Here is a 72,089-nt window from a genome sequence, read left to right as displayed (position 1 = left end):
ATACAATTTAATAAAGCATAGGATAAAACAACATAAATACAATTTAATAAAGCATAGGATAAAACAACATAAATACAATTTAATAAAGCATAGGTTAAAACAACATAAATACAATTTAATAAAGCATAGGTTAAAACAGCATAAATACAATTTAATAAAGCATAGGTTAAAACAACATAAATACAATTTAATAAAGCATAGGATAAAACAACATAAATACAATTTAATAAAGCATAGGATAAAACAACATAAATACAATTTAATAAAGCATAGGATAAAACAACATAAATACAATTTAATAAAGCATAGGATAAAACAAAATAAATACAATTTAATAAAGCATAGGATAAAACAACATAAATACAATTTAATAAAGCATAGGTTAAAACAACATAAATACAATTTAATAAAGCATAGGTTAAAACAACATAAATACAATTTAATAAAGCATAGGATAAAACAACATAAATACAATTTAGTAAAGCATAGGATAAAACAACATAAATACAATTTAATAAAGCGTAGGTTAAAACAAGATAAATACAATTTAATAAAGCATAGGTTAAAACAACACAAACACAATTTAATAAAGCATAGGTTAAAACAACATAAATACAATTTAATAAAGCATAGGATAAAACCACATACATACAATTTAATAAAGCATAGGTTAAAACAACATAAATACAATTTAATAAAGCATAGGTTAAAACAAGATAAATACAATTTAATAAAGCATAGGTTAAAACAACACAAACAAAATTTAATAAAACATAGGTTAAAACAACATAAATACAATTTAATAAAGCATAGGATAAAACAACATAAATACAATTTAATAAAGCATAGGTTAAAACAACACAAATACAATTTAATAAAGCATAGGATAAAACAACATAAATAAAATTTTAAAAAGCACAGGTTAAAACAACATAAATACAATTTAATAAAGCATAGGATAAAACAACATAAATACAATTTAATAAAGCATAGGATAAAACAGCATAAATACAATTTAATAAAGCATGGGTTAAAACAACATAAATACAATTTAATAAAGCATAGGATAAAACAACATAAATACAATTTAATGAATCATAGGATAAAACAACATAAATACAATTTAATAAAGCATAGGATAAAACAACATAAATACAATTTAATAAAGCATAGGATAAAACAACATAAATACAATTTAATAAAGCATAGGACAAAACAACATAAACACAATTTAATAAAGCATAGGATAAAACAACATAAATACAATTTAATGAAGCATAGGATAAAACAACATAAATACAATTTAATAAAGCATAGGATAAAACAACATAACTACAATTTAATAAAGCATAGGATAAAACAACATAAACACAATTTAATGAAGCATAGGATAAAACAACATAAATACAATTTAATGAAGCATGGGTTAAAACAACATAAATACAATTTAATAAAGCATAGGATAAAGCAACATAAATACAATTTAATAAAGCATAGGTTAAAACAACATAAATACAATTTAATAAATCATAGGATAAAACAACATAAATACAATTTAATAAAGCATAGGATAAAACAACATAAATACAATTTAATAAAGCATGTGTTAAAACAACATAAATACAATTTAATAAAGCAGAGGATAAAACAACATAAATACAATTTAATAAAGCATAGGATAAAACAACATAAATACAATTTAATAAAGCATAGGATAAAACAACATAAATACAATTTAATAAAGCATAGGTTAGAACAACATAAAAACAATTTAATAAAGCATAAGATAAAACAACATAAATACAATTTAATAAAGCAGAGGTTATAAACAACATAAATACAATTTAATAAAGCATAGGATAAAACAACATAAATACAATTTAATAAATCATAGGTTCAAACAACATAAATACAATTTAATAACGCATGGGATAAAACAACATAAATACAATTTAATAAAGCATAGGGTAAAACAACATAAATACAATTTAATAAAGCATAGGATAAAACAACATAAATACAATTTAATAAAGCATATGATAAAACAACATAAATACAATTTAATAAAGCATAGGTTAAAACAACATAAATACAATTTAATAAAGCATAGGTTAAAACAGCATAAATACAATTTAATAAAGCATAGGTTAAAACAACATAAATACAATTTAATAAAGCATAGGATAAAACAACATAAATACAATTTAATAAAGCATAGGATAAAACAACATAAATACAATTTAATAAAGCATAGGATAAAACAACATAAATACATTTTAATAAAGCATAGGATAAAACAACATAAATACAATTTAATAAAGCATAGGATAAAACAACATAAATACAATTTAATAAAGCATAGGTTAAAACAACATAAATACAATTTAATAAAGCATAGGTTAAAACAACATAAATACAATTTAATAAAGCATAGGATAAAACAACATAAATACAATTTAATAAAGCATAGGATAAAACAACATAAATACAATTTAATAAAGCATAGGTTAAAACAAGATAAATACAATTTAATAAAGCACAGGTTAAAACAACACAAACAAAATTTAATAAAGCATAGGTTAAAACAACATAAATACAATTTAATAAAGCATAGGATAAAACAACATACATACAATTTAATAAAGCATAGGTTAAAACAACATAAATACAATTTAATAAAGCATAGGATAAAACAACATAAATAAAATTTAGTAAAGCACAGGTTAAATCAACATAAATACAATTTAATAAAGCATAGGAGAAAACAACATAAATACAATTTAATAAAGCATAGGATAAAACAACATAAATACAATTTAATAAAGCATGGGTTAAAACAACATAAATACAATTTAATAAAGCATAGGATAAAACAACATAAATACAATTTAATAAAGCATAGGATAAAACAACATAAATAAAATTTAATAAACCATGGGTTAAAACAACATAAATACAATTTAATAAAGCATAGGATTAAACAACATAAATACAATTTAATAAAGCATAGGATAAAACAACATAAATACAATTTAATAAAGCATAGGATAAAACAACATAAATACAATTTAATAAAGCATAGGTTAGAACAACATAAATACAATTTAATAAAGCATAGGATAAAACAACATAAATGCAATTTAATAAAGCATGGGTTAAAACAACATAAATACAATTTAATAAAGCATAGGATTAAACAACATAAATACAATTTAATAAAGCATAGAATAAAACAACATAAATACAATTTAATAAAGCATAGGTTAAAACAACATAAATACAATTTAATAAAGCATAGGTTAGAACAACATAAATACAATTTAATAAAGCATAGGTTAAAACAACATAAATACAATTTAATAAAGCATAGGATAAAACAACATAAATACAATTTAATAAAGCATAGGATAAAACAACATAAGTACAATTTAATAAAGCATAGGTTAAAACAAGATAAATACAATTTAATAAAGCATAGGTTAAAACAACGCAAACAAAATTTAATAAAGCATAGGTTAAAACAACATAAATACAATTTAATAAAGCATAGGATAAAACAACATAAATACAATTTAATAAAGCATAGGTTAAAACAACACAAATACAATTTAATAAAGCATAGGATAAAACAACATAAATAAAATTTAATAAAGCACAGGTTAAAACAACATAAATACAATTTAATAAAGCATAGGATAAAACAACATAAATACAATTTAATAAAGCATAGGATAAAACAACATAAATACAATTTAATAAAGCATGGGTTAAAACAACATAAATACAATTTAATAAAGCATAGGATAAAACAACATAAATACAATTTAATGAATCATAGGATAAAACAGCATAAATACAATTTAATAAAGCATAGGATAAAACAACATAAATACAATTTAATAAAGCATAGGATAAACAACATAACTACAATTTAATAAAGCATAGGATAAAACAACATAAACACAATTTAATGAAGCATAGGATAAAACAACATAAATACAATTTAATAAAGCATAGGTTAAAACAACATAAACACAATTTAATGAAGCATAGGATAAAACAACATAAATACAATTTAATGAAGCATAGGTTAGAACAACATAAATACAATTTAATAAAGCATAGGATAAAATAACATAAATACAATTTAATAAAGCATGGGTTAAAACAACATAAATACAATTTAATAAAGCATAGGATTAAACAACATAAATACAATTTAATAAAGCATAGGATAAAACAACATAAATACAATTTAATAAAGCATAGGATTAAACAACATAAATACAATTTAATAAAGCATAGGATAAAACAACATAAATACAATTTAATAAAGCATAGGTTAAAACAGCATGAATACAATTTAATAAAGCATAGGATAAAACAACATAAATACAATTTAATAAAGCATAGGATAAAACAACATAAATACAATTTAATAAAGCATAGGATAAAACAACATAAATACAATTTAATAAAGCATAGGTTAAAACAACATAAATACAATTTAATAAAGCATAGGATAAAACATCATAAATACAATTTAATAAAGCATAGGATAAAACAACATAAATACAATTTAATAAAACATAGGTTAGAACAACATAAATACAATTTAATAAAGCATAGGATAAAGCAACATAAATACAATTTAATAAAGCATAGGTTAAAACAACATAAATATAATTTAATAAAGCATAGGTTAAAACAGCATAAATACAATTTAATAAAGCATAGGTTAAAACAACATAAATACAATTTAATAAAGCATAGGTTAAAACAACATAAATACAATTTAATAAAGCATAGGATAAAACAACATAAATACAATTTAATAAAGCATAGTTTAAAACAACATAAATACAATTTAATAAAGCATAGTTTAAAACAACATAAATACAATTTAATAAAACATAGGTTAAAACAACATAAACACAATTTAATAAAGCATAGTTTAAAACAACATAAATACAATTTAATAAAGCATAGGATAAAACAACATAAATACAATTTAATAAAGCATAGGTTAAAACAACATAATTACAATTTAATAAAGCATAGGATAAAACAACATAAATACAATTTAATAAAGCATAGGTTAGAACAACATAAATACAATTTAATAAAGCATAGGATAAAACAACATAAATACAATTTAATAAAGCATAGGTTAAAACAACATAAATACAATTTAATAAAGCATAGGTTAAAACAGCATAAATACAATTTAATAAAGCATAGGTTAAAACAACATAAATACAATTTAATAAAGCATAGGATAAAACAACATAAATACAATTTAATAAAGCATAGGATAAAACAACATAAATACAATTTAATAAAGCATAGGTTAAAACAACATAAATACAATTTAATAAAGCATAGGATAAAACAACATAAATACAATTTAATAAAGCATAGGTTAGAACAACATAAATACAATTTAATAAAGCATAGGTTAGAACAACATAAATACAATTTAATAAAGCATAGGATAAAACTACATAAATACAATTTAATAAAGCATAGGTTAAAACAGCATATATACAATTTAATAAAGCATAGATTAAAACAACATAAATACAATTTAATAAAGCATAGGATAAAACAACATAAATACAATTTAATAAAGCATAGGTTAGAACAACATAAATACAATTTAATAAAGCATAGGTTAGAACAACATAAATACAATTTAATAAAGCATAGGATAAAACAACATAAATACAATTTAATAAAACATAGGTTAGAACAACATAAATACAATTTAATAAAGCATAGGATAAAGCAACATAAATACAATTTAATAAAGCATAGGTTAAAACAACATAAATATAATTTAATAAAGCATAGGTTAAAACAGCATAAATACAATTTAATAAAGCATAGGTTAAAACAACATAAATACAATTTAATAAAGCATAGGTTAAAACAACATAAATACAATTTAATAAAGCATAGGATAAAACAACATAAATACAATTTAATAAAGCATAGTTTAAAACAACATAAATACAATTTAATAAAGCATAGTTTAAAACAACATAAATACAATTTAATAAAACATAGGTTAAAACAACATAAACACAATTTAATAAAGCATAGTTTAAAACAACATAAATACAATTTAATAAAGCATAGGATAAAACAACATAAATACAATTTAATAAAGCATAGGTTAAAACAACATAATTACAATTTAATAAAGCATAGGATAAAACAACATAAATACAATTTAATAAAGCATAGGTTAGAACAACATAAATACAATTTAATAAAGCATAGGATAAAACAACATAAATACAATTTAATAAAGCATAGGTTACAACAACATAAATACAATTTAATAAAGCATAGGTTAAAACAGCATAAATACAATTTAATAAAGCATAGGTTAAAACAGCATAAATACAATTTAATAAAGCATAGGTTAAAACAACATAAATACAATTTAATAAAGCATAGGATAAAACAACATAAATACAATTTAATAAAGCATAGGATAAAACAACATAAATACAATTTAATAAAGCATAGGATAAAACAACATAAATACAATTTAATAAAGCATAGGATAAAACAAAATAAATACAATTTAATAAAGCATAGGATAAAACAACATAAATACAATTTAATAAAGCATAGGTTAAAACAACATAAATACAATTTAATAAAGCATAGGTTAAAACAACATAAATACAATTTAATAAAGCATAGGATAAAACAACATAAATACAATTTAATAAAGCATAGGATAAAACAACATAAATACAATTTAATAAAGCGTAGGTTAAAACAAGATAAATACAATTTAATAAAGCATAGGTTAAAACAACACAAACACAATTTAATAAAGCATAGGTTAAAACAACATAAATACAATTTAATAAAGCATAGGATAAAACCACATACATACAATTTAATAAAGCATAGGTTAAAACAACATAAATACAATTTAATAAAGCATAGGTTAAAACAAGATAAATACAATTTAATAAAGCATAGGTTAAAACAACACAAACAAAATTTAATAAAACATAGGTTAAAACAACATAAATACAATTTAATAAAGCATAGGATAAAACAACATAAATACAATTTAATAAAGCATAGGTTAAAACAACACAAATACAATTTAATAAAGCATAGGATAAAACAACATAAATAAAATTTTAAAAAGCACAGGTTAAAACAACATAAATACAATTTAATAAAGCATAGGATAAAACAACATAAATACAATTTAATAAAGCATAGGATAAAACAGCATAAATACAATTTAATAAAGCATGGGTTAAAACAACATAAATACAATTTAATAAAGCATAGGATAAAACAACATAAATACAATTTAATGAATCATAGGATAAAACAACATAAATACAATTTAATAAAGCATAGGATAAAACAACATAAATACAATTTAATAAAGCATAGGATAAAACAACATAAATACAATTTAATAAAGCATAGGACAAAACAACATAAACACAATTTAATAAAGCATAGGATAAAACAACATAAATACAATTTAATGAAGCATGGGTTAAAACAACATAAATACAATTTAATAAAGCATAGGATAAAACAACATAACTACAATTTAATAAAGCATAGGATAAAACAACATAAACACAATTTAATGAAGCATAGGATAAAACAACATAAATACAATTTAATGAAGCATGGGTTAAAACAACATAAATACAATTTAATAAAGCATAGGATAAAGCAACATAAATACAATTTAATAAAGCATAGGTTAAAACAACATAAATACAATTTAATAAATCATAGGATAAAACAACATAAATACAATTTAATAAAGCATAGGATAAAACAACATAAATACAATTTAATAAAGCATGTGTTAAAACAACATAAATACAATTTAATAAAGCATAGGATAAAACAACATAAATACAATTTAATAAAGCATAGGATAAAACAACATAAATACAATTTAATAAAGCATAGGTTAGAACAACATAAAAACAATTTAATAAAGCATAAGATAAAACAACATAAATACAATTTAATAAAGCAGAGGTTATAAACAACATAAATACAATTTAATAAAGCATAGGATAAAACAACATAAATACAATTTAATAAATCATAGGTTCAAACAACATAAATACAATTTAATAACGCATGGGATAAAACAACATAAATACAATTTAATAAAGCATAGGGTAAAACAACATAAATACAATTTAATAAAGCATAGGATAAAACAACATAAATACAATTTAATAAAGCATATGATAAAACAACATAAATACAATTTAATAAAGCATAGGTTAAAACAACATAAATACAATTTAATAAAGCATAGGTTAAAACAGCATAAATACAATTTAATAAAGCATAGGTTAAAACAACATAAATACAATTTAATAAAGCATAGGATAAAACAACATAAATACAATTTAATAAAGCATAGGATAAAACAACATAAATACAATTTAATAAAGCATAGGATAAAACAACATAAATACATTTTAATAAAGCATAGGATAAAACAACATAAATACAATTTAATAAAGCATAGGATAAAACAACATAAATACAATTTAATAAAGCATAGGTTAAAACAACATAAATACAATTTAATAAAGCATAGGTTAAAACAACATAAATACAATTTAATAAAGCATAGGATAAAACAACATAAATACAATTTAATAAAGCATAGGATAAAACAACATAAATACAATTTAATAAAGCATAGGTTAAAACAAGATAAATACAATTTAATAAAGCACAGGTTAAAACAACACAAACAAAATTTAATAAAGCATAGGTTAAAACAACATAAATACAATTTAATAAAGCATAGGATAAAACAACATACATACAATTTAATAAAGCATAGGTTAAAACAACATAAATACAATTTAATAAAGCATAGGATAAAACAACATAAATAAAATTTAGTAAAGCACAGGTTAAATCAACATAAATACAATTTAATAAAGCATAGGAGAAAACAACATAAATACAATTTAATAAAGCATAGGATAAAACAACATAAATACAATTTAATAAAGCATGGGTTAAAACAACATAAATACAATTTAATAAAGCATAGGATAAAACAACATAAATACAATTTAATAAAGCATAGGATAAAACAACATAAATAAAATTTAATAAACCATGGGTTAAAACAACATAAATACAATTTAATAAAGCATAGGATTAAACAACATAAATACAATTTAATAAAGCATAGGATAAAACAACATAAATACAATTTAATAAAGCATAGGATAAAACAACATAAATACAATTTAATAAAGCATAGGTTAGAACAACATAAATACAATTTAATAAAGCATAGGATAAAACAACATAAATGCAATTTAATAAAGCATGGGTTAAAACAACATAAATACAATTTAATAAAGCATAGGATTAAACAACATAAATACAATTTAATAAAGCATAGAATAAAACAACATAAATACAATTTAATAAAGCATAGGTTAAAACAACATAAATACAATTTAATAAAGCATAGGTTAGAACAACATAAATACAATTTAATAAAGCATAGGTTAAAACAACATAAATACAATTTAATAAAGCATAGGATAAAACAACATAAATACAATTTAATAAAGCATAGGATAAAACAACATAAGTACAATTTAATAAAGCATAGGTTAAAACAAGATAAATACAATTTAATAAAGCATAGGTTAAAACAACGCAAACAAAATTTAATAAAGCATAGGTTAAAACAACATAAATACAATTTAATAAAGCATAGGATAAAACAACATAAATACAATTTAATAAAGCATAGGTTAAAACAACACAAATACAATTTAATAAAGCATAGGATAAAACAACATAAATAAAATTTAATAAAGCACAGGTTAAAACAACATAAATACAATTTAATAAAGCATAGGATAAAACAACATAAATACAATTTAATAAAGCATAGGATAAAACAACATAAATACAATTTAATAAAGCATGGGTTAAAACAACATAAATACAATTTAATAAAGCATAGGATAAAACAACATAAATACAATTTAATGAATCATAGGATAAAACAGCATAAATACAATTTAATAAAGCATAGGATAAAACAACATAAATACAATTTAATAAAGCATAGGATAAACAACATAACTACAATTTAATAAAGCATAGGATAAAACAACATAAACACAATTTAATGAAGCATAGGATAAAACAACATAAATACAATTTAATAAAGCATAGGATAAAACAACATAAACACAATTTAATGAAGCATAGGATAAAACAACATAAATACAATTTAATGAAGCATAGGTTAGAACAACATAAATACAATTTAATAAAGCATAGGATAAAATAACATAAATACAATTTAATAAAGCATGGGTTAAAACAACATAAATACAATTTAATAAAGCATAGGATTAAACAACATAAATACAATTTAATAAAGCATAGGATAAAACAACATAAATACAATTTAATAAAGCATAGGATTAAACAACATAAATATAATTTAATAAAGCATAGGATAAAACAACATAAATACAATTTAATAAAGCATAGGTTAAAACAGCATGAATACAATTTAATAAAGCATAGGATAAAACAACATAAATACAATTTAATAAAGCATAGGATAAAACAACATAAATACAATTTAATAAAGCATAGGATAAAACAACATAAATACAATTTAATAAAGCATAGGTTAAAACAACATAAATACAATTTAATAAAGCATAGGATAAAACAACATAAATACAATTTAATAAAGCATAGTTTAAAACAACATAAATACAATTTAATAAAGCATAGGATAAAACAACATAAATACAATTTAATAAAGCATAGGTTAGAACAACATAAATACAATTTAATAAAGCATAGGATAAAACAACATAAATGCAATTTAATAAAGCATGGGTTAAAACAACATAAATACAATTTAATAAAGCATAGGATTAAACAACATAAATACAATTTAATAAAGCATAGAATAAAACAACATAAATACAATTTAATAAAGCATAGGTTAAAACAACATAAATACAATTTAATAAAGCATAGGTTAGAACAACATAAATACAATTTAATAAAGCATAGGTTAAAACAACATAAATACAATTTAATAAAGCATAGGATAAAACAACATAAATACAATTTAATAAAGCATAGGATAAAACAACATAAGTACAATTTAATAAAGCATAGGTTAAAACAAGATAAATACAATTTAATAAAGCATAGGTTAAAACAACGCAAACAAAATTTAATAAAGCATAGGTTAAAACAACATAAATACAATTTAATAAAGCATAGGATAAAACAACATAAATACAATTTAATAAAGCATAGGTTAAAACAACACAAATACAATTTAATAAAGCATAGGATAAAACAACATAAATAAAATTTAATAAAGCACAGGTTAAAACAACATAAATACAATTTAATAAAGCATAGGATAAAACAACATAAATACAATTTAATAAAGCATAGGATAAAACAACATAAATACAATTTAATAAAGCATGGGTTAAAACAACATAAATACAATTTAATAAAGCATAGGATAAAACAACATAAATACAATTTAATGAATCATAGGATAAAACAGCATAAATACAATTTAATAAAGCATAGGATAAAACAACATAAATACAATTTAATAAAGCATAGGATAAACAACATAACTACAATTTAATAAAGCATAGGATAAAACAACATAAACACAATTTAATGAAGCATAGGATAAAACAACATAAATACAATTTAATAAAGCATAGGATAAAACAACATAAACACAATTTAATGAAGCATAGGATAAAACAACATAAATACAATTTAATGAAGCATAGGTTAGAACAACATAAATACAATTTAATAAAGCATAGGATAAAATAACATAAATACAATTTAATAAAGCATGGGTTAAAACAACATAAATACAATTTAATAAAGCATAGGATTAAACAACATAAATACAATTTAATAAAGCATAGGATAAAACAACATAAATACAATTTAATAAAGCATAGGTTAAAACAGCATGAATACAATTTAATAAAGCATAGGATAAAACAACATAAATACAATTTAATAAAGCATAGGATAAAACAACATAAATACAATTTAATAAAGCATAGGATAAAACAACATAAATACAATTTAATAAAGCATAGGTTAAAACAACATAAATACAATTTAATAAAGCATAGGATAAAACATCATAAATACAATTTAATAAAGCATAGGATAAAACAACATAAATACAATTTAATAAAACATAGGTTAGAACAACATAAATACAATTTAATAAAGCATAGGATAAAGCAACATAAATACAATTTAATAAAGCATAGGTTAAAACAACATAAATATAATTTAATAAAGCATAGGTTAAAACAGCATAAATACAATTTAATAAAGCATAGGTTAAAACAACATAAATACAATTTAATAAAGCATAGGTTAAAACAACATAAATACAATTTAATAAAGCATAGGATAAAACAACATAAATACAATTTAATAAAGCATAGTTTAAAACAACATAAATACAATTTAATAAAGCATAGTTTAAAACAACATAAATACAATTTAATAAAACATAGGTTAAAACAACATAAACACAATTTAATAAAGCATAGTTTAAAACAACATAAATACAATTTAATAAAGCATAGGATAAAACAACATAAATACAATTTAATAAAGCATAGGTTAAAACAACATAATTACAATTTAATAAAGCATAGGATAAAACAACATAAATACAATTTAATAAAGCATAGGTTAGAACAACATAAATACAATTTAATAAAGCATAGGATAAAACAACATAAATACAATTTAATAAAGCATAGGTTAAAACAACATAAATACAATTTAATAAAGCATAGGTTAAAACAGCATAAATACAATTTAATAAAGCATAGGTTAAAACAACATAAATACAATTTAATAAAGCATAGGATAAAACAACATAAATACAATTTAATAAAGCATAGGATAAAACAACATAAATACAATTTAATAAAGCATAGGTTAAAACAACATAAATACAATTTAATAAAGCATAGGATAAAACAACATAAATACAATTTAATAAAGCATAGGTTAGAACAACATAAATACAATTTAATAAAGCATAGGTTAGAACAACATAAATACAATTTAATAAAGCATAGGATAAAACTACATAAATACAATTTAATAAAGCATAGGTTAAAACAGCATATATACAATTTAATAAAGCATAGATTAAAACAACATAAATACAATTTAATAAAGCATAGGATAAAACAACATAAATACAATTTAATAAAGCATAGGTTAGAACAACATAAATACAATTTAATAAAGCATAGGTTAGAACAACATAAATACAATTTAATAAAGCATAGGATAAAACAACATAAATACAATTTAATAAAACATAGGTTAGAACAACATAAATACAATTTAATAAAGCATAGGATAAAGCAACATAAATACAATTTAATAAAGCATAGGTTAAAACAACATAAATATAATTTAATAAAGCATAGGTTAAAACAGCATAAATACAATTTAATAAAGCATAGGTTAAAACAACATAAATACAATTTAATAAAGCATAGGTTAAAACAACATAAATACAATTTAATAAAGCATAGGATAAAACAACATAAATACAATTTAATAAAGCATAGTTTAAAACAACATAAATACAATTTAATAAAGCATAGTTTAAAACAACATAAATACAATTTAATAAAACATAGGTTAAAACAACATAAACACAATTTAATAAAGCATAGTTTAAAACAACATAAATACAATTTAATAAAGCATAGGATAAAACAACATAAATACAATTTAATAAAGCATAGGTTAAAACAACATAATTACAATTTAATAAAGCATAGGATAAAACAACATAAATACAATTTAATAAAGCATAGGTTAGAACAACATAAATACAATTTAATAAAGCATAGGATAAAACAACATAAATACAATTTAATAAAGCATAGGTTACAACAACATAAATACAATTTAATAAAGCATAGGTTAAAACAGCATAAATACAATTTAATAAAGCATAGGTTAAAACAGCATAAATACAATTTAATAAAGCATAGGTTAAAACAACATAAATACAATTTAATAAAGCATAGGATAAAACAACATAAATACAATTTAATAAAGCATAGGATAAAACAACATAAATACAATTTAATAAAGCATAGGATAAAACAACATAAATACAATTTAATAAAGCATAGGATAAAACAAAATAAATACAATTTAATAAAGCATAGGATAAAACAACATAAATACAATTTAATAAAGCATAGGTTAAAACAACATAAATACAATTTAATAAAGCATAGGTTAAAACAACATAAATACAATTTAATAAAGCATAGGATAAAACAACATAAATACAATTTAATAAAGCATAGGATAAAACAACATAAATACAATTTAATAAAGCGTAGGTTAAAACAAGATAAATACAATTTAATAAAGCATAGGTTAAAACAACACAAACACAATTTAATAAAGCATAGGTTAAAACAACATAAATACAATTTAATAAAGCATAGGATAAAACCACATACATACAATTTAATAAAGCATAGGTTAAAACAACATAAATGCAATTTAATAAAGCATAGGTTAAAACAAGATAAATACAATTTAATAAAGCATAGGATAAAACAACATAAATACAATTTAATAAAGCATAGGATAAAACAACATAAATATCATTTAATGAAGCATAGGATAACACAACATAAATACAATTTAATGAAGCATGGGTTAAAACAACATAAATACAATTTAATAAAGCATAGGATAAAACAACCTAAATACAATTTAATAAAGCATAGGATAAAGCAACATAAATACAATTTAAAAAAGCATAGGATAAAACAACATAAATACAATTTAATAAAGCATAGGTTAAAACAACATAAATACAATTTAATAAAGCATAGGATAAACAACATAAATACAATTTAATAAAGCATAGGATAAAACAAACATAAATACAATTTAATAAAGCATAGGATAAAACAACATAAATACAATTTAATAAAGCATAGGATAAAACAACATAAATACAATTTAATAAAGCATGGGTTAAAACAACATAAATACAATTTAATAAAGCATAGGAAAAAACAACATAAATACAATTTAATAAAGCATGGGTTAAAACAACATAAATACAATTTAATAAAGCATAGGATAAAACAACATAAATACAATTTAATAAAGCATAGGTTAGAACAACATAAATACAATTTAATAAAGCATAGGATAAAACAACATAAATACAATTTAATAAAGCATAGGTTATAAACAACATAAATACAATTTAATAAAGCATAGGATAAAACAACATAAATACAATTTAATAAAGCATAGGTTAGAACAACATAAATACAATTTAATAAAGCATAGGTTAGAACAACATAAATACAATTTAATAAAGCATAGGATAAAACTACATAAATACAATTTAATAAAGCATAGGTTAAAACAGCATATATACAATTTAATAAAGCATAGATTAAAACAACATAAATACAATTTAATAAAGCATAGGATAAAACAACATAAATACAATTTAATAAAGCATAGGTTAGAACAACATAAATACAATTTAATAAAGCATAGGTTAGAACAACATAAATACAATTTAATAAAGCATAGGATAAAACAACATAAATACAATTTAATAAAACATAGGTTAGAACAACATAAATACAATTTAATAAAGCATAGGATAAAGCAACATAAATACAATTTAATAAAGCATAGGTTAAAACAACATAAATATAATTTAATAAAGCATAGGTTAAAACAGCATAAATACAATTTAATAAAGCATAGGTTAAAACAACATAAATACAATTTAATAAAGCATAGGTTAAAACAACATAAATACAATTTAATAAAGCATAGGATAAAACAACATAAATACAATTTAATAAAGCATAGTTTAAAACAACATAAATACAATTTAATAAAGCATAGTTTAAAACAACATAAATACAATTTAATAAAACATAGGTTAAAACAACATAAACACAATTTAATAAAGCATAGTTTAAAACAACATAAATACAATTTAATAAAGCATAGGATAAAACAACATAAATACAATTTAATAAAGCATAGGTTAAAACAACATAATTACAATTTAATAAAGCATAGGATAAAACAACATAAATACAATTTAATAAAGCATAGGTTAGAACAACATAAATACAATTTAATAAAGCATAGGATAAAACAACATAAATACAATTTAATAAAGCATAGGTTACAACAACATAAATACAATTTAATAAAGCATAGGTTAAAACAGCATAAATACAATTTAATAAAGCATAGGTTAAAACAGCATAAATACAATTTAATAAAGCATAGGTTAAAACAACATAAATACAATTTAATAAAGCATAGGATAAAACAACATAAATACAATTTAATAAAGCATAGGATAAAACAACATAAATACAATTTAATAAAGCATAGGATAAAACAACATAAATACAATTTAATAAAGCATAGGATAAAACAAAATAAATACAATTTAATAAAGCATAGGATAAAACAACATAAATACAATTTAATAAAGCATAGGTTAAAACAACATAAATACAATTTAATAAAGCATAGGTTAAAACAACATAAATACAATTTAATAAAGCATAGGATAAAACAACATAAATACAATTTAATAAAGCATAGGATAAAACAACATAAATACAATTTAATAAAGCGTATGTTAAAACAAGATAAATACAATTTAATAAAGCATAGGTTAAAACAACACAAACACAATTTAATAAAGCATAGGTTAAAACAACATAAATACAATTTAATAAAGCATAGGATAAAACCACATACATACAATTTAATAAAGCATAGGTTAAAACAACATAAATACAATTTAATAAAGCATAGGTTAAAACAAGATAAATACAATTTAATAAAGCATAGGATAAAACAACATAAATACAATTTAATAAAGCATAGGATAAAACAACATAAATATCATTTAATGAAGCATAGGATAACACAACATAAATACAATTTAATGAAGCATGGGTTAAAACAACATAAATACAATTTAATAAAGCATAGGATAAAACAACCTAAATACAATTTAATAAAGCATAGGATAAAGCAACATAAATACAATTTAAAAAAGCATAGGATAAAACAACATAAATACAATTTAATAAAGCATAGGTTAAAACAACATAAATACAATTTAATAAAGCATAGGATAAACAACATAAATACAATTTAATAAAGCATAGGATAAAACAAACATAAATACAATTTAATAAAGCATAGGATAAAACAACATAAATACAATTTAATAAAGCATAGGATAAAACAACATAAATACAATTTAATAAAGCATGGGTTAAAACAACATAAATACAATTTAATAAAGCATAGGAAAAAACAACATAAATACAATTTAATAAAGCATGGGTTAAAACAACATAAATACAATTTAATAAAGCATAGGATAAAACAACATAAATACAATTTAATAAAGCATAGGTTAGAACAACATAAATACAATTTAATAAAGCATAGGATAAAACAACATAAATACAATTTAATAAAGCATAGGTTATAAACAACATAAATACAATTTAATAAAGCATAGGATAAAACAACATAAATACAATTTAATAAAGCATAGGTTATAAACAACATAAATACAATTTAATAAAGCATAGGATAAAACAACATAAATACAATTTAATAAAGCATAGGATAAAACAACATAAATACAATTTAATAAAGCATAGGATAAAACAAAATAAATACAATTTAATAAAGCATAGGATAAAACAACATAAATACAATTTAATGAAGCATGGGTTAAAACAACATAAATACAATTTAATATACCATAGGATAAAACAACATAAATACAATTTAATAAAGCATAGGTTAAAACAACATAAATACAATTTAATAAAGCATAGGATAAAACAACATAAATACAATTTAATAAAGCATAGGATAAAACAACATAAATACAATTTAATAAAGCATGGGTTAAAACAACATAAATACAATTTAATAAAGCATAGGATAAAACAACATAAATACAATTTAATAAAGCATAGGATAAAACAACATAAATACAATTTAATAAAGCATAGGATAAAACAACATAAATACAATTTAATAAAGCATAGGTTAGAACAACATAAATACAATTTAATAAAGCATAGGATAAAATAACATAAATACAATTTAATAAAGCATAGGTTATAAACAACATAAATACAATTTAATAAAGCATAGGATAAAACAACATAAATACAATTTAATAAAGCATAGGTTAGAACAACATAAATACAATTTAATAAAGCATAGGATAAAACAACATAAATACAATTTAATAAAGCATAGGTTATAAACAACATAAATACATTTTAATAAAGCATAGGATAAAACAACATAAATACAATTTAATAAAGCATAGGATAAAACAACATAAATACAATTTAATAAAGCGTAGGATAAAACAACATAAATACAATTTAATAAAGCATAGGATAAAACAACATAAATACAATTTAATGAAGCATGGGTTAAAACAACATAAATACAATTTAATAAACCATAGGATAAAACAACATAAATACAATTTAATAAAGCATAGGTTAAAACAACATAAATACAATTTAATAAAGCATAGGATAAAACAACATAAATACAATTTAATAAAGCATAGGATAAAACAACATAAATACAATTTAATAAAGCATGGGTTAAAACAACATAAATACAATTTAATAAAGCATAGGATAGAACAACATAAATACAATTTAATAAAGCATAGGATAAAACAACATAAATACAATTTAATAAAGCATAGGATAAAACAACATAAATACAATTTAATAAAGCATAGGTTATAAACAACATAAATACAATTTAATAAAACATAGGATAAAACAACATAAATACAATTTAATAAAGCATAGGTTATAAACAACATAAAAACATTTTAATAAAGCATAGGATAAAACAACATAAATACAATTTAATAAAGCATAGGATAAAACAACATAAATACAATTTAATAAAGCATAGGATAAAACAACATAAATACAATTTAATAAAGCATAGGATAAAACAACATAAATACAATTTAATGAAGCATGGGTTAAAACAACATAAATACAATTTAATAAACCATAGGATAAAACAACATAAATACAATTTAATAAAGAATAGGTTAAAACAACATAAATACAATTTAATAAAGCATAGGTTAGAACAACATAAATACAATTTAATAAAGCATAGGATAAAACAACATAAATACAATTTAATAAAGCATAGTATAAAACAACATAAATACAATTTAATGAAGCATGGGTTAAAACAACATAAATACAATTTAATAAACCATAGGATAAAACAACATAAATACAATTTAATAAAGCATAGGTTAAAACAACATAAATACAATTTAATAAAGCATAGGATAAAACAACATAAATACAATTTAATAAAGCATAGGATAAAACAACATAAATACAATTTAATAAAGCATGGGTTAAAACAACATAAATACAATTTAATAAAGCATAGGATAAAACAACATAAATACAATTTAATAAAGCATAGGATAAAACAACATAAATACAATTTAATAAAGCATAGGATAAAACAACATAAATACAATTTAATAAAGCATAGGTTAGAACAACATAAATACAATTTAATAAAGCATAGGATAAAATAACATAAATACAATTTAATAAAGCATAGGTTATAAACAACATAAATACAATTTAATAAAGCATAGGATAAAACAACATAAATACAATTTAATAAAGCATAGGATAAAACAACATAAATACAATTTAATAAAGCATAGGTTAAAACAACATAAATACAATTTAATAAAGCATAGGTTAAAACAGCATAAATACAATTTAATAAAGCATAGGTTAAAACAACATAAATACAATTTAATAAAGCATAGGATAAAACAACATAAATACAATTTAATAAAACATGGGTTAAAACAACATAAATACAATTTAATAAAGCATAGGATAAAACAACATAAATACAATTTAATAAAGCATAGGATAAAACAACATAAATACAATTTAATAAAGCATAGGATAAAACAACATAAATACAATTTAATAAAGCATGGGTTAAAACAACATAAATACAATTTAATAAAGCATAGGAAAAAACAACATAAATACAATTTAATAAAGCATAGGATAAAACAACATAAATACAATTTAATAAAGCATAGGATAAAACAACATAAATACAATTTAATAAAGCATAGGTTAGAACAACATAAATACAATTTAATAAAGCATAGGATAAAACAACATAAATACAATTTAATAAAGCATAGGTTATAAACAACATAAATACAATTTAATAAAGCATAGGATAAAACAACATAAATACAATTTAATAAAGCATAGGATAAAACAACATAAATACAATTTAATAAAGCATAGGATAAAACAACATAAATACAATTTAATAAAGCATAGGATAAAACAACATAAATACAATTTAATAAAGCATAGGATAAAACAACATAAATACAATTTAATGAAGCATGGGTTAAAACAACATAAATACAATTTAATAAACCATAGGATAAAACAACATAAATACAATTTAATAAAGCATAGGTTAAAACAACATAAATACAATTTAATAAAGCATAGGATAAAACAACATAAATACAATTTAATAAAGCATAGGATAAAACAACATAAATACAATTTAATAAAGCATGGGTTAAAACAACATAAATACAATTTAATAAAGCATAGGATAAAACAACATAAATACAATTTAATAAAGCATAGGATAAAACAACATAAATACAATTTAATAAAGCATAGGATAAAACAACATAAATACAATTTAATAAAGCATAGGTTAGAACAACATAAATACAATTTAATAAAGCATAGGATAAAATAACATAAATACAATTTAATAAAGCATAGGTTATAAACAACATAAATACAATTTAATAAAGCATAGGATAAAACAACATAAATACAATTTAATAAAGCATAGGATAAAACAACATAAATACAATTTAATAAATCATATGATAAAACAACATAAATACAATTTAATAAAGCATAGGTTAAAACAACATAAATACAATTTAATAAAGCATAGGATAAAACAACATAAATACAATTTAATAAAGCATAGGATAAAACAACATAAATACAATTTAATAAAGCATAGGTTAAAACAACATAAATACAATTTAATAAAGCATAGGTTAAAACAGCATAAATACAATTTAATAAAGCTTAGGTTAAAACAACATAAATACAATTTAATAAAGCATAGGATAAAACAACATAAATACAATTTAATAAAGCATAGGATAAAACAACATAAATACAATTTAATAAAGCATAGGTTAAAACAACATAAATACAATTTAATAAAGCATAGGTTATAAACAACATAAATACAATTTAATAAAGCATAGGATAAAACAACATAAATACAATTTAATAAAGCATAGGTTCAAACAACATAAATACAATTTAATAAAGCATGGGATAAAACAACATAAATACAATTTAATAAAGCATAGGGTAAAACAACATAAATACAATTTAATAAAGCATAGGATAAAACAACATAAATAAAATTTAATAAAGCATAGGTTAGAACAACATAAATACAATTTAATAAAGCATATGATAAAACAACATAAATACAATTTAATAAAGCATAGGTTAAAACAACATAAATACAATTTAATAAAGCATAGGTTAAAACAGCATAAATACAATTTAATAAAGCATAGGTTAAAACAACATAAATACAATTTAATAAAGCATAGGATAAAACAACATAAATACAATTTAATAAAGCATAGGATAAAACAACATAAATACAATTTAATAAAGCATAGGATAAAACAACATAAATACAATTTAATAAAGCATAGGATAAAACAACATAAATACAATTTAATAAAGCATAGGATAAATCAACATAAATACCATTTAATAAAGCATAGGTTAAAACAACATAAATACAATTTAATAAAGCATAGGTTAGAACAACATAAATACAATTTAATAAAGCATAGGATAAAACTACATAAATACAATTTATTAAAGCATAGGTTAAAACAACATAAATACAATTTAATAAAGCATAGGATAAAACAACATAAATACAATTTAATAAAGCATAGGTTAAAACAACATAAATACAATTTAATAAAGCATAGTTTAAAACAACATAAATACAATTTAATAAAGCATAGGATAAAACAACATAAATACAATTTAATAAAGCATAGGTTAAAACAACATAAATACAATTTAATAAAGCATAGGATAAAACAACATAAATACAATTTAATAAAGCATAGGATAAAACAACATAAATACCATTTAATGAAGCATAGGATAAAACAACATAAATACAATTTAATGAAGCATGGGTTAAAACAACATAAATACAATTTAATAAAGCATAGGATAAAACAACATAAATACAATTTAATAAAGCATAGGTTAAAACAACATAAATACAATTTAATAAAGCATAGGATAAAACAACATAAATACAATTTAATAAAGCATAGGATAAAACAACATAAATACAATTTAATAAAGCATGGGTAAAAACAACATAAATACAATTTAATAAAGCATAGGATTAAACAACATAAATACAATTTAATAAAGCATAGGATAAAACAACATAAATACAATTTAATAAAGCATAGGATAAAACAACATAAATACAATTTAATAAAGCATAGGTTAGAACAACATAAATACAATTTAATAAAGCATAGGATAAAATAACATAAATACAATTTAATAAAGCATGGGTTAAAACAACATAAATACAATTTAATAAAGCATAGGATAAAACAACATAAATACAATTTAATAAAGCATAGGTTCAAACAACATAAATACAATTTAATAAAGCATGGGATAAAACAACATAAATACAATTTAATAAAGCATAGGGTAAAACAACATAAATACAATTTAATAAAGCATAGGATAAAACAACATAAATAAAATTTAATAAAGCATAGGTTAGAACAACATAAATACAATTTAATAAAGCATATGATAAAACAACATAAATACAATTTAATAAAGCATAGGTTAAAACAACATAAATACAATTTAATAAAGCATAGGTTAAAACAGCATAAATACAATTTAATAAAGCATAGGTTAAAACAACATAAATACAATTTAATAAAGCATAGGATAAAACAACATAAATACAAGTTAATAAAGCATAGGATAAAACAACATAAATACAATTTAATAAAGCATAGGATAAAACAACATAAATACAATTTATTAAAGCATAGGATAAAACAACATAAATACAATTTAATAAAGCATAGGATAAATCAACATAAATACAATTTAATAAAGCATAGGTTAAAACAACATAAATACAATTTAATAAAGCATAGGTTAGAACAACATAAATACAATTTAATAAAGCATAGGATAAAACTACATAAATACAATTTATTAAAGCATAGGTTAAAACAACATAAATACAATTTAATAAAGCATAGGATAAAACAACATAAATACAATTTAATAAAGCATAGGTTAAAACAACATAAATACAATTTAATAAAGCATAGTTTAAAACAACATAAATACAATTTAATAAAGCATAGGATAAAACAACATAAATACAATTTAATAAAGCATAGGTTAAAACAACATAAATACAATTTAATAAAGCATAGCATAAAACAACATAAATACAATTTAATAAAGCATAGGATAGAACAACATAAATACCATTTAATGAAGCATAGGATAAAACAACATAAATACAATTTAATGAAGCATGGGTTAAAACAACATAAATACAATTTAATAAAGCATAGGATAAAACAACATAAATACAATTTAATAAAGCATAGGTTAAAACAACATAAATACAATTTAATAAAGCATAGGATAAAACAACATAAATACAATTTAATAAAGCATAGGATAAAACAACATAAATACAATTTAATAAAGCATGGGTAAAAACAACATAAATACAATTTAATAAAGCATAGGATTAAACAACATAAATACAATTTAATAAAGCATAGGATAAAACAACATAAATACAATTTAATAAAGCATAGGATAAAACAACATAAATACAATTTAATAAAGCATAGGTTAGAACAACATAAATACAATTTAATAAAGCATAGGATAAAATAACATAAATACAATTTAATAAAGCATGGGTTAAAACAACATAAATACAATTTAATAAAGCATAGGATTAAACAACATAAATACAATTTAATAAAGCATAGGATAAAACAACATAAATACAATTTAATAAAGCATAGGTTAAAACAGCATGAATACAATTTAATAAAGCATAGGATAAAACAACATAAATACAATTTAATAAAGCATAGGATAAAACAACATAAATACAATTTAATAAAGCATAGGATAAAACAACATAAATACAATTTAATAAAGCATAGGTTAAAACAACATAAATACAATTTAATAAAGCATAGGATAAAACATCATAAATACAATTTAATAAAGCATAGGATAAAACAACATAAATACAATTTAATAAAGCATAGGTTAGAACAACATAAATACAATTTAATAAAGCATAGGATAAAATAACATAAATACAATTTAATAAAGCATAGGTTATAAACAACATAAATACAATTTAATAAAGCATAGGATAAAACAACATAAATACAATTTAATAAAGCATAGGATAAAACAACATAAATACAATTTAATAAATCATATGATAAAACAACATAAATACAATTTAATAAAGCATAGGTTAAAACAACATAAATACAATTTAATAAAGCATAGGATAAAACAACATAAATACAATTTAATAAAGCATAGGATAAAACAACATAAATACAATTTAATAAAGCATAGGTTAAAACAACATAAATACAATTTAATAAAGCATAGGTTAAAACAGCATAAATACAATTTAATAAAGCTTAGGTTAAAACAACATAAATACAATTTAATAAAGCATAGGATAAAACAACATAAATACAATTTAATAAAGCATAGGATAAAACAACATAAATACAATTTAATAAAGCATAGGTTAAAACAACATAAATACAATTTAATAAAGCATAGGTTATAAACAACATAAATACAATTTAATAAAGCATAGGATAAAACAACATAAATACAATTTAATAAAGCATAGGTTCAAACAACATAAATACAATTTAATAAAGCATGGGATAAAACAACATAAATACAATTTAATAAAGCATAGGGTAAAACAACATAAATACAATTTAATAAAGCATAGGATAAAACAACATAAATAAAATTTAATAAAGCATAGGTTAGAACAACATAAATACAATTTAATAAAGCATATGATAAAACAACATAAATACAATTTAATAAAGCATAGGTTAAAACAACATAAATACAATTTAATAAAGCATAGGTTAAAACAGCATAAATACAATTTAATAAAGCATAGGTTAAAACAACATAAATACAATTTAATAAAGCATAGGATAAAACAACATAAATACAATTTAATAAAGCATAGGATAAAACAACATAAATACAATTTAATAAAGCATAGGATAAAACAACATAAATACAATTTAATAAAGCATAGGATAAAACAACATAAATACAATTTAATAAAGCATAGGATAAATCAACATAAATACCATTTAATAAAGCATAGGTTAAAACAACATAAATACAATTTAATAAAGCATAGGTTAGAACAACATAAATACAATTTAATAAAGCATAGGATAAAACTACATAAATACAATTTATTAAAGCATAGGTTAAAACAACATAAATACAATTTAATAAAGCATAGGATAAAACAACATAAATACAATTTAATAAAGCATAGGTTAAAACAACATAAATACAATTTAATAAAGCATAGTTTAAAACAACATAAATACAATTTAATAAAGCATAGGATAAAACAACATAAATACAATTTAATAAAGCATAGGTTAAAACAACATAAATACAATTTAATAAAGCATAGGATAAAACAACATAAATACAATTTAATAAAGCATAGGATAAAACAACATAAATACCATTTAATGAAGCATAGGATAAAACAACATAAATACAATTTAATGAAGCATGGGTTAAAACAACATAAATACAATTTAATAAAGCATAGGATAAAACAACATAAATACAATTTAATAAAGCATAGGTTAAAACAACATAAATACAATTTAATAAAGCATAGGATAAAACAACATAAATACAATTTAATAAAGCATAGGATAAAACAACATAAATACAATTTAATAAAGCATGGGTAAAAACAACATAAATACAATTTAATAAAGCATAGGATTAAACAACATAAATACAATTTAATAAAGCATAGGATAAAACAACATAAATACAATTTAATAAAGCATAGGATAAAACAACATAAATACAATTTAATAAAGCATAGGTTAGAACAACATAAATACAATTTAATAAAGCATAGGATAAAATAACATAAATACAATTTAATAAAGCATGGGTTAAAACAACATAAATACAATTTAATAAAGCATAGGATAAAACAACATAAATACAATTTAATAAAGCATAGGTTCAAACAACATAAATACAATTTAATAAAGCATGGGATAAAACAACATAAATACAATTTAATAAAGCATAGGGTAAAACAACATAAATACAATTTAATAAAGCATAGGATAAAACAACATAAATAAAATTTAATAAAGCATAGGTTAGAACAACATAAATACAATTTAATAAAGCATATGATAAAACAACATAAATACAATTTAATAAAGCATAGGTTAAAACAACATAAATACAATTTAATAAAGCATAGGTTAAAACAGCATAAATACAATTTAATAAAGCATAGGTTAAAACAACATAAATACAATTTAATAAAGCATAGGATAAAACAACATAAATACAAGTTAATAAAGCATAGGATAAAACAACATAAATACAATTTAATAAAGCATAGGATAAAACAACATAAATACAATTTAATAAAGCATAGGATAAAACAACATAAATACAATTTAATAAAGCATAGGATAAATCAACATAAATACAATTTAATAAAGCATAGGTTAAAACAACATAAATACAATTTAATAAAGCATAGGTTAGAACAACATAAATACAATTTAATAAAGCATAGGATAAAACTACATAAATACAATTTATTAAAGCATAGGTTAAAACAACATAAATACAATTTAATAAAGCATAGGATAAAACAACATAAATACAATTTAATAAAGCATAGGTTAAAACAACATAAATACAATTTAATAAAGCATAGTTTAAAACAACATAAATACAATTTAATAAAGCATAGGATAAAACAACATAAATACAATTTAATAAAGCATAGGTTAAAACAACATAAATACAATTTAATAAAGCATAGCATAAAACAACATAAATACAATTTAATAAAGCATAGGATAGAACAACATAAATACCATTTAATGAAGCATAGGATAAAACAACATAAATACAATTTAATGAAGCATGGGTTAAAACAACATAAATACAATTTAATAAAGCATAGGATAAAACAACATAAATACAATTTAATAAAGCATAGGTTAAAACAACATAAATACAATTTAATAAAGCATAGGATAAAACAACATAAATACAATTTAATAAAGCATAGGATAAAACAACATAAATACAATTTAATAAAGCATGGGTAAAAACAACATAAATACAATTTAATAAAGCATAGGATTAAACAACATAAATACAATTTAATAAAGCATAGGATAAAACAACATAAATACAATTTAATAAAGCATAGGATAAAACAACATAAATACAATTTAATAAAGCATAGGTTAGAACAACATAAATACAATTTAATAAAGCATAGGATAAAATAACATAAATACAATTTAATAAAGCATGGGTTAAAACAACATAAATACAATTTAATAAAGCATAGGATTAAACAACATAAATACAATTTAATAAAGCATAGGATAAAACAACATAAATACAATTTAATAAAGCATAGGTTAAAACAGCATGAATACAATTTAATAAAGCATAGGATAAAACAACATAAATACAATTTAATAAAGCATAGGATAAAACAACATCAATACAATTTAATAAAGCATAGGATAAAACAACATAAATACAATTTAATAAAGCATAGGTTAAAACAACATAAATACAATTTAATAAAGCATAGGATAAAACATCATAAATACAATTTAATAAAGCATAGGATAAAACAACATAAATACAATTTAATAAAGCATAGGTTAGAACAACATAAATACAATTTCATAAAGCATAGGATAAAATAACATAAATACAATTTAATAAAGCATAGGTTAAAACAACATAAATATAATTTAATAAAGCATAGGTTAAAACAGCATAAATACAATTTAATAAAGCATAGGTTAAAACAACATAAATACAATTTAATAAAGCATAGGATAAAACAACATAAATACAATTTAATAAAGCATACGATAAAACAACATAAATACAATTTAATAAAGCATAGGTTAAAACAACATAAATACAATTTAATAAAGCATAGGATAAAACAACATAAATACAATTTAATAAAGCATAGTTTAAAACAACATAAATACAATTTAATAAAGCATAGTTTAAAACAACATAAATACAATTTAATAAAACATAGGTTAAAACAACATAAACACAATTTAATAAAGCATAGTTTAAAACAACATAAATACAATTTAATAAAGCATAGGATAAAACAACATAAATACAATTTAATAAAGCATAGGTTAAAACAACATAATTACAATTTAATAAAGCATAGGATAAAACAACATAAATACAATTTAATAAAGCATAGGTTAGAACAACATAAATACAATTTAATAAAGCATAGGATAAAACAACATAAATACAATTTAATAAAGCATAGGTTAAAACAACATAAATACAATTTAATAAAGCATAGGTTAAAACAGCATAAATACAATTTAATAAAGCATAGGTTAAAACAACATAAATACAATATAATAAAGCATAGGATAAAACAACATAAATACAATTTAATAAAGCATAGGATAAAACAACATAAATACAATTTAATAAAGCATAGGTTAAAACAACATAAATACAATTTAATAAAGCATAGGATAAAACAACATAAATACAATTTAATAAAGCATAGGTTAGAACAACATAAATACAATTTAATAAAGCATAGGTTAGAACAACATAAATACAATTTAATAAAGCATAGGATAAAACTACATAAATACAATTTAATAAAGCATAGGTTAAAACAACATAAATACAATTTAATAAAGCATAGGATAAAACAACATAAATACAATTTAATAACGCATAGGTTAAAACAACATAAATACAATTTAATAAAGCATAGGATAAAACAATATAAATACAATTTAATAAAGCATAGGTTAAAACAACATAAATACAATTTAATAAATCATAGGATAAAACAACATAAATACAATTTAATAAAGCATAGGATAAAACAACATAAATACAATTTAATAAAGCATAGGTTAAAACAACATAAATACAATTTAATAAAGCATAGGTTAAAACAGCATAAATACAATTTAATAAAGCATAGATTAAAACAACATAAATACAATTTAATAAAGCATAGGATAAAACAACATAAATACAATTTAATAAAGCATAGGTTAGAACAACATAAATACAATTTAATAAAGCATAGGTTAGAACAACATAAATACAATTTAATAAAGCATAGGTTAAAACAACATAAATACAATTTAATAAAGCATAGGTTAAAACAACATAAATACAATTTAATAAAGCATAGGATAAAACAACATAAATACCATTTAATGAAGCATAGGATAAAACAACATAAATACAATTTAATGAAGCATGGGTTAAAACAACATAAATACAATTTAATAAAGCATAGGATAAAACAACCTAAATACAATTTAATAAAGCATAGGATAAAACAACATAAATACAATTTAATAAAGCATAGGATAAAACAACATAAATACAATTTAATAAAGCATAGGTTAGAACAACATAAATACAATTTAATAAAGCATAGGTTAGAACAACATAAATACAATTTAATAAAGCATAGGATAAAACTACATAAATACAATTTAATAAAGCATAGGTTAAAACAACATAAATACAATTTAATAAAGCATAGGATAAAACAACATAAATACAATTTAATAACGCATAGGTTAAAACAACATAAATACAATTTAATAAAGCATAGGATAAAACAATATAAATACAATTTAATAAAGCATAGGTTAAAACAACATAAATACAATTTAATAAATCATAGGATAAAACAACATAAATACAATTTAATAAAGCATAGGATAAAACAACATAAATACAATTTAATAAAGCATAGGTTAAAACAACATAAATACAATTTAATAAAGCATAGGTTAAAACAGCATAAATACAATTTAATAAAGCATAGATTAAAACAACATAAATACAATTTAATAAAGCATAGGATAAAACAACATAAATACAATTTAATAAAGCATAGGTTAGAACAACATAAATACAATTTAATAAAGCATAGGTTAGAACAACATAAATACAATTTAATAAAGCATAGGTTAAAACAACATAAATACAATTTAATAAAGCATAGGTTAAAACAACATAAATACAATTTAATAAAGCATAGGATAAAACAACATAAATACCATTTAATGAAGCATAGGATAAAACAACATAAATACAATTTAATGAAGCATGGGTTAAAACAACATGAATACAATTTAATAAAGCATAGGATAAAACAACCTAAATACAATTTAATAAAGCATAGGATAAAACAACATAAATACAATTTAATAAAGCATAGGATAAAACAACATAAATACAATTTAATAAAGCATAGGTTAAAACAACATAAATACAATTTAATAAAGCATAGGATAAAACAACATAAATACAATTTAATAAAGCATAGGTTATAAACAACATAAATACAATTTAATAAAGCATAGGATAAAACAACATAAATACAATTTAATAAAGCATAGGATAAAACAACATAAATACAATTTAATAAAGCATAGGATAAAACAACATAAATACAATTTAATAAAGCATAGGATAAAACAACATAAATACAATTTAATAAAGCATAGGTTAGAACAACATAAATACAATTTAATAAAGCATAGGATAAAACAACATAAATACAATTTAATAAAGCATAGGATAAAACAACATAAATACAATTTAATAAAGCATAGGTTAAAACAACATAAATACAATTTAATAAAGCATAGGATAAAACAACATAAATACAATTTAATAAAGCATAGGTTAGAACAACAGAAATACAATTTAATAAAGCATAGGTTAGAACAACATAAATACAATTTAATAAAGCATAGGATAAAACAACATAAATACAATTTAATAAAGCATAGGTTAAAACAACATAAATACAATTTAATAAAGCATAGGATAAAATAACATAAATACCATTTAATGAAGCATAGGATAAAACAACATAAATACAATTTAATGAAGCATGGGTTAAAACAACATAAATACAATTTAATAAAGCATAGGATAAAACAACATAAATACAATTTAATAAAGCATAGGTTAAAACAACATAAATACAATTTAATAAAGCATAGGATAAAACAACATAAATACAATTTAATAAAGCATAGGATAAAACAACATAAATACAATTTAATAAAGCATGGGTTAAAACAACATAAATACAATTTAATAAAGCATAGGATAAACAAACATAAATACAATTTAATAAAGCATAGGATAAAACAACATAAATACAATTTAATAAAGCATAGGATAAAACAACATAAATACAATTTAATAAAGCATAGGATAAAACAACATAAATACAATTTAATAAAGCATAGGATAAATCAACATAAATACAATTTAATAAAGCATAGGTTAAAACAACATAAATACAATTTAATAAAGCATAGGTTAGAACAACATAAATACAATTTAATAAAGCATAGGATAAAACTACATAAATACAATTTATTAAAGCATAGGTTAAAACAACATAAATACAATTTAATAAAGCATAGGATAAAACAACATAAATACAATTTAATAAAGCATAGGTTAAAACAACATAAATACAATTTAATAAAGCATAGTTTAAAACAACATAAATACAATTTAATAAAGCATAGGATAAAACAACATAAATACAATTTAATAAAGCATAGGTTAAAACAACATAAATACAATTTAATAAAGCATAGCATAAAACAACATAAATACAATTTAATAAAGCATAGGATAAAACAACATAAATACCATTTAATGAAGCATAGGATAAAACAACATAAATACAATTTAATGAAGCATGGGTTAAAACAACATAAATACAATTTAATAAAGCATAGGATAAAACAACATAAATACAATTTAATAAAGCATAGGTTAAAACAACATAAATACAATTTAATAAAGCATAGGATAAAACAACATAAATACAATTTAATAAAGCATAGGATAAAACAACATAAATACAATTTAATAAAGCATGAGTAAAAACAACATAAATACAATTTAATAAAGCATAGGATTAAACAACATAAATGCAATTTAATAAAGCATAGGATAAAACAACATAAATACAATTTAATAAAGCATAGGATAAAACAACATAAATACAATTTAATAAAGCATAGGTTAGAACAACATAAATACAATTTAATAAAGCATAGGATAAAATAACATAAATACAATTTAATAAAGCATGGGTTAAAACAACATAAATACAATTTAATAAAGCATAGGATTAAACAACATAAATACAATTTAATAAAGCATAGGATAAAACAACATAAATACAATTTAATAAAGCATAGGTTAAAACAGCATGAATACAATTTAATAAAGCATAGGATAAAACAACATTAATACAATTTAATAAAGCATAGGATAAAACAACATAAATACAATTTAATAAAGCATAGGATAAAACAACATAAATACAATTTAATAAAGCATAGGTTAAAACAACATAAATACAATTTAATAAAGCATAGGATAAAACATCATAAATACAATTTAATAAAGCATAGGATAAAACAACATAAATACAATTTAATAAAGCATAGGTTAGAACAACATAAATACAATTTAATAAAGCATAGGATAAAACAACATAAATACAATTTAATAAAGCATAGGTTAAAACAACATAAATATAATTTAATAAAGCATAGGTTAAAACAGCATAAATACAATTTAATAAAGCATAGGTTAAAACAACATAAATACAATTTAATAAAGCATAGGATAAAACAACATAAATACAATTTAATAAAGCATACGATAAAACAACATAAATACAATTTAATAAAGCATAGGTTAAAACAACATAAATACAATTTAATAAAGCATAGGATAAAACAACATAAATACAATTTAATAAAGCATAGTTTAAAACAACATAAATACAATTTAATAAAGCATAGTTTAAAACAACATAAATACAATTTAATAAAACATAGGTTAAAACAACATAAACACAATTTAATAAAGCATAGTTTAAAACAACATAAATACAATTTAATAAAGCATAGGATAAAACAACATAAATACAATTTAATAAAGCATAGGTTAAAACAACATAATTACAATTTAATAAAGCATAGGATAAAACAACATAAATACAATTTAATAAAGCATAGGTTAGAACAACATAAATACAATTTAATAAAGCATAGGATAAAACAACATAAATACAATTTAATAAAGCATAGGTTAAAACAACATAAATACAATTTAATAAAGCATAGGTTAAAACAGCATAAATACAATTTAATAAAGCATAGGTTAAAACAACATAAATACAATATAATAAAGCATAGGATAAAACAACATAAATACAATTTAATAAAGCATAGGATAAAACAACATAAATACAATTTAATAAAGCATAGGTTAAAACAACATAAATACAATTTAATAAAGCATAGGATAAAACAACATAAATACAATTTAATAAAGCATAGGATAAAACAACATAAATACAATTTAATAAAGCATAGGTTAGAACAACATAAATACAATTTAATAAAGCATAGGATAAAATAACATAAATACAATTTAATAAAGCATGGGTTAAAACAACATAAATACAATTTAATAAAGCATAGGATTAAACAACATAAATACAATTTAATAAAGCATAGGATAAAACAACATAAATACAATTTAATAAAGCATAGGTTAAAACAGCATGAATACAATTTAATAAAGCATAGGATAAAACAACATAAATACAATTTAATAAAGCATAGGATAAAACAACATAAATACAATTTAATAAAGCATAGGATAAAACAACATAAATACAATTTAATAAAGCATAGGTTAGAACAACATAAATACAATTTAATAAAGCATAGGATAAAACAACATAAATACAATTTAATAAAGCATAGGTTAAAACAACATAAATATAATTTAATAAAGCATAGGTTAAAACAGCATAAATACAATTTAATAAAGCATAGGTTAAAACAACATAAATACAATTTAATTAAGCATAGGATAAAACAACATAAATACAATTTAATAAAGCATACGATAAAACAACATAAATACAATTTAATAAAGCATAGGTTAAAACAACATAAATACAATTTAATAAAGCATAGGATAAAACAACATAAATACAATTTAATAAAGCATAGTTTAAAACAACATAAATACAATTTAATAAAGCATAGTTTAAAACAACATAAATACAATTTAATAAAACATAGGTTAAAACAACATAAACACAATTTAATAAAGCATAGTTTAAAACAACATAAATACAATTTAATAAAGCATAGGATAAAACAACATAAATACAATTTAATAAAGCATAGGTTAAAACAACATAATTACAATTTAATAAAGCATAGGATAAAACAACATAAATACAATTTAATAAAGCATAGGATAAAACAACATAAATACAATTTAATAAAGCATAGGATAAAACAACATAAATACAATTTAATAAAGCATGGGTTAAAACAACATAAATACAATTTAATAAAGCATAGGATAAACAAACATAAATACAATTTAATAAAGCATAGGATAAAACAACATAAATACAATTTAATAAAGCATAGGATAAAACAACATAAATACAATTTAATAAAGCATAGGATAAAACAACATAAATACAATTTAATAAAGCATAGGATAAATCAACATAAATACAATTTAATAAAGCATAGGTTAAAACAACATAAATACAATTTAATAAAGCATAGGTTAGAACAACATAAATACAATTTAATAAAGCATAGGATAAAACTACATAAATACAATTTATTAAAGCATAGGTTAAAACAACATAAATACAATTTAATAAAGCATAGGATAAAACAACATAAATACAATTTAATAAAGCATAGGTTAAAACAACATAAATACAATTTAATAAAGCATAGTTTAAAACAACATAAATACAATTTAATAAAGCATAGGATAAAACAACATAAATACAATTTAATAAAGCATAGGTTAAAACAACATAAATACAATTTAATAAAGCATAGCATAAAACAACATAAATACAATTTAATAAAGCATAGGATAAAACAACATAAATACCATTTAATGAAGCATAGGATAAAACAACATAAATACAATTTAATGAAGCATGGGTTAAAACAACATAAATACAATTTAATAAAGCATAGGATAAAACAACATAAATACAATTTAATAAAGCATAGGTTAAAACAACATAAATACAATTTAATAAAGCATAGGATAAAACAACATAAATACAATTTAATAAAGCATAGGATAAAACAACATAAATACAATTTAATAAAGCATGAGTAAAAACAACATAAATACAATTTAATAAAGCATAGGATTAAACAACATAAATGCAATTTAATAAAGCATAGGATAAAACAACATAAATACAATTTAATAAAGCATAGGATAAAACAACATAAATACAATTTAATAAAGCATAGGTTAGAACAACATAAATACAATTTAATAAAGCATAGGATAAAATAACATAAATACAATTTAATAAAGCATGGGTTAAAACAACATAAATACAATTTAATAAAGCATAGGATTAAACAACATAAATACAATTTAATAAAGCATAGGATAAAACAACATAAATACAATTTAATAAAGCATAGGTTAAAACAGCATGAATACAATTTAATAAAGCATAGGATAAAACAACATTAATACAATTTAATAAAGCATAGGATAAAACAACATAAATACAATTTAATAAAGCATAGGATAAAACAACATAAATACAATTTAATAAAGCATAGGTTAAAACAACATAAATACAATTTAATAAAGCATAGGATAAAACATCATAAATACAATTTAATAAAGCATAGGATAAAACAACATAAATACAATTTAATAAAGCATAGGTTAAAACAACATAAATACAATTTAATAAAGCATAGGATAAAACATCATAAATACAATTTAATAAAGCATAGGTTAAAACAACATAAATACAATTTAATAAAGCATAGGTTAAAACAACATAAATACAATTTAATAAAGCATAGGATAAAACAACATAAATACCATTTAATGAAGCATAGGATAAAACAACATAAATACAATTTAATGAAGCATGGGTTAAAACAACATGAATACAATTTAATAAAGCATAGGATAAAACAACCTAAATACAATTTAATAAAGCATAGGATAAAACAACATAAATACAATTTAATAAAGCATAGGATAAAACAACATAAATACAATTTAATAAAGCATAGGTTAAAACAACATAAATACAATTTAATAAAGCATAGGATAAAACAACATAAATACAATTTAATAAAGCATAGGTTATAAACAACATAAATACAATTTAATAAAGCATAGGATAAAACAACATAAATACAATTTAATAAAGCATAGGATAAAACAACATAAATACAATTTAATAAAGCATAGGATAAAACAACATAAATACAATTTAATAAAGCATAGGATAAAACAACATAAATACAATTTAATAAAGCATAGGTTAGAACAACATAAATACAATTTAATAAAGCATAGGATAAAACAACATAAATACAATTTAATAAAGCATAGGATAAAACAACATAAATACAATTTAATAAAGCATAGGTTAAAACAACATAAATACAATTTAATAAAGCATAGGATAAAACAACATAAATACAATTTAATAAAGCATAGGTTAGAACAACAGAAATACAATTTAATAAAGCATAGGTTAGAACAACATAAATACAATTTAATAAAGCATAGGATAAAACAACATAAATACAATTTAATAAAGCATAGGTTAAAACAACATAAATACAATTTAATAAAGCATAGGATAAAATAACATAAATACCATTTAATGAAGCATAGGATAAAACAACATAAATACAATTTAATGAAGCATGGGTTAAAACAACATAAATACAATTTAATAAAGCATAGGATAAAACAACATAAATACAATTTAATAAAGCATAGGTTAAAACAACATAAATACAATTTAATAAAGCATAGGATAAAACAACATAAATACAATTTAATAAAGCATAGGATAAAACAACATAAATACAATTTAATAAAGCATGGGTTAAAACAACATAAATACAATTTAATAAAGCATAGGATAAACAAACATAAATACAATTTAATAAAGCATAGGATAAAACAACATAAATACAATTTAATAAAGCATAGGATAAAACAACATAAATACAATTTAATAAAGCATAGGATAAAACAACATAAATACAATTTAATAAAGCATAGGATAAATCAACATAAATACAATTTAATAAAGCATAGGTTAAAACAACATAAATACAATTTAATAAAGCATAGGTTAGAACAACATAAATACAATTTAATAAAGCATAGGATAAAACTACATAAATACAATTTATTAAAGCATAGGTTAAAACAACATAAATACAATTTAATAAAGCATAGGATAAAACAACATAAATACAATTTAATAAAGCATAGGTTAAAACAACATAAATACAATTTAATAAAGCATAGTTTAAAACAACATAAATACAATTTAATAAAGCATAGGATAAAACAACATAAATACAATTTAATAAAGCATAGGTTAAAACAACATAAATACAATTTAATAAAGCATAGCATAAAACAACATAAATACAATTTAATAAAGCATAGGATAAAACAACATAAATACCATTTAATGAAGCATAGGATAAAACAACATAAATACAATTTAATGAAGCATGGGTTAAAACAACATAAATACAATTTAATAAAGCATAGGATAAAACAACATAAATACAATTTAATAAAGCATAGGTTAAAACAACATAAATACAATTTAATAAAGCATAGGATAAAACAACATAAATACAATTTAATAAAGCATAGGATAAAACAACATAAATACAATTTAATAAAGCATGAGTAAAAACAACATAAATACAATTTAATAAAGCATAGGATTAAACAACATAAATGCAATTTAATAAAGCATAGGATAAAACAACATAAATACAATTTAATAAAGCATAGGATAAAACAACATAAATACAATTTAATAAAGCATAGGTTAGAACAACATAAATACAATTTAATAAAGCATAGGATAAAATAACATAAATACAATTTAATAAAGCATGGGTTAAAACAACATAAATACAATTTAATAAAGCATAGGATTAAACAACATAAATACAATTTAATAAAGCATAGGATAAAACAACATAAATACAATTTAATAAAGCATAGGTTAAAACAGCATGAATACAATTTAATAAAGCATAGGATAAAACAACATTAATACAATTTAATAAAGCATAGGATAAAACAACATAAATACAATTTAATAAAGCATAGGATAAAACAACATAAATACAATTTAATAAAGCATAGGTTAAAACAACATAAATACAATTTAATAAAGCATAGGATAAAACATCATAAATACAATTTAATAAAGCATAGGATAAAACAACATAAATACAATTTAATAAAGCATAGGTTAGAACAACATAAATACAATTTAATAAAGCATAGGATAAAACAACATAAATACAATTTAATAAAGCATAGGTTAAAACAACATAAATATAATTTAATAAAGCATAGGTTAAAACAGCATAAATACAATTTAATAAAGCATAGGTTAAAACAACATAAATACAATTTAATAAAGCATAGGATAAAACAACATAAATACAATTTAATAAAGCATACGATAAAACAACATAAATACAATTTAATAAAGCATAGGTTAAAACAACATAAATACAATTTAATAAAGCATAGGATAAAACAACATAAATACAATTTAATAAAGCATAGTTTAAAACAACATAAATACAATTTAATAAAGCATAGTTTAAAACAACATAAATACAATTTAATAAAACATAGGTTAAAACAACATAAACACAATTTAATAAAGCATAGTTTAAAACAACATAAATACAATTTAATAAAGCATAGGATAAAACAACATAAATACAATTTAATAAAGCATAGGTTAAAACAACATAATTACAATTTAATAAAGCATAGGATAAAACAACATAAATACAATTTAATAAAGCATAGGTTAGAACAACATAAATACAATTTAATAAAGCATAGGATAAAACAACATAAATACAATTTAATAAAGCATAGGTTAAAACAACATAAATACAATTTAATAAAGCATAGGTTAAAACAGCATAAATACAATTTAATAAAGCATAGGTTAAAACAACATAAATACAATATAATAAAGCATAGGATAAAACAACATAAATACAATTTAATAAAGCATAGGATAAAACAACATAAATACAATTTAATAAAGCATAGGTTAAAACAACATAAATACAATTTAATAAAGCATAGGATAAAACAACATAAATACAATTTAATAAAGCATAGGATAAAACAACATAAATACAATTTAATAAAGCATAGGTTAGAACAACATAAATACAATTTAATAAAGCATAGGATAAAATAACATAAATACAATTTAATAAAGCATGGGTTAAAACAACATAAATACAATTTAATAAAGCATAGGATTAAACAACATAAATACAATTTAATAAAGCATAGGATAAAACAACATAAATACAATTTAATAAAGCATAGGTTAAAACAGCATGAATACAATTTAATAAAGCATAGGATAAAACAACATAAATACAATTTAATAAAGCATAGGATAAAACAACATAAATACAATTTAATAAAGCATAGGATAAAACAACATAAATACAATTTAATAAAGCATAGGTTAGAACAACATAAATACAATTTAATAAAGCATAGGATAAAACAACATAAATACAATTTAATAAAGCATAGGTTAAAACAACATAAATATAATTTAATAAAGCATAGGTTAAAACAGCATAAATACAATTTAATAAAGCATAGGTTAAAACAACATAAATACAATTTAATTAAGCATAGGATAAAACAACATAAATACAATTTAATAAAGCATACGATAAAACAACATAAATACAATTTAATAAAGCATAGGTTAAAACAACATAAATACAATTTAATAAAGCATAGGATAAAACAACATAAATACAATTTAATAAAGCATAGTTTAAAACAACATAAATACAATTTAATAAAGCATAGTTTAAAACAACATAAATACAATTTAATAAAACATAGGTTAAAACAACATAAACACAATTTAATAAAGCATAGTTTAAAACAACATAAATACAATTTAATAAAGCATAGGATAAAACAACATAAATACAATTTAATAAAGCATAGGTTAAAACAACATAATTACAATTTAATAAAGCATAGGATAAAACAACATAAATACAATTTAATAAAGCATAGGATAAAACAACATAAATACAATTTAATAAAGCATAGGATAAAACAACATAAATACAATTTAATAAAGCATGGGTTAAAACAACATAAATACAATTTAATAAAGCATAGGATAAACAAACATAAATACAATTTAATAAAGCATAGGATAAAACAACATAAATACAATTTAATAAAGCATAGGATAAAACAACATAAATACAATTTAATAAAGCATAGGATAAAACAACATAAATACAATTTAATAAAGCATAGGATAAATCAACATAAATACAATTTAATAAAGCATAGGTTAAAACAACATAAATACAATTTAATAAAGCATAGGTTAGAACAACATAAATACAATTTAATAAAGCATAGGATAAAACTACATAAATACAATTTATTAAAGCATAGGTTAAAACAACATAAATACAATTTAATAAAGCATAGGATAAAACAACATAAATACAATTTAATAAAGCATAGGTTAAAACAACATAAATACAATTTAATAAAGCATAGTTTAAAACAACATAAATACAATTTAATAAAGCATAGGATAAAACAACATAAATACAATTTAATAAAGCATAGGTTAAAACAACATAAATACAATTTAATAAAGCATAGCATAAAACAACATAAATACAATTTAATAAAGCATAGGATAAAACAACATAAATACCATTTAATGAAGCATAGGATAAAACAACATAAATACAATTTAATGAAGCATGGGTTAAAACAACATAAATACAATTTAATAAAGCATAGGATAAAACAACATAAATACAATTTAATAAAGCATAGGTTAAAACAACATAAATACAATTTAATAAAGCATAGGATAAAACAACATAAATACAATTTAATAAAGCATAGGATAAAACAACATAAATACAATTTAATAAAGCATGAGTAAAAACAACATAAATACAATTTAATAAAGCATAGGATTAAACAACATAAATGCAATTTAATAAAGCATAGGATAAAACAACATAAATACAATTTAATAAAGCATAGGATAAAACAACATAAATACAATTTAATAAAGCATAGGTTAGAACAACATAAATACAATTTAATAAAGCATAGGATAAAATAACATAAATACAATTTAATAAAGCATGGGTTAAAACAACATAAATACAATTTAATAAAGCATAGGATTAAACAACATAAATACAATTTAATAAAGCATAGGATAAAACAACATAAATACAATTTAATAAAGCATAGGTTAAAACAGCATGAATACAATTTAATAAAGCATAGGATAAAACAACATTAATACAATTTAATAAAGCATAGGATAAAACAACATAAATACAATTTAATAAAGCATAGGATAAAACAACATAAATACAATTTAATAAAGCATAGGTTAAAACAACATAAATACAATTTAATAAAGCATAGGATAAAACATCATAAATACAATTTAATAAAGCATAGGATAAAACAACATAAATACAATTTAATAAAGCATAGGTTAGAACAACATAAATACAATTTAATAAAGCATAGGATAAAACAACATAAATACAATTTAATAAAGCATAGGTTAAAACAACATAAATATAATTTAATAAAGCATAGGTTAAAACAGCATAAATACAATTTAATAAAGCATAGGTTAAAACAACATAAATACAATTTAATAAAGCATAGGATAAAACAACATAAATACAATTTAATAAAGCATACGATAAAACAACATAAATACAATTTAATAAAGCATAGGTTAAAACAACATAAATACAATTTAATAAAGCATAGGATAAAACAACATAAATACAATTTAATAAAGCATAGTTTAAAACAACATAAATACAATTTAATAAAGCATAGTTTAAAACAACATAAATACAATTTAATAAAACATAGGTTAAAACAACATAAACACAATTTAATAAAGCATAGTTTAAAACAACATAAATACAATTTAATAAAGCATAGGATAAAACAACATAAATACAATTTAATAAAGCATAGGTTAAAACAACATAATTACAATTTAATAAAGCATAGGATAAAACAACATAAATACAATTTAATAAAGCATAGGTTAGAACAACATAAATACAATTTAATAAAGCATAGGATAAAACAACATAAATACAATTTAATAAAGCATAGGTTAAAACAACATAAATACAATTTAATAAAGCATAGGTTAAAACAGCATAAATACAATTTAATAAAGCATAGGTTAAAACAACATAAATACAATATAATAAAGCATAGGATAAAACAACATAAATACAATTTAATAAAGCATAGGATAAAACAACATAAATACAATTTAATAAAGCATAGGTTAAAACAACATAAATACAATTTAATAAAGCATAGGATAAAACAACATAAATACAATTTAATAAAGCATAGGATAAAACAACATAAATACAATTTAATAAAGCATAGGTTAGAACAACATAAATACAATTTAATAAAGCATAGGATAAAATAACATAAATACAATTTAATAAAGCATGGGTTAAAACAACATAAATACAATTTAATAAAGCATAGGATTAAACAACATAAATACAATTTAATAAAGCATAGGATAAAACAACATAAATACAATTTAATAAAGCATAGGTTAAAACAGCATGAATACAATTTAATAAAGCATAGGATAAAACAACATAAATACAATTTAATAAAGCATAGGATAAAACAACATAAATACAATTTAATAAAGCATAGGATAAAACAACATAAATACAATTTAATAAAGCATAGGTTAGAACAACATAAATACAATTTAATAAAGCATAGGATAAAACAACATAAATACAATTTAATAAAGCATAGGTTAAAACAACATAAATATAATTTAATAAAGCATAGGTTAAAACAGCATAAATACAATTTAATAAAGCATAGGTTAAAACAACATAAATACAATTTAATTAAGCATAGGATAAAACAACATAAATACAATTTAATAAAGCATACGATAAAACAACATAAATACAATTTAATAAAGCATAGGTTAAAACAACATAAATACAATTTAATAAAGCATAGGATAAAACAACATAAATACAATTTAATAAAGCATAGTTTAAAACAACATAAATACAATTTAATAAAGCATAGTTTAAAACAACATAAATACAATTTAATAAAACATAGGTTAAAACAACATAAACACAATTTAATAAAGCATAGTTTAAAACAACATAAATACAATTTAATAAAGCATAGGATAAAACAACATAAATACAATTTAATAAAGCATAGGTTAAAACAACATAATTACAATTTAATAAAGCATAGGATAAAACAACATAAATACAATTTAATAAAGCATAGGTTAGAACAACATAAATACAATTTAATAAAGCATAGGATAAAACAACATAAATACAATTTAATAAAGCATAGGTTAAAACAACATAAATACAATTTAATAAAGCATAGGTTAAAACAGCATAAATACAATTTAATAAAGCATAGGTTAAAACAACATAAATACAATATAATAAAGCATAGGATAAAACAACATAAATACAATTTAATAAAGCATAGGATAAAACAACATAAATACAATTTAATAAAGCATAGGTTAAAACAACATAAATACAATTTAATAAAGCATAGGATAAAACAACATAAATACAATTTAATAAAGCATAGGTTAGAACAACATAAATACAATTTAATAAAGCATAGGTTAGAACAACATAAATACAATTTAATAAAGCATAGGATAAAACTACATAAATACAATTTAATAAAGCATAGGTTAAAACAACATAAATACAATTTAATAAAGCATAGGATAAAACAACATAAATACAATTTAATAACGCATAGGTTAAAACAACATAAATACAATTTAATAAAGCATAGGATAAAACAATATAAATACAATTTAATAAAGCATAGGTTAAAACAACATAAATACAATTTAATAAATCATAGGATAAAACAACATAAATACAATTTAATAAAGCATAGGATAAAACAACATAAATACAATTTAATAAAGCATAGGTTAAAACAACATAAATACAATTTAATAAAGCATAGGTTAAAACAGCATAAATACAATTTAATAAAGCATAGATTAAAACAACATAAATACAATTTAATAAAGCATAGGATAAAACAACATAAATACAATTTAATAAAGCATAGGTTAGAACAACATAAATACAATTTAATAAAGCATAGGTTAGAACAACATAAATACAATTTAATAAAGCATAGGTTAAAACAACATAAATACAATTTAATAAAGCATAGGTTAAAACAACATAAATACAATTTAATAAAGCATAGGATAAAACAACATAAATACCATTTAATGAAGCATAGGATAAAACAACATAAATACAATTTAATGAAGCATGGGTTAAAACAACATAAATACAATTTAATAAAGCATAGGATAAAACAACCTAAATACAATTTAATAAAGCATAGGATAAAACAACATAAATACAATTTAATAAAGCATAGGATAAAACAACATAAATACAATTTAATAAAGCATAGGTTAGAACAACATAAATACAATTTAATAAAGCATAGGTTAGAACAACATAAATACAATTTAATAAAGCATAGGATAAAACTACATAAATACAATTTAATAAAGCATAGGTTAAAACAACATAAATACAATTTAATAAAGCATAGGATAAAACAACATAAATACAATTTAATAACGCATAGGTTAAAACAACATAAATACAATTTAATAAAGCATAGGATAAAACAATATAAATACAATTTAATAAAGCATAGGTTAAAACAACATAAATACAATTTAATAAATCATAGGATAAAACAACATAAATACAATTTAATAAAGCATAGGATAAAACAACATAAATACAATTTAATAAAGCATAGGTTAAAACAACATAAATACAATTTAATAAAGCATAGGTTAAAACAGCATAAATACAATTTAATAAAGCATAGATTAAAACAACATAAATACAATTTAATAAAGCATAGGATAAAACAACATAAATACAATTTAATAAAGCATAGGTTAGAACAACATAAATACAATTTAATAAAGCATAGGTTAGAACAACATAAATACAATTTAATAAAGCATAGGTTAAAACAACATAAATACAATTTAATAAAGCATAGGTTAAAACAACATAAATACAATTTAATAAAGCATAGGATAAAACAACATAAATACCATTTAATGAAGCATAGGATAAAACAACATAAATACAATTTAATGAAGCATGGGTTAAAACAACATAAATACAATTTAATAAAGCATAGGATAAAACAACCTAAATACAATTTAATAAAGCATAGGATAAAACAACATAAATACAATTTAATAAAGCATAGGATAAAACAACATAAATACAATTTAATAAAGCATAGGATAAAACAACATAAATACAATTTAATAAAGCATAGGATAAAACAACATAAATACAATTTAATAAAGCATAGGTTAGAACAACATAAATACAATTTAATAAAGCATAGGATAAAACAACATAAATACAATTTAATAAAGCATAGGATAAAACAACATAAATACAATTTAATAAAGCATAGGTTAAAACAACATAAATACAATTTAATAAAGCATAGGATAAAACAACATAAATACAATTTAATAAAGCATAGGTTAGAACAACAGAAATACAATTTAATAAAGCATAGGTTAGAACAACATAAATACAATTTAATAAAGCATAGGATAAAACAACATAAATACAATTTAATAAAGCATAGGTTAAAACAACATAAATACAATTTAATAAAGCATAGGATAAAATAACATAAATACCATTTAATGAAGCATAGGATAAAACAACATAAATACAATTTAATGAAGCATGGGTTAAAACAACATAAATACAATTTAATAAAGCATAGGATAAAACAACATAAATACAATTTAATAAAGCATAGGTTAAAACAACATAAATACAATTTAATAAAGCATAGGATAAAACAACATAAATACAATTTAATAAAGCATAGGATAAAACAACATAAATACAATTTAATAAAGCATGGGTTAAAACAACATAAATACAATTTAATAAAGCATAGGATAAAACAACATAAATACAATTTAATAAAGCATAGGATAAAACAACATAAATACAATTTAATAAAGCATAGGTTAAAACAACATAAATACAATTTAATAAAGCATAGGATAAAACAACATAAATACAATTTAATAAAGCATAGGTTAGAACAACAGAAATACAATTTAATAAAGCATAGGTTAGAACAACATAAATACAATTTAATAAAGCATAGGATAAAACAACATAAATACAATTTAATAAAGCATAGGTTAAAACAACATAAATACAATTTAATAAAGCATAGGATAAAATAACATAAATACCATTTAATGAAGCATAGGATAAAACAACATAAATACAATTTAATGAAGCATGGGTTAAAACAACATAAATACAATTTAATAAAGCATAGGATAAAACAACATAAATACAATTTAATAAAGCATAGGTTAAAACAACATAAATACAATTTAATAAAGCATAGGATAAAACAACATAAATACAATTTAATAAAGCATAGGATAAAACAACATAAATACAATTTAATAAAGCATGGGTTAAAACAACATAAATACAATTTAATAAAGCATAGGATAAAACAACATAAATACAATTTAATAAAGCATAGGATAAAACAACATAAATACAATTTAATAAAGCATAGGATAAAACAACATAAATACAATTTAATAAAGCATAGGATAAAACAACATAAATACAATTTAATAAAGCATAGGATAAATCAACATAAATACAATTTAATAAAGCATAGGTTAAAACAACATAAATACAATTTAATAAAGCATAGGTTAGAACAACATAAATACAATTTAATAAAGCATAGGATAAAACTACATAAATACAATTTATTAAAGCATAGGTTAAAACAACATAAATACAATTTAATAAAGCATAGGATAAAACAACATAAATACAATTTAATAAAGCATAGGTTAAAACAACATAAATACAATTTAATAAAGCATAGTTTAAAACAACATAAATACAATTTAATAAAGCATAGGATAAAACAACATAAATACAATTTAATAAAGCATAGGTTAAAACAACATAAATACAATTTAATAAAGCATAGCATAAAACAACATAAATACAATTTAATAAAGCATAGGATAAAACAACATAAATACCATTTAATGAAGCATAGGATAAAACAACATAAATACAATTTAATGAAGCATGGGTTAAAACAACATAAATACAATTTAATAAAGCATAGGATAAAACAACATAAATACAATTTAATAAAGCATAGGTTAAAACAACATAAATACAATTTAATAAAGCATAGGATAAAACAACATAAATACAATTTAATAAAGCATAGGATAAAACAACATAAATACAATTTAATAAAGCATGAGTAAAAACAACATAAATACAATTTAATAAAGCATAGGATTAAACAACATAAATACAATTTAATAAAGCATAGGATAAAACAACATAAATACAATTTAATAAAGCATAGGATAAAACAACATAAATACAATTTAATAAAGCATAGGTTAGAACAACATAAATACAATTTAATAAAGCATAGGATAAAATAACATAAATACAATTTAATAAAGCATGGGTTAAAACAACATAAATACAATTTAATAAAGCATAGGATTAAACAACATAAATACAATTTAATAAAGCATAGGATAAAACAACATAAATACAATTTAATAAAGCATAGGTTAAAACAGCATGAATACAATTTAATAAAGCATAGGATAAAACAACATAAATACAATTTAATAAAGCATAGGATAAAACAACATAAATACAATTTAATAAAGCATAGGATAAAACAACATAAATACAATTTAATAAAGCATAGGTTAAAACAACATAAATACAATTTAATAAAGCATAGGATAAAACATCATAAATACAATTTAATAAAGCATAGGATAAAACAACATAAATACAATTTAATAAAGCATAGGTTAGAACAACATAAATACAATTTAATAAAGCATAGGATAAAACAACATAAATACAATTTAATAAAGCATAGGTTAAAACAACATAAATATAATTTAATAAAGCATAGGTTAAAACAGCATAAATACAATTTAATAAAGCATAGGTTAAAACAACATAAATACAATTTAATAAAGCATAGGATAAAACAACATAAATACAATTTAATAAAGCATACGATAAAACAACATAAATACAATTTAATAAAGCATAGGTTAAAACAACATAAATACAATTTAATAAAGCATAGGATAAAACAACATAAATACAATTTAATAAAGCATAGTTTAAAACAACATAAATACAATTTAATAAAGCATAGTTTAAAACAACATAAATACAATTTAATAAAACATAGGTTAAAACAACATAAACACAATTTAATAAAGCATAGTTTAAAACAACATAAATACAATTTAATAAAGCATAGGATAAAACAACATAAATACAATTTAATAAAGCATAGGTTAAAACAACATAATTACAATTTAATAAAGCATAGGATAAAACAACATAAATACAATTTAATAAAGCATAGGTTAGAACAACATAAATACAATTTAATAAAGCATAGGATAAAACAACATAAATACAATTTAATAAAGCATAGGTTAAAACAACATAAATACAATTTAATAAAGCATAGGTTAAAACAGCATAAATACAATTTAATAAAGCATAGGATAAAACAACATAAATACAATTTAATAAAGCATAGGATAAAACAACATAAATACAATTTAATAAAGCATAGGTTAAAACAACATAATTACAATTTAATAAAGCATAGGATAAAACAACATAAATACAATTTAATAAAGCATAGGTTAGAACAACATAAATACAATTTAATAAAGCATAGGATAAAACAACATAAATACAATTTAATAAAGCATAGGTTAAAACAACATAAATACAATTTAATAAAGCATAGGTTAAAACAGCATAAATACAATTTAATAAAGCATAGGTTAAAACAACATAAATACAATTTAATAAAGCATAGGTTAGAACAACATAAATACAATTTAATAAAGCATAGGTTAAAACAACATAAATACAATTTAATAAAGCATAGGTTAAAACAACATAAATACAATTTAATAAAGCATAGGATAAAACAACATAAATACCATTTAATGAAGCATAGGATAAAACAACATAAATACAATTTAATGAAGCATGGGTTAAAACAACATAAATACAATTTAATAAAGCATAGGATAAAACAACCTAAATACAATTTAATAAAGCATAGGATAAAACAACATAAATACAATTTAATAAAGCATAGGATAAAACAACATAAATACAATTTAATAAAGCATAGGTTAAAACAACATAAATACAATTTAATAAAGCATAGGATAAAACAACATAAATACAATTTAATAAAGCATAGGTTATAAACAACATAAATACAATTTAATAAAGCATAGGATAAAACAACATAAATACAATTTAATAAAGCATAGGATAAAACAACATAAATACAATTTAATAAAGCATAGGATAAAACAACATAAATACAATTTAATAAAGCATAGGATAAAACAACATAAATACAATTTAATAAAGCATAGGTTAGAACAACATAAATACAATTTAATAAAGCATAGGATAAAACAACATAAATACAATTTAATAAAGCATAGGATAAAACAACATAAATACAATTTAATAAAGCATAGGTTAAAACAACATAAATACAATTTAATAAAGCATGGGATAAAACAACATAAATACAATTTAATAAAGCATAGGTTAGAACAACAGAAATACAATTTAATAAAGCATAGGTTAGAACAACATAAATACAATTTAATAAAGCATAGGATAAAACAACATAAATACAATTTAATAAAGCATAGGTTAAAACAACATAAATACAATTTAATAAAGCATAGGATAAAATAACATAAATACCATTTAATGAAGCATAGGATAAAACAACATAAATACAATTTAATGAAGCATGGGTTAAAACAACATAAATACAATTTAATAAAGCATAGGATAAAAAACATAAATACAATTTAATAAAGCATAGGTTAAAACAACATAAATACAATTTAATAAAGCATAGGATAAAACAACATAAATACAATTTAATAAAGCATAGGATAAAACAACATAAATACAATTTAATAAAGCATGGGTTAAAACAACGTAAATACAATTTAATAAAGCATAGGATAAAACAAACATAAATACAATTTAATAAAGCAGAGGATAAAACAACATAAATACAATTTAATAAAGCATAGGATAAAACAACATAAATACAATTTAATAAAGCATGGGTTAAAACAACATAAATACAATTTAATAAAGCATAGGAAAAAACAGCATAAATACAATTTAATAAAGCATGGGTTAAAACAACATAAATACAATTTAATAAAGCATAGGATAAAACAACATAAATACAATTTAATAAAGCATAGGTTAGAACAACATAAATACAATTTAATAAAGCATAGGATAAAACAACATAAATACAATTTAATAAAGCATATGTTATAAACAACATAAATACAATTTAATAAAGCATAGGATAAAACAACATAAATACAATTTAATAAAGCATAGGATAAAACAACATAAATACAATTTAATAAAGCATAGGATAAAACAACATAAATACAATTTAATAAAGCATAGGATAAAACAACATAAATACAATTTAATGAAGCATGGGTTAAAACAACATAAATACAATTTAATAAACCATAGGATAAAACAACATAAATACAATTTAATAAAGCATAGGTTAAAACAACATAAATACAATTTAATAAAGCATAGGATAAAACAACATAAATACAATTTAATAAAGCATAGGATAAAACAACATAAATACAATTTAATAAAGCATGGGTTAAAACAACATAAATACAATTTAATAAAGCATAGGATAAAACAACATAAATACAATGTAATAAAGCATAGGATAAAACAACATAAATACAATTTAATAAAGCATAGGATAAAACAACATAAATACAATTTAATAAAGCATAGGTTAGAACAACATAAATACAATTTAATAAAGCATAGGATAAAATAACATAAATACAATTTAATAAAGCATAGGTTATAAACAACATAAATACAATTTAATAAAGCATAGGATAAAACAACATAAATACAATTTAATAAAGCATAGGATAAAACAACATAAATACAATTTAATAAAGCATAGGTTAAAACAACATAAATACAATTTAATAAAGCATAGGATAAAACAACATAAATACAATTTAATAAAGCATAGGTTAGAACAACATAAATACAATTTAATAAAGCATAGGTTAGAACAACATAAATACAATTTAATAAAGCATAGGTTAAAACAACATAAATACAATTTAATAAAGCATAGGTTAAAACAACATAAATACAATTTAATAAAGCATAGGATAAAACAACATAAATACCATTTAATGAAGCATAGGATAAAACAACATAAATACAATTTAATGAAGCATGGGTTAAAACAACATAAATACAATTTAATAAAGCATAGGATAAAACAACCTAAATACAATTTAATAAAGCATAGGATAAAACAACATAAATACAATTTAATAAAGCATAGGATAAAACAACATAAATACAATTTAATAAAGCATAGGTTAAAACAACATAAATACAATTTAATAAAGCATAGGATAAAACAACATAAATACAATTTAATAAAGCATAGGTTATAAACAACATAAATACAATTTAATAAAGCATAGGATAAAACAACATAAATACAATTTAATAAAGCATAGGATAAAACAACATAAATACAATTTAATAAAGCATAGGATAAAACAACATAAATACAATTTAATAAAGCATAGGATAAAACAACATAAATACAATTTAATAAAGCATAGGTTAGAACAACATAAATACAATTTAATAAAGCATAGGATAAAACAACATAAAACAATTTAATAAAGCATAGGATAAAACAACATAAATACAATTTAATAAAGCATAGGTTAAAACAACATAAATACAATTTAATAAAGCATAGGATAAAACAACATAAATACAATTTAATAAAGCATAGGTTAGAACAACAGAAATACAATTTAATAAAGCATAGGTTAGAACAACATAAATACAATTTAATAAAGCATAGGATAAAACAACATAAATACAATTTAATAAAGCATAGGTTAAAACAACATAAATACAATTTAATAAAGCATAGGATAAAATAACATAAATACCATTTAATGAAGCATAGGATAAAACAACATAAATACAATTTAATGAAGCATGGGTTAAAACAACATAAATACAATTTAATAAAGCATAGGATAAAACAACATAAATACAATTTAATAAAGCATAGGTTAAAACAACATAAATACAATTTAATAAAGCATAGGATAAAACAACATAAATACAATTTAATAAAGCATAGGATAAAACAACATAAATACAATTTAATAAAGCATGGGTTAAAACAACATAAATACAATTTAATAAAGCATAGGATAAAACAAACATAAATACAATTTAATAAAGCATAGGATAAAACAACATAAATACAATTTAATAAAGCATAGGATAAAACAACATAAATACAATTTAATAAAGCATGGGTTAAAACAACATAAATACAATTTAATAAAGCATAGGAAAAAACAACATAAATACAATTTAATAAAGCATGGGTTAAAACAACATAAATACAATTTAATAAAGCATAGGATAAAACAACATAAATACAATTTAATAAAGCATAGGTTAGAACAACATAAATACAATTTAATAAAGCATAGGATAAAACAACATAAATACAATTTAATAAAGCATAGGTTATAAACAACATAAATACAATTTAATAAAGCATAGGATAAAACAACATAAATACAATTTAATAAAGCATATGTTATAAACAACATAAATACAATTTAATAAAGCATAGGATAAAACAACATAAATACAATTTAATAAAGCATAGGATAAAACAACATAAATACAATTTAATAAAGCATAGGATAAAACAACATAAATACAATTTAATAAAGCATAGGATAAAACAACATAAATACAATTTAATGAAGCATGGGTTAAAACAACATAAATACAATTTAATAAACCATAGGATAAAACAACATAAATACAATTTAATAAAGCATAGGTTAAAACAACATAAATACAATTTAATAAAGCATAGGATAAAACAACATAAATACAATTTAATAAAGCATAGGATAAAACAACATAAATACAATTTAATAAAGCATGGGTTAAAACAACATAAATACAATTTAATAAAGCATAGGATAAAACAACATAAATACAATGTAATAAAGCATAGGATAAAACAACATAAATACAATTTAATAAAGCATAGGATAAAACAACATAAATACAATTTAATAAAGCATAGGTTAGAACAACATAAATACAATTTAATAAAGCATAGGATAAAATAACATAAATACAATTTAATAAAGCATAGGTTATAAACAACATAAATACAATTTAATAAAGCATAGGATAAAACAACATAAATACAATTTAATAAAGCATAGGATAAAACAACATAAATACAATTTAATAAAGCATAGGTTAAAACAACATAAATACAATTTAATAAAGCATAGGATAAAACAACATAAATACAATTTAATAAAGCATAGGATAAAACAACATAAATACAATTTAATAAAGCATAGGTTAAAACAACATAAATACAATTTAATAAAGCATAGGTTAAAACAGCATAAATACAATTTAATAAAGCATAGGTTAAAACAACATAAATACAATTTAATAAAGCATAGGATAAAACAACATAAATACAATTTAATAAAGCATGGGTTAAAACAACATAAATACAATTTAATAAAGCATAGGATAAAACAACATAAATACAATTTAATAAAGCATAGGATAAAACAACATAAATACAATTTAATAAAGCATAGGTTAAAACAACATAAATACAATTTAATAAAGCATAGGATAAAACAACATAAATACAATTTAATAAAGCATAGGTTAGAACAACATAAATACAATTTAATAAAGCATAGGTTAGAACAACATAAATACAATTTAATAAAGCATAGGTTAAAACAACATAAATACAATTTAATAAAGCATAGGTTAAAACAACATAAATACAATTTAATAAAGCATAGGATAAAACAACATAAATACCAATTAATGAAGCATAGGATAAAACAACATAAATACAATTTAATGAAGCATGGGTTAAAACAACATAAATACAATTTAATAAAGCATAGGATAAAACAACCTAAATACAATTTAATAAAGCATAGGATAAAACAACATAAATACAATTTAATAAAGCATAGGATAAAACAACATAAATACAATTTAATAAAGCATAGGATAAAACAACATAAATACAATTTAATAAAGCATAGGTTAGAACAACAGAAATACAATTTAATAAAGCATAGGTTAGAACAACATAAATACAATTTAATAAAGCATAGGATAAAACAACATAAATACAATTTAATAAAGCATAGGTTAAAACAACATAAATACAATTTAATAAAGCATAGGATAAAATAACATAAATGCCATTTAATGAAGCATAGGATAAAACAATATAAATACAATTTAATGAAGCATGGGTTAAAACAACATAAATACAATTTAATAAAGCATAGGATAAAACAACATAAATACAATTTAATAAAGCATAGGTTAAAACAACATAAATACAATTTAATAAAGCATAGGATAAAACAACATAAATACAATTTAATAAAGCATAGGATAAAACAACATAAATACAATTTAATAAAGCATGGGTTAAAACAACATAAATACAATTTAATAAAGCATAGGATAAAACAAACATAAATACAATTTAATAAAGCATAGGATAAAACAACATAAATACAATTTAATAAAGCATAGGATAAAACAACATAAATACAATTTAATAAAGCATGGGTTAAAACAACATAAATACAATTTAATAAAGCATAGGAAAAAACAACATAAATACAATTTAATAAAGCATGGGTTAAAACAACATAAATACAATTTAATAAAGCATAGGATAAAACAACATAAATACAATTTAATAAAGCATAGGTTAGAACAACATAAATACAATTTAATAAAGCATAGGATAAAACAACATAAATACAATTTAATAAAGCATAGGTTATAAACAACATAAATACAATTTAATAAAGCATAGGATAAAACAACATAAATACAATTTAATAAAGCATATGTTATAAACAACATAAATACAATTTAATAAAGCATAGGATAAAACAACATAAATACAATTTAATAAAGCATAGGATAAAACAACATAAATACAATTTAATAAAGCATAGGATAAAACAACATAAATACAATTTAATGAAGCATGGGTTAAAACAACATAAATACAATTTAATAAACCATAGGATAAAACAACATAAATACAATTTAATAAAGCATAGGTTAAAACAACATAAATACAATTTAATAAAGCATAGGATAAAACAACATAAATACAATTTAATAAAGCATAGGATAAAACAACATAAATACAATTTAATAAAGCATGGGTTAAAACAACATAAATACAATTTAATAAAGCATAGGATAAAACAACATAAATACAATGTAATAAAGCATAGGATAAAACAACATAAATACAATTTAATAAAGCATAGGATAAAACAACATAAATACAATTTAATAAAGCATAGGTTAGAACAACATAAATACAATTTAATAAAGCATAGGATAAAATAACATAAATACAATTTAATAAAGCATAGGTTATAAACAACATAAATACAATTTAATAAAGCATAGGATAAAACAACATAAATACAATTTAATAAAGCATAGGATAAAACAACATAAATACAATTTAATAAAGCATAGGTTAAAACAACATAAATACAATTTAATAAAGCATAGGATAAAACAACATAAATACAATTTAATAAAGCATAGGATAAAACAACATAAATACAATTTAATAAAGCATAGGTTAAAACAACATAAATACAATTTAATAAAGCATAGGTTAAAACAGCATAAATACAATTTAATAAAGCATAGGTTAAAACAACATAAATACAATTTAATAAAGCATAGGATAAAACAACATAAATACAATTTAATAAAGCATGGGTTAAAACAACATAAATACAATTTAATAAAGCATAGGATAAAACAACATAAATACAATTTAATAAAGCATAGGATAAAACAACATAAATACAATTTAATAAAGCATAGGATAAAACAACATAAATACAATTTAATAAAGCATGGGTTAAAACAACATAAATACAATTTAATAAAGCATAGGAAAAAACAACATAAATACAATTTAATAAAGCATAGGATAAAACAACATAAATACAATTTAATAAAGCATAGGATAAAACAACATAAATACAATTTAATAAAGCATAGGTTAGAACAACATAAATACAATTTAATAAAGCATAGGATAAAACAACATAAATACAATTTAATAAAGCATAGGTTATAAACAACATAAATACAATTTAATAAAGCATAGGATAAAACAACATAAATACAATTTAATAAAGCATAGGATAAAACAACATAAATACAATTTAATAAAGCATAGGATAAAACAATATAAATACAATTTAATAAAGCATAGGATAAAACAACATAAATACAATTTAATGAAGCATGGGTTAAAACAACATAAATACAATTTAATAAACCATAGGATAAAACAACATAAATACAATTTAATAAAGCATAGGATAAAACAACATAAATACAATTTAATAAATCATAGGATAAAACAACATAAATACAATTTAATAAAGCATAGGATAAAACAACATAAATACAATTTAATAAAGCATGGGTTAAAACAACATAAATACAATTTAATAAAGCATAGGAAAAAACAACATAAATACAATTTAATAAAGCATAGGATAAAACAACATAAATACAATTTAATAGAGCATAGGATAAAACAACATAAATACAATTTAATAAAGCATAGGTTAGAACAACATAAATACAATTTAATAAAGCATAGGATAAAACAACATAAATACAATTTAATAAAGCATAGGTTATAAACAACATAAATACAATTTAATAAAGCATAGGATAAAACAACATAAATACAATTTAATAAAGCATAGGATAAAACAACATAAATACAATTTAATAAAGCATAGGATAAAACAATATAAATACAATTTAATAAAGCATAGGATAAAACAACATAAATACAATTTAATGAAGCATGGGTTAAAACAACATAAATACAATTTAATAAACCATAGGATAAAACAACATAAATACAATTTAATAAAGCATAGGTTAAAACAACATAAATACAATTTAATAAAGCATAGGATAAAACAACATAAATACAATTTAATAAAGCATAGGATAAAACAACATAAATACAATTTAATAAAGCATGGGTTAAAACAACATAAATACAATTTAATAAAGCATAGGATAAAACGACATAAATACAATTTAATAAAGCATAGGATAAAACAACATAAATACAATTTAATAAAGCATAGGATAAAACAACATAAATACAATTTAATAAAGCATAGGTTAGAACAACATAAATACAATTTAATAAAGCATAGGATAAAATAACATAAATACAATTTAATAAAGCATAGGTTATAAACAACATAAATACAATTTAATAAAGCATAGGATAAAACAACATAAATACAATTTAATAAAGCATAGGATAAAACAACATAAATACAATTTAATAAATCATAGGATAAAACAACATAAATACAATTTAATAAAGCATAGGTTAAAACAACATAAATACAATTTAATAAAGCATAGGATAAAACAACATAAATACAATTTAATAAAGCATAGGATAAAACAACATAAATACAATTTAATAAAGCATAGGTTAAAACAACATAAATACAATTTAATAAAGCATAGGTTAAAACAGCATAAATACAATTTAATAAAGCTTAGGTTAAAACAACATAAATACAATTTAATAAAGCATAGGATAAAACAACATAAATACAATTTAATAAAGCATAGGATAAAACAACATAAATACAATTTAATAAAGCATAGGATAAAACAACATAAATACAATTTAATAAAGCATAGGTTAAAACAACATAAATACAATTTAATAAAGCATAGGATAAAACAACATAAATACAATTTAATAAAGCATAGGTTAGAACAACATAAATACAATTTAATAAAGCATAGGTTAGAACAACATAAATACATTTTAATAAAGCATAGGATAAAACAACATAAATACAATTTAATAAAGCATAGGTTAAAACAACATAAATACAATTTAATAAAGCATAGGATAAAACAACATAAATACAATTTAATAAAGCATAGGTTAAAACAACATAAATACAATTTAATAAAGCATAGGATAAAACAACATAAATACAATTTAATAAAGCATAGGATAGAACAACATAAATACAATTTAATAAAGCATAGGTTAGAACAACATAAATACAATTTAATAAAGCATAGGATAAAACAACATAAATACAATTTAATAAAGCATAGGTTAAAACAACATAAATACAATTTAATAAAGCATAGGATAAAACAACATAAATACAATTTAATAAAGCATAGGATAAAACAACATAAATACAATTTAATAAAGCATGGGTTAAAACAACATAAATACAATTTAATAAAGCATAGGATAAAACAACATAAATACAATTTAATAAAGCATAGGATAAAACAACATAAATACAATTTAATAAAGCATAGGATAAAACAACATAAATACAATTTAATAAAGCATAGGTTAGAACAACATAAATACAATTTAATAAAGCATAGGATAAAACAACATAAATACAATTTAATAAAGCATAGGTTATAAACAACATAAATACAATTTAATAAAGCATAGGATAAAACAACATAAATACAATGTAATAAAGCATAGGATAAAACAACATAAATACAATTTAATAAAGCATAGGATAAAACAACATAAATACAATTTAATAAAGCATAGGATAAAACAACATAAATACAATTTAATAAATCATAGGATAAAACAACATAAATACAATTTAATAAAGCATAGGTTAAAACAACATAAATACAATTTAATAAAGCATAGGATAAAACAACATAAATACAATTTAATAAAGCATAGGATAAAACAACATAAATACAATTTAATAAAGCATAGGTTAAAACAACATAAATACAATTTAATAAAGCATAGGTTAAAACAGCATAAATACAATTTAATAAAGCTTAGGTTAAAACAACATAAATACAATTTAATAAAGCATAGGATAAAACAACATAAATACAATTTAATAAAGCATAGGATAAAACAACATAAATACAATTTAATAAAGCATAGGATAAAACAACATAAATACAATTTAATAAAGCATAGGTTAAAACAACATAAATACAATTTAATAAAGCATAGGATAAAACAACATAAATACAATTTAATAAAGCATAGGTTAGAACAACATAAATACAATTTAATAAAGCATAGGTTAGAACAACATAAATACATTTTAATAAAGCATAGGATAAAACAACATAAATACAATTTAATAAAGCATAGGTTAAAACAACATAAATACAATTTAATAAAGCATAGGATAAAACAACATAAATACAATTTAATAAAGCATAGGTTAAAACAACATAAATACAATTTAATAAAGCATAGGATAAAACAACATAAATACAATTTAATAAAGCATAGGTTAGAACAACAGAAATACAATTTAATAAAGCATAGGTTAGAACAACATAAATACAATTTAATAAAGCATAGGATAAAACAACATAAATACAATTTAATAAAGCATAGGTTAAAACAACATAAATACAATTTAATAAAGCATAGGATAAAATAACATAAATACCATTTAATGAAGCATAGGATAAAACAACATAAATACAATTTAATGAAGCATGGGTTAAAACAACATAAATACAATTTAATAAAGCATAGGATAAAACAACATAAATACAATTTAATAAAGCATAGGTTAAAACAACATAAATACAATTTAATAAAGCATAGGATAAAACAACATAAATACAATTTAATAAAGCATAGGATAAAACAACATAAATACAATTTAATAAAGCATGGGTTAAAACAACATAAATACAATTTAATAAAGCATAGGATAAAACAAACATAAATACAATTTAATAAAGCATAGGATAAAACAACATAAATACAATTTAATAAAGCATAGGATAAAACAACATAAATACAATTTAATAAAGCATGGGTTAAAACAACATAAATACAATTTAATAAAGCATAGGAAAAAACAACATAAATACAATTTAATAAAGCATGGGTTAAAACAACATAAATACAATTTAATAAAGCATAGGATAAAACAACATAAATACAATTTAATAAAGCATAGGTTAGAACAACATAAATACAATTTAATAAAGCATAGGATAAAACAACATAAATACAATTTAATAAAGCATAGGTTATAAACAATATAAATACAATTTAATAAAGCATAGGATAAAACAACATAAATACAATTTAATAAAGCATATGTTATAAACAACATAAATACAATTTAATAAAGCATAGGATAAAACAACATAAATACAATTTAATAAAGCATAGGATAAAACAACATAAATACAATTTAATAAAGCATAGGATAAAACAACATAAATACAATTTAATAAAGCATAGGATAAAACAACATAAATACAATTTAATGAAGCATGGGTTAAAACAACATAAATACAATTTAATAAACCATAGGATAAAACAACATAAATACAATTTAATAAAGCATGGGTTAAAACAACATAAATACAATTTAATAAAGCATAGGATAAAACAACATAAATACAATGTAATAAAGCATAGGATAAAACAACATAAATACAATTTAATAAAGCATAGGATAAAACAACATAAATACAATTTAATAAAGCATAGGTTAGAACAACATAAATACAATTTAATAAAGCATAGGATAAAATAACATAAATACAATTTAATAAAGCATAGGTTATAAACAACATAAATACAATTTAATAAAGCATAGGATAAAACAACATAAATACAATTTAATAAAGCATAGGATAAAACAACATAAATACAATTTAATAAAGCATAGGTTAAAACAACATAAATACAATTTAATAAAGCATAGGATAAAACAACATAAATACAATTTAATAAAGCATAGGATAAAACAACATAAATACAATTTAATAAAGCATAGGTTAAAACAACATAAATACAATTTAATAAAGCATAGGTTAAAACAGCATAAATACAATTTAATAAAGCATAGGTTAAAACAACATAAATACAATTTAATAAAGCATAGGATAAAACAACATAAATACAATTTAATAAAGCATGGGTTAAAACAACATAAATACAATTTAATAAAGCATAGGATAAAACAACATAAATACAATTTAATAAAGCATAGGATAAAACAACATAAATACAATTTAATAAAGCATAGGTTAAAACAACATAAATACAATTTAATAAAGCATAGGATAAAACAACATAAATACAATTTAATAAAGCATAGGTTAGAACAACATAAATACAATTTAATAAAGCATAGGTTAGAACAACATAAATACAATTTAATAAAGCATAGGTTAAAACAACATAAATACAATTTAATAAAGCATAGGTTAAAACAACATAAATACAATTTAATAAAGCATAGGATAAAACAACATAAATACCAATTAATGAAGCATAGGATAAAACAACATAAATACAATTTAATGAAGCATGGGTTAAAACAACATAAATACAATTTAATAAAGCATAGGATAAAACAACCTAAATACAATTTAATAAAGCATAGGATAAAACAACATAAATACAATTTAATAAAGCATAGGATAAAACAACATAAATACAATTTAATAAAGCATAGGATAAAACAACATAAATACAATTTAATAAAGCATAGGTTAGAACAACAGAAATACAATTTAATAAAGCATAGGTTAGAACAACATAAATACAATTTAATAAAGCATAGGATAAAACAACATAAATACAATTTAATAAAGCATAGGTTAAAACAACATAAATACAATTTAATAAAGCATAGGATAAAATAACATAAATGCCATTTAATGAAGCATAGGATAAAACAATATAAATACAATTTAATGAAGCATGGGTTAAAACAACATAAATACAATTTAATAAAGCATAGGATAAAACAACATAAATACAATTTAATAAAGCATAGGTTAAAACAACATAAATACAATTTAATAAAGCATAGGATAAAACAACATAAATACAATTTAATAAAGCATAGGATAAAACAACATAAATACAATTTAATAAAGCATGGGTTAAAACAACATAAATACAATTTAATAAAGCATAGGATAAAACAAACATAAATACAATTTAATAAAGCATAGGATAAAACAACATAAATACAATTTAATAAAGCATAGGATAAAACAACATAAATACAATTTAATAAAGCATGGGTTAAAACAACATAAATACAATTTAATAAAGCATAGGAAAAAACAACATAAATACAATTTAATAAAGCATGGGTTAAAACAACATAAATACAATTTAATAAAGCATAGGATAAAACAACATAAATACAATTTAATAAAGCATAGGTTAGAACAACATAAATACAATTTAATAAAGCATAGGATAAAACAACATAAATACAATTTAATAAAGCATAGGTTATAAACAACATAAATACAATTTAATAAAGCATAGGATAAAACAACATAAATACAATTTAATAAAGCATATGTTATAAACAACATAAATACAATTTAATAAAGCATAGGATAAAACAACATAAATACAATTTAATAAAGCATAGGATAAAACAACATAAATACAATTTAATAAAGCATAGGATAAAACAACATAAATACAATTTAATAAAGCATAGGATAAAACAACATAAATACAATTTAATGAAGCATGGGTTAAAACAACATAAATACAATTTAATAAACCATAGGATAAAACAACATAAATACAATTTAATAAAGCATAGGTTAAAACAACATAAATACAATTTAATAAAGCATAGGATAAAACAACATAAATACAATTTAATAAAGCATAGGATAAAACAACATAAATACAATTTAATAAAGCATGGGTTAAAACAACATAAATACAATTTAATAAAGCATAGGATAAAACAACATAAATACAATGTAATAAAGCATAGGATAAAACAACATAAATACAATTTAATAAAGCATAGGATAAAACAACATAAATACAATTTAATAAAGCATAGGTTAGAACAACATAAATACAATTTAATAAAGCATAGGATAAAATAACATAAATACAATTTAATAAAGCATAGGTTATAAACAACATAAATACAATTTAATAAAGCATAGGATAAAACAACATAAATACAATTTAATAAAGCATAGGATAAAACAACATAAATACAATTTAATAAAGCATAGGTTAAAACAACATAAATACAATTTAATAAAGCATAGGATAAAACAACATAAATACAATTTAATAAAGCATAGGATAAAACAACATAAATACAATTTAATAAAGCATAGGTTAAAACAACATAAATACAATTTAATAAAGCATAGGTTAAAACAGCATAAATACAATTTAATAAAGCATAGGTTAAAACAACATAAATACAATTTAATAAAGCATAGGATAAAACAACATAAATACAATTTAATAAAGCATGGGTTAAAACAACATAAATACAATTTAATAAAGCATAGGATAAAACAACATAAATACAATTTAATAAAGCATAGGATAAAACAACATAAATACAATTTAATAAAGCATAGGATAAAACAACATAAATACAATTTAATAAAGCATGGGTTAAAACAACATAAATACAATTTAATAAAGCATAGGAAAAAACAACATAAATACAATTTAATAAAGCATAGGATAAAACAACATAAATACAATTTAATAAAGCATAGGATAAAACAACATAAATACAATTTAATAAAGCATAGGTTAGAACAACATAAATACAATTTAATAAAGCATAGGATAAAACAACATAAATACAATTTAATAAAGCATAGGTTATAAACAACATAAATACAATTTAATAAAGCATAGGATAAAACAACATAAATACAATTTAATAAAGCATAGGATAAAACAACATAAATACAATTTAATAAAGCATAGGATAAAACAATATAAATACAATTTAATAAAGCATAGGATAAAACAACATAAATACAATTTAATGAAGCATGGGTTAAAACAACATAAATACAATTTAATAAACCATAGGATAAAACAACATAAATACAATTTAATAAAGCATAGGATAAAACAACATAAATACAATTTAATAAATCATAGGATAAAACAACATAAATACAATTTAATAAAGCATAGGATAAAACAACATAAATACAATTTAATAAAGCATGGGTTAAAACAACATAAATACAATTTAATAAAGCATAGGAAAAAACAACATAAATACAATTTAATAAAGCATAGGATAAAACAACATAAATACAATTTAATAGAGCATAGGATAAAACAACATAAATACAATTTAATAAAGCATAGGTTAGAACAACATAAATACAATTTAATAAAGCATAGGATAAAACAACATAAATACAATTTAATAAAGCATAGGTTATAAACAACATAAATACAATTTAATAAAGCATAGGATAAAACAACATAAATACAATTTAATAAAGCATAGGATAAAACAACATAAATACAATTTAATAAAGCATAGGATAAAACAATATAAATACAATTTAATAAAGCATAGGATAAAACAACATAAATACAATTTAATGAAGCATGGGTTAAAACAACATAAATACAATTTAATAAACCATAGGATAAAACAACATAAATACAATTTAATAAAGCATAGGTTAAAACAACATAAATACAATTTAATAAAGCATAGGATAAAACAACATAAATACAATTTAATAAAGCATAGGATAAAACAACATAAATACAATTTAATAAAGCATGGGTTAAAACAACATAAATACAATTTAATAAAGCATAGGATAAAACGACATAAATACAATTTAATAAAGCATAGGATAAAACAACATAAATACAATTTAATAAAGCATAGGATAAAACAACATAAATACAATTTAATAAAGCATAGGTTAGAACAACATAAATACAATTTAATAAAGCATAGGATAAAATAACATAAATACAATTTAATAAAGCATAGGTTATAAACAACATAAATACAATTTAATAAAGCATAGGATAAAACAACATAAATACAATTTAATAAAGCATAGGATAAAACAACATAAATACAATTTAATAAATCATAGGATAAAACAACATAAATACAATTTAATAAAGCATAGGTTAAAACAACATAAATACAATTTAATAAAGCATAGGATAAAACAACATAAATACAATTTAATAAAGCATAGGATAAAACAACATAAATACAATTTAATAAAGCATAGGTTAAAACAACATAAATACAATTTAATAAAGCATAGGTTAAAACAGCATAAATACAATTTAATAAAGCTTAGGTTAAAACAACATAAATACAATTTAATAAAGCATAGGATAAAACAACATAAATACAATTTAATAAAGCATAGGATAAAACAACATAAATACAATTTAATAAAGCATAGGATAAAACAACATAAATACAATTTAATAAAGCATAGGTTAAAACAACATAAATACAATTTAATAAAGCATAGGATAAAACAACATAAATACAATTTAATAAAGCATAGGTTAGAACAACATAAATACAATTTAATAAAGCATAGGTTAGAACAACATAAATACATTTTAATAAAGCATAGGATAAAACAACATAAATACAATTTAATAAAGCATAGGTTAAAACAACATAAATACAATTTAATAAAGCATAGGATAAAACAACATAAATACAATTTAATAAAGCATAGGTTAAAACAACATAAATACAATTTAATAAAGCATAGGATAAAACAACATAAATACAATTTAATAAAGCATAGGATAGAACAACATAAATACAATTTAATAAAGCATAGGTTAGAACAACATAAATACAATTTAATAAAGCATAGGATAAAACAACATAAATACAATTTAATAAAGCATAGGTTAAAACAACATAAATACAATTTAATAAAGCATAGGATAAAACAACATAAATACAATTTAATAAAGCATAGGATAAAACAACATAAATACAATTTAATAAAGCATGGGTTAAAACAACATAAATACAATTTAATAAAGCATAGGATAAAACAACATAAATACAATTTAATAAAGCATAGGATAAAACAACATAAATACAATTTAATAAAGCATAGGATAAAACAACATAAATACAATTTAATAAAGCATAGGTTAGAACAACATAAATACAATTTAATAAAGCATAGGATAAAACAACATAAATACAATTTAATAAAGCATAGGTTATAAACAACATAAATACAATTTAATAAAGCATAGGATAAAACAACATAAATACAATGTAATAAAGCATAGGATAAAACAACATAAATACAATTTAATAAAGCATAGGATAAAACAACATAAATACAATTTAATAAAGCATAGGATAAAACAACATAAATACAATTTAATAAATCATAGGATAAAACAACATAAATACAATTTAATAAAGCATAGGTTAAAACAACATAAATACAATTTAATAAAGCATAGGATAAAACAACATAAATACAATTTAATAAAGCATAGGATAAAACAACATAAATACAATTTAATAAAGCATAGGTTAAAACAACATAAATACAATTTAATAAAGCATAGGTTAAAACAGCATAAATACAATTTAATAAAGCTTAGGTTAAAACAACATAAATACAATTTAATAAAGCATAGGATAAAACAACATAAATACAATTTAATAAAGCATAGGATAAAACAACATAAATACAATTTAATAAAGCATAGGATAAAACAACATAAATACAATTTAATAAAGCATAGGTTAAAACAACATAAATACAATTTAATAAAGCATAGGATAAAACAACATAAATACAATTTAATAAAGCATAGGTTAGAACAACATAAATACAATTTAATAAAGCATAGGTTAGAACAACATAAATACATTTTAATAAAGCATAGGATAAAACAACATAAATACAATTTAATAAAGCATAGGTTAAAACAACATAAATACAATTTAATAAAGCATAGGATAAAACAACATAAATACAATTTAATAAAGCATAGGTTAAAACAACATAAATACAATTTAATAAAGCATAGGATAAAACAACATAAATACAATTTAATAAAGCATAGGATAGAACAACATAAATACAATTTAATAAAGCATAGGTTAGAACAACATAAATACAATTTAATAAAGCATAGGATAAAACAACATAAATACAATTTAATAAAGCATAGGTTAAAACAACATAAATACAATTTAATAAAGCATAGGATAAAACAACATAAATACAATTTAATAAAGCATAGGATAAAACAACATAAATACAATTTAATAAAGCATGGGTTAAAACAACATAAATACAATTTAATAAAGCATAGTATAAAACAACATAAATACAATTTAATAAAGCATAGGATAAAACAACATAAATACAATTTAATAAAGCATAGGATAAAACAACATAAATACAATTTAATAAAGCATAGGTTAGAACAACATAAATACAATTTAATAAAGCATAGGATAAAACAACATAAATACAATTTAATAAAGCATAGGTTATAAACAACATAAATACAATTTAATAAAGCATAGGATAAAACAACATAAATACAATGTAATAAAGCATAGGATAAAACAACATAAATACAATTTAATAAAGCATAGGATAAAACAACATAAATACAATTTAATAAAGCATAGGTTAAAACAACATAAATACAATTTAATAAAGCATAGGATAAAACAACATAAATACAATTTAATAAAGCATAGGATAAAACAACATAAATACAATTTAATAAAGCATAGGTTAAAACAACATAAATACAATTTAATAAAGCATTGGTTAAAACAGCATAAATGCAATTTAATAAAGCATAGGTTAAAACAACATAAATACAATTTAATAATGCATAGGATAAAACAACATAAATACAATTTAATAAAGCATAGGATAAAACAACATAAATGCAATTTAATAAAGCATAGGATAAAACAACATAAATACAATTTAATAAAGCATAGGTTAAAACAACATAAATACAATTTAATAAAGCATAGGATAAAACAACATAAATACAATTTTATAAAGCATAGGTTAGAACAACATAAATACAATTTAATAAAGCATAGGTTAGAACAACATATATACAATTTAATAAAGCATAGGATAAAACTACATAAATACAATTTATTAAAGCATAGGTTAAAACAACATAAATACAATTTAATAAAGCATAGGATAAAACAACATAAATACAATTTAATAAAGCATAGGATAAAACAACATAAATACAATTTAATGAAGCATGGGCTAAAACAACATAAATACAATTTAATAAAGCATAGGATAAAACAACATAAATACAATTTAATAAAGCATAGGTTATAAACAACATAAATACAATTTAATAAAGCATAGGATAAAACAACATAAATACAATTTAATAAAGCATAGGATAAAACAACATAAATACAATTTAATAAAGCATAGGATAAAACAACATAAATACAATTTAATAAAGCATAGGTTAAAACAACATAAATACAATTTAATAAAGCATAGGATAAAACAACATAAATACAATTTAATAAAGCATAGGATAAAACAACATAAATACAATTTAATAAAGCATAGGTTAAAACAACATAAATACAGTTTAATAAAGCATAGGTTAAAACAGCATAAATACAATTTAATAAAGCATAGGTTAAAACAACATAAATACAATTTAATAATGCATAGGATAAAACAACATAAATACAATTTAATAAAGCATAGGATAAAACAACATAAATACAATTTAATAAAGCATAGGATAAAACAACATAAATACAATTTAATAAAGCATAGGTTAAAACAACATAAACACAATTTAATAAAGCATAGGATAAAACAACATAAATACAATTTTATAAAGCATAGGTTAGAACAACATAAATACAATTTAATAAAGCATAGGTTAGAACAACATAAATACAATTTAATAAAGCATAGGATAAAACTACATAAATACAATTTATTAAAGCATAGGTTAAAACAACATAAATACAATTTAATAAAGCATAGGATAAAACAACATAAATACAATTTAATAAAGCATAGGTTAAAACAACATAAATACAATTTAATAAAGCATAGGATAAAACAACCAAAATACAATTTAATAAAGCATAGGATAAAACAACATAAATACCATTTAATGAAGCATAGGATAAAACAACATAAATACAATTTAATGAAGCATGGGCTAAAACAACATAAATACAATTTAATAAAGCATAGGATAAAACAACATAAATACAATTTAATAAAGCATAGGTTAAAACAACATAAATACAATTTAATAAAGCATAGGATAAAACAACATAAATACAATTTAATAAAGCATAGGATAAAACAACATAAATACAATTTAATAAAGCATGGGTTAAAACAACATAAATACAATTTAATAAAGCATAGGATAAAACAACATAAATACAATTTAATAAAGCATAGGTTAAAACAACATAAATACAATTTAATAAAGCATAGGATAAAACAACATAAATACAATTTAATAAAGCATAGGATAAAACAACATAAATACAATTTAATAAAGCATAGGTTAAAACAACATAAATACAATTTAATAAAGCATTGGTTAAAACAGCATAAATGCAATTTAATAAAGCATAGGTTAAAACAACATAAATACAATTTAATAATGCATAGGATAAAACAACATAAATGCAATTTAATAAAGCATAGGATAAAACAACATAAATACAATTTAATAAAGCATAGGATAAAACAACATAAATACAATTTAATAAAGCATAGGTTAAAACAACATAAATACAATTTAATAAAGCATAGGATAAAACAACATAAATACAATTTTATAAAGCATAGGTTAGAACAACATAAATACAATTTAATAAAGCATAGGTTAGAACAACATATATACAATTTAATAAAGCATAGGATAAAACTACATAAATACAATTTATTAAAGCATAGGTTAAAACAACATAAATACAATTTAATAAAGCATAGGATAAAACAACATAAATACAATTTAATAAAGCATAGGATAAAACAACATAAATACAATTTAATGAAGCATGGGCTAAAACAACATAAATACAATTTAATAAAGCATAGGATAAAACAACATAAATACAATTTAATAAAGCATAGGTTATAAACAACATGAATACAATTTAATAAAGCATAGGATAAAACAACATAAATACAATTTAATAAAGCATAGGATAAAACAACATAAATACAATTTAATAAAGCATAGGATAAAACAACATAAATACAATTTAATAAAGCATAGGTTAAAACAACATAAATACAATTTAATAAAGCATAGGATAAAACAACATAAATACAATTTAATAAAGCATAGGATAAAACAACATAAATACAATTTAATAAAGCATAGGTTAAAACAACATAAATACAGTTTAATAAAGCATAGGTTAAAACAGCATAAATACAATTTAATAAAGCATAGGTTAAAACAACATAAATACAATTTAATAATGCATAGGATAAAACAACATAAATACAATTTAATAAAGCATAGGATAAAACAACATAAATACAATTTAATAAAGCATAGGATAAAACAACATAAATACAATTTAATAAAGCATAGGTTAAAACAACATAAACACAATTTAATAAAGCATAGGATAAAACAACATAAATACAATTTTATAAAGCATAGGTTAGAACAACATAAATACAATTTAATAAAGCATAGGTTAGAACAACATAAATACAATTTAATAAAGCATATGATAAAACTACATAAATACAATTT

The sequence above is a fragment of the Phyllobates terribilis genome, unplaced genomic scaffold, assembly GCF_046119375.1.
Source record: "Phyllobates terribilis strain yellow unplaced genomic scaffold, ASM4611937v1 Scaffold_15__1_contigs__length_34870131, whole genome shotgun sequence".
Classification (NCBI taxonomy): domain Eukaryota; kingdom Metazoa; phylum Chordata; class Amphibia; order Anura; family Dendrobatidae; genus Phyllobates; species Phyllobates terribilis.
This window is presented reverse-complemented; position numbering follows the sequence as displayed.